This window comes from Canis lupus, chromosome 5 (assembly GCF_003254725.2).
Source record: "Canis lupus dingo isolate Sandy chromosome 5, ASM325472v2, whole genome shotgun sequence".
Lineage (NCBI taxonomy): Eukaryota > Metazoa > Chordata > Mammalia > Carnivora > Canidae > Canis > Canis lupus.
Window position 1 is genome coordinate 36,715,828 of NC_064247.1, and position 60,948 is coordinate 36,776,775.

General features: G+C 41.9%; 2 long non-coding RNA genes across 5 annotated transcripts; one reads left to right on the top strand and one right to left on the bottom strand.

Annotated features, from left to right (window-relative positions):
• Positions 1–23,080: 23,080 nt before the first annotated feature.
• On the bottom strand, positions 23,081–28,230 carry LOC112647343 (uncharacterized). Its single transcript, XR_003128276.2, has 3 exons — positions 28,144–28,230; positions 26,232–26,343; positions 23,081–24,046 (listed from the first exon to the last, which is right to left on the bottom strand). It is a non-coding gene; the product is annotated as an uncharacterized LOC112647343 (long non-coding RNA).
• Positions 28,231–28,255: 25 nt separating this feature from the next.
• LOC112647344 (uncharacterized) lies at positions 28,256–59,811 on the top strand. Of its 4 annotated transcripts, none has more exons than XR_003128280.3 (6): positions 28,256–28,475; positions 40,175–40,305; positions 45,089–45,248; positions 46,185–46,382; positions 47,644–47,765; positions 59,618–59,811. It is a non-coding gene; the product is annotated as an uncharacterized LOC112647344 (long non-coding RNA). The 4 variants fall into 4 exon arrangements; XR_003128279.3 differs by lacking the exon at positions 59,618–59,811 and adding an exon at positions 48,802–50,006; XR_003128281.1 differs by lacking the exon at positions 59,618–59,811 and adding an exon at positions 48,541–48,795.
• Positions 59,812–60,948: the final 1,137 nt, after the last annotated feature.

Sequence of the window (60,948 nt, forward strand, 5' to 3'; positions counted from 1 at the left end):
ACTTCTTTATCTCATCTCACCTGTCAATTCAAGATGCCCTATATGTATGACTCTTTAATTTTTTTTTTACGCTAGGAGTTCCCCAAGATGCAGAGAGGTACTGCAAAATATAGTACTTATCCATGTACCTAATACCTAATTTTATTAAATGTTAACATTTTTGCAAATCTACCTTGAAACTCTTTTTTTTTAAATTTTTTAAAAGATTATATTTTGAGAGAGACAGAGAACAGGAGCAGGAGGAGAGGCAGAGGAAGAAACAGACTCCCCGCTGAGTAGGGAGCCTGACATGGGGCTCGATCCTAGGACCCCTGAGATCATGACCTGAGCTGAAGGCAGACACTTAACTGACTGAGCCCCCCAGACGCCCCTACCTTAAAGAACTCTTTAATTAAGGGGTAAAATTTTAAAGATCCAGTTGAAGCCACCTGTGTCCCCCTATTGATCCCATTTCCCTTTCCTCTGAGCTCAGAACCATCAACTGAAGCTAATGTGGTCTTTGCCATCAACATTCCTATATATTTCCTGAATCATACACCTGATTTTTTTTCCTAAAACTTTTCCCCGAAGCCTCCTACTTGCTCACAACTCTTCAGCAGCTCCCCAGCGGGAACCCCAATGTTCCAATGGCTTCTCAAATCACATTAGTCTTCTGGAATCCCCTTGAGAATTTCCAAATTATATAAAAAGATTCCAGGCTTGTCCTTGGGGACTTTACAATGTTCCAAGGATTCTCGACCTTGGCTCTGTTGTCGCTTGGGGCAGCACAGTTCCTTGCTGTGGGGCTGTCCTGTGTGTTGTAGAACATTTAGTGGCATCCCTGGCCTCTCCCCACTAGATGCCAATGGCACCCACCCCCGCCTCAGCGGTAACAGTCAAAGATGTCTCTGGGTATTGCCATAGTAACCCTGTCTTTTATTTTCTGTAGTTCTGATGCTCTGACATCTGGGGCCTTACTGCCCCTGGAGGGACTGGTCCTCCCAAGGGTTGACCATTCCCTAGAGATAATAAACAACTTGCCCACAAGTGTGCTTTTCAAGTACGAACCAACCAAACCAGAGCCTGCACCCCAACCACCTCCTCTGTGGAGCTCCCACACTCCAGGCTAGCTCCCAACTGCTCTAATCTCTCCAGGGCCAGGTGCCAGACAACTAGGGACAGCCCTGTGCCCCAGAGCCCACTGAAATCATTCAACTAGCCAATCCTAAATTGCTGGCTGGTTTTACCCCATGAAAACCACAACAGAAGCTCAGGTCTCGGGTTCCCTCTATCTAGTAATTCCCCATGTGGCCCTCCGGGTGTGACATGCCCCCTTCCCTTGGGACCTGAGAGTAATAAACTGTCTTTTCTACGGCAGTTGTTGCCTGACCTGTTGGCCTTACCATACCGCATATTTTCTATTAATGCACTTTATTTTCAAGCCATTTGCCAAGTGACTCCTGCTGCAAAACTGTCCCAGATGGAGAATGACTGGGTTAACCTAAAATCCAGATGTCTGTATATATTTTTTAAATTATCTGGGTGAATTGAGATCATCAAGATTGGGGAACCCTAACCTTTAGACTTCATGTACAAAGATTTGAGCCTGGCATTCAAGGCCTCATGCAGTCCGACACCCTCTGGCTCAAATTCCTTCCTCTCTCCTGCCTAACACTTCTCCTGCTCTGGTCCTCTGGTCCTGCAGCCTGACCCTTGGCTACATGCTGATCCCTCTCACTTCCCAACTTTTGTTCCAAATGCAGACTCGAGCTTTTCTGAGGACCTCTCAGACTTCTAATCTCATATGTATTTTTTAAAATAATAAATGTTTATTTCTTGAAGGAATTAACTCACCACTTGTTAGACACATCGGAAACTGCTGAAACACTGCCCTGGTGCCAAACGCTTGACAACCCCTCATGCAAATATGAGGCAGTGATTGCAAATTGACTCTTGGTAACAAACGTCAAAGGACTTCTCATTGTTTAATTTTCTATGTTTCGGTCGGTGTTTGATTCCTGTCTCTCTGTCTTGAATTAGACTGAAGGCTTACAAGGTCAAAGACAAAGTCTATTTTTGCTTATCCTACTGTCCTCATTACTTCACAAAGTATCTGACAGTAAACATTTGGTGAATAAATGAATAATTGATTACTTAATTAACCAATTAATTACTGTGTTATCTTGTCTTTTCAACTTGATATCAGGCTCCTGCAGATTATTTGTTTCCATGTTTCCTTCCAGCCTCATGAATATAGTTATGTTTAAACAGCACATATTGAAACAATAAATGATAAGTATTATCTGAACTACATTAGCGTTATCAGTTGTGCAGTACAGAGACTGGGCGACAGATGCCAAGTACTCATTTGTTTTATTTTTAAAAATGGGCAGACTCTTTTTGAACAAGAAAAAAAAAACAAACACCAACCAACCAATTGCATTTGAAAAGAAATATGATGTTATTTGTGGCAATTATGTCATTGCTTACCCAGGAAGGACAGATTTCATTAAAACTGAGCACTGGTTCCTAAAACCAAAACCACCTCTGCAACTGATAAATGTCATCGTTCTCAGGAGGCTTCCAGAAATTGGAAAGAATTAGCAGAGAGTGCTTGCTGCCATTTTTATTTCTGTCCCTTATACCCAGATGCCCTGCAGCCTGGAAAGAAACAAATCATGTTTTCCAATGTCAATGTTTTCCCACTTTGGCATCCTAATTTCTCACAGACGAAAAAAAAAATCCTTCCTAATGCTAGGTTTTTGTGGGGTTTGTTTTTGTTTTTGTTTTTGTTTTTTATTTCTGAGTGATAATTCGGTGCATGCTCATGGAATGCTAGCTTGACAGTTCACTGTGAAAATGACCAACCCCAGCCAGACTCCTTGCAGACCTTGTACCACCCAGAGGGGGCCTCTGAGGGTCAAGAGCAGGAGTAGTCAACAGGTTTGTGCCCCAAAACCTTCTCACCGTGCTTTCCACCACCACCGTACTCATGCAATTAAGATCTAATTGGTTCTCCAATTTGGGATTTAGTCTGTATCTAAAGGGCCTGAATACCCAAAATAAAATGCTGAATTATGAAGGTAGCCTACTGATGTGATGGAATGAGTCAGACCTCCTCTCTCAAAGAATAAATAGAAGACACCCTGACGGCTCTTGAGTGTCAAGGGGATTTTTTGACCATAGTTTGTATAATAACTGCCAGCGCCGAGATCCCGAGAAAACTCTCTGTTCTTTCTGTAATGTACAAACCTTCGAACTTCCTTGAGAAAATAAATCTGTACCTCAAAATTTATATTCCAAGGTTGGAAAACAAAAGCACAGTCGCCGTTGCTCAAAGCAGGATGGGCATGTTTGAAATGGGCCGAGGTAATGGCTGTCCTAAGAACCAGGAGCAAAACCGACTTTGCTGCCTCACCGTCTATGCAGGAGAGCTGCTTACTCCAGAGAGCAAGATTCACCTCAGGGCCACGCAGGGTTCCTGGCCCTGTCCTCTCCTGCTTCTTCCTCTATGGCCCCTCCATCCTCACCTCTGCCCCAAATGGCTCTTCCCCTTCTTGCCTGTGATGCCACCTATCTCCTTACCTTGTGTCCCTGGCTCTCTCCCTTTCTCCCCTTTTATTTTTTTAAGATTTTATTTATTTATTCATGAGAAAGAGGCAGAGACACAGGCAGAGGGAGAAGCAGGCTCCCTGCGGGGAGCCCAACGTGGGACTCGATCCCGGGTCTCCAGGATCACACCCTGGGCTGAAGGCAGTGCTAAACCACTGAGCCACCTGGGCTGCCCTCCCTTCCCCCCCTTTGCCCCGCCCCCTCTTCTCTGAGCCCTGCAGTGAATCCTTTTCTGGCCTTTCCTCCTTCCTTAGAACTCTCTGCACCCCTTTTTATGATGTGAATCTGCCATAGATCCCTATAAATTAGATGCGCTAAGAACAGATGCATAGAGGCACCTCCAAGCCAAAGTCAGAGGAACCCAAGAACCTTGTCTCTGTCACGATACTCAAGCCTTCTTCAATGTTAACAATGGCTGCTTACACACCTAGGAATGGATGTACCATAGTTGGAGAACCGTTCTGATAATGGGACTTCTCAGGCTCTAGGAATCCAAGATGCAACCACCCCGTCCACCCTCTGGTCTCTGATGAATTCATATCCATGCTACGATGGGAACTGGTCTCTCCAGAGAATACGGGAGGCAAGCAAGCTGCATCCCTGCAAAGAGATTCTCTAGTAGGGGCACCTGGGTGGCTCCATCAGTTAAGAGTCTGCCTTTGGCTCAGATCATGATCCCAGGGTCCTGGAATCAAGCCTCACGTTGGGCTCCCGGCTCAGCGGGGAGTCTGCTTCCTCTCCCTCTGCCCTTCTCTCCTGCTCATGTTCTCTCTCTCTCTGTCTCAAATAAATAAAATCTTTTTTCAAAAGACAGAGAGAGAAATTTTCTAGTAGTGGAGCAGAAATGGCTGCCCAAGCACCTGGTTTGGTTTAAAAAGCAATGCGTTAACTGGAGAAAGAGTGAGCAGAAAGAGCCAGAAGTAGGGTTTCAAGCTCAGGCTTTCAGCCAAGAAGAAGTGAGCCATATCACCCAGTTGTTCCACCAATGAATGGAAGCCCTGTTTTCCCAAGGCTCTCCAGTCCCCAGGGCCCTGTCTGCCTGGCCCCTCAGGACCCTATATCCAGGACCCAGTTTGGTCTTCTCTGCTGCATGACTGCTGGCTAGACAGGCTCGTGGCTGTAGTCCTTTCTCCTGTCCTCGTCTCTTTAGAACTCAAGTCCCAGGAGCGCATAGACGTTTTGAAAAGGACAACACCTTCACTAGCCTTTATCAGTCCTTCGGTGCTGACCAGCCACCAGCTGGAGAGGCAGGGCTTCTGTGTCTAGTTAAGGCAACTGATGCCTAACAGAGAGACAAGTGGGAATTAACTAATCCTGTAAATTAAAAAAAAAAAAAATCATAGCTCTAAGTCATACCAGACTCTATAAAGGATCATTTCACTTTCTCTTGGCTTACTCCTGTTTTCTTTTGTGTGTTTCTATACCAAAATTTATGGGTCAGAGGCATTCCTCTGTTTTTCCTGGTGGAAAAATGCTACTGAAACCAGAGACCCTTCAACAGAATCTGATAATTATTTTATTATGGAAGAAGGAAAAAAAAAAAAAAAGAATGCACAGAGATTCTGGTTTACATATAATTCACAATCGTTAAGGTCCCAGAATGTGGTGCTAGGTAAGATACATATGCCTGTTGTTAGGGATGCATTTTGTGGTATTTCCAAGATAGCTGACATCCAACGATCTGTTTATGAAAATCTCATAAATGAACACATGTATACATGTGTTGTGATGACAGATCACTTAATAAAACAGCTTTGAGGTATAATTGAAATATAATAAACTGTCAATATTTCAAGTGTCCAATTGAGTAAGTTTTGACATGTGTATACAATGTAAAACAACATCATAATGAGGATAATGAACATATCAGCCATCAAGTTTTTACTTGTCTTTTTTTTTTAAGAGATTTTATTTTTGAGAGCAAGAAAAATGGAGAAGATACAGAGCTTTCTCATACACCATCTATCCCCACATAGGCACAGCCTCCCCCGTGATCAATATTCCCCCAGAGTAGTACATTTGTTACAACGATTGATCTACATTGACACATCATTATCTTCCAAAGATCATGGTTTACCTTAGAGTTTGCTCTTGGTGGTATAGAATTAATGGATTTGGACACATGTCTGATGACATGTATCCATGGTTATAGTATCATACGGAGTAGTTTCACTAAGCTAAAAATCCTCTCTGTGGACGAATAGATGAAGCACAGATCACTTTTAAAAAATTGTTTTATTCTGATTTGGCAAAGTGAGCACCAATATCGTTGGGTAGAATGTAAAAATCGAAAAGAGAAGACCTGGCTCCAAATCTCTTTCCTTCTGAAGTTAATGGTGATTCGTGAGCTCCTCCCATTCTCTCTTGCTCTCTTAATAAAGTTTTTGCTTTCTACTGTGCAGTTAGAACATACAGGTTTTGTTTTGTTTTCGTTTTGCTAGCAGTGCACTGCATAATGCGGGAGAAATACCGTTATTTTCAAAGTCATCTATTTTACATCTGTAGACTATCATCAACAGAATATTTTTTGGCAGTATGAATTCAACGCATTTTCTTCTTTCAAGGCCTATACAATTCTTTTCCCCTCGGTTTTAGGTTCTTTTATTCCCCACTCTTTGCCTGGATATGTTTTTCTTATCTTCTAGATCTTAAGAAAATATAATGCCTGTCTTGCAACCATCCTGACTTGTGTTTTTCCCTCTAGATTTGTGCTGTCCAATAAGCAGCCACTAGCTGCAAGTGGGTATTTACATTTAAATGAATTAGATTTAAATAAAATGTAAAATTCAGCCCATCAGCACATTACCCACCTTTAAAGTATTCAGAGACCACATATAGCCAGGGGTGACTATTATATAAACAGTTCAGGTAGAGCATACGTCCATCATCACAGATGTTTCCAATGAGGGTACTTAATCTAGATCACCTCTAATTTCTAATTTTATGTTAATCTGCAAAGAATTTTTTAATCAGTCATTTGATGTTTGTCTCCTCTGGGCTGTATGCGTTATGTGTACAAGAATTGCAAAATATTGGCCAGCGCTCTGGCCCCAAGTAGGAACTCAATATTTTTTGAATGAAAGAAGGCAGGAGTCAAAAATATGGTGCTGGAGCATGTGAGTGCAGGGCATTTTTTGGGCACTGGGAACAGCCTGAAGTCTCATTCCATGCTAGACTATGGCAGGGGAGCTGGGACTGAGACATATATTGCACAGACCCATTAGTTTGGAGGAAAGCCAGTGGCCTGGATGGCCAGATGAGAGAGCTAGCAATCACCATTAAGTGAAATGAAATGCACTTTAAATCTCTTCCCAAATTTATCACACACACAACAGGTGAAATATGAGGTCATTCTTGGTGGGAAGGGGGGAAAATGATTTTGAAACAGAGACCCACTCTAGAGCTTGGGGAAAAGCACTCATGCCCCCTGTATCATGTCCTGTATTCCTCATCCAATTCTTTAGCAAATGCTTGGCCCAGAAAAAAACTGCCCCCATTTAGAGACACATAATAATCAGAAATAAACATAGAAGGATAAAACCTACCAAACCCAAACAACAGAGAATATACATCAGAAGAATTACTTTGCAAAGCTGAACAACAGTAAAAATAAACATCTATCCACAGAGGCAAAGAACTTTTTAATGGTGTCGGTGCAACACAGAGCTCAAAGAAGAAATACAGGGATGGAACAAGACATGGTAAGACAATAGGAAGAAATGATAGAAGCTGAAAGAGCTCCAGGGAAAAAACAGAAGAGAGGGAAAAATCATTTAAAAACCTCAACCACACTGGAATGAACAAAAATTAAAATAAATATTGTTGAGAGAGAGAGACATGGAGGACAGACCCAGGGGAAAAAATGAGCAAAATATGGGAAAAGGAGCAAAAGCTACAGAGAAAATGAGACAGTGGATAAACATGCATGTCATTGGTGAATCCTCAAGAGGAGACTAAGCAAATGAAGTAGATAAAAAGTATTCAAATATACAAGAGGAGAAACATTTTATAAAACAAGGGTGGGGGTATGTCTTTCGAAAGAGCCCACTGTGTCCCACAAAAAATTGGCATAGAATAATCAACCATAATATACACATTAAATTTGCTGGTCTTTAACAACTACAGATTATACTCCTGCAACACCTAGCTCTTGGTATCTCCCTGTCACCCTCCCTCATAAAAAACTAAATAATAAAACACAAATTTTAAGAATTTTGAAAAAATTCAAACTGAGTTCAAAATTGTCTTAAGCAACATATGTCTGCATCCCCTCAGATAAGAAATGAGACCAAATGTTTTTTATACCTCGACAGACATGTTCAAATATGCAAAACTAAAATAAACATAGGCTCCGTAAACCCTTCTGGAAAAAAACAAGTATTTGATAAAACCGAGATGAGATTTGCAAGAGATGAATGGGAGAAATGTGATAAAAACACGAGAAAGTGTTCATTAAATCAACCTAAACAAAAACTTGGCAAATTACCCCCGGGGTGGGGGAGCAAAATTTTCAGTAATGTTGAAAAAGTAGAAAGCCTAATAAAATGTTCTACTTGGAGGGTACTCTTTTGTAAGGTGAATTAGCAAAATAAAAACAAAGGTCTAGTTGCAATAGATGCCAGTGGGCACTCCATTCAGTAACAAGTAAAATGTATCTGCTTAACGCTGGAGTAACTGAGTCTTTATTTTTTAAAATTATTTTTTGAGTCTTTAATTTACAAAAGAAGAAATGATAAAGAAAACCAATGAAAGCAATGCAAATAATGCAGGGATTATCACTACTGTGAACCAGCAGATTGTGGATGTAGGAAGAGGAGGATTTATTATATAGCCTGTGTCAATTGGAGAGGTTGTCTGCAGGGTGGCCCTCAGTGAAGCTGTGGACGCGAGAAGATACCTCACGGCAGGATGTCTTGTGTATCAGCCTTCCTGTAAGCCACGTGGAAACATCTTGTGGCAAAACTCTGTAAATGACAAAATCAGCTAGAGGTGAGCAGGAGAGAAGCTTAGGAGCCGTCTCTTTGATTTTCTCACCTTTCATGGAATTGATAGCTCCAGCCTGCAGGTGATAAAGAAACAGACTTATGTATGTAGTTAAGTGACCGTATAAACATTCCTCGCTGTCAAATGGGAAATGTACACAACAAAATAAACAGATATTGCAAAGTAAGGGGGAGGAAGGAAGTATTTATAAGGTGACATCTTTTATATATATAAATATATTTATATATATATTTTATTGAAGTTCGATTTGCCAACATATATTATAACACCCAGTGCTCATCCCATCAAGTGCCCTCCTCTCAGTGCCCGTCACCCAGACAGTGACCTCTTCTCACCAAGATTTCCCTGCTATCCCCAGAATAAATAGCACCGCTTCTACCCATTACCGGGCTCCTGACTCCCTGTTACTCTGTTGTTTGCCCGACACTTATCACGACCAATTACATGTGCACCTGCTGTTGTTACTGTTACCCTGGTTATTATCTGCTGCTCCTAAGTAGAAATTAGTTCCGTGAGGGCAGGAATCCCATCTTGTTCACTGCTCTAATTTCAGCATCTAAAATTGTACTTGGAATATAGTAAATGCTCAATAAATATTTTTAATGTACAAATTAAAATAGAAAATGTAATTAAAAATAGAATAAAAAAATAGAATCACAGAAATAAACCAAGCATGACAATACACGTGAATGAAATTAAATCATTTATTAGAAGGGGGAAAAAAATCCCAGATTGAGTCAAAAACATAAACCCAATAAAACATAGTAGTTGAAATATACAGACTCTGGGGTGCCTGGGTGGGTCAGTGGTTGATGCCTTTGGCTCAGGGCATAATCCCGGGGTCCTGGGATCGAGTCCTGTATTGGACTCCCCGCAGGGAGCCTGCTTCTCCCTCTGCCTTTCTTTCTGTGTCTCTCATGAGTAAATAAGTAAAATCTTAAAAAAAAAAAAAAATACAGGCTCTGAAGTAAAAATGCACATGTGATTTCCAAATCAAGAATCCATCAATTGCCTAGCTTAGGTAAATTAATCCATTCCCTTTTAAAGCCACATTTCCCCCTCAGAGGATTATTTTGAGGCTGTAAGCAGATAATCCATGTAAACTATGACTTTGAAAAGTGCCTGGTACATGGTGCACAGACCAGCCGTCAGCAGGGAACAGTACAAGTGGAGGTGACCTTGGTTTTAACAGAGTGACCACCCAAAACCAAGTGACTCAGAAGGGTAGCCACGGAATGGATTGATGTCCTGAGAGTCTAAAAGCCGGGGCTCATGTGGACTGCAGAGTGAGAGCAGTATTCTCCAAGAACTGATATGTAAGCTGAGACCCAAAGGATACATAGGAACTAACCAAGTAAAGAGCCAGGCAGTGAGCGGCAGATAGAAACCGGGTTGTGCAAGGGGGTGAGGGAACACGAATAGTGTTCTAGGTGGCGGGGCAGCAGCAGGTGTGAGCAGATCATAAAATAGAGAAACACCAAGTAACACAACCTCGGAGAAAGCTATTATGCATCGCTATTGCAGACACTTGAGTCAACAAACACTGTAAAAGGGACTTTTTATTATTCGTTCATTCGGTTCACTTAACAGATACTTAATCTAAACTTTTATGTGCCAAGTACTATGTCAGGTGCAAGGGACAGGATCTCATTGGGCAGAGCCCTTCACCTCGTGGAGCTTAAGGCAGAGGGGGAGGTTTTGAAAAACTAATCATAAATACTGGTTTTGCTATAAAAAATGTCAGTCTGCTACAGAGCATATGATTCCTAATTTAATTTGGGGTCAAAAAAAAAAAAAAACCTTCCTAGAGAAAGTATATTTTGGGAGATAACTTGAAAGAAAATTAATGGCTCTTTAGGTGTGTGAGGGGGAATGGTCAAGGCATCTGTGAAGGTACTGAAGGAACAAACATGTTGCATTTGAGCATCCAAAAGAAATGGAGTGTGTCTGAAACAGAGAAAACCAGAGAGAGAGAGAGAGAGAGAGAGAGAGAGAGAGGGAGAGAAGCTGGAGAAGTAGACAGGGAACAGTGACCCATGGTAAGGATTTTGTGATTTCCTCAAGTCCATAGGGAATCATCAAAAGGCGATTGACTAATGCATTTTATGTGTTTTAAAAGATTGTTCTGGTTATTGTGTGGAAAATTGTTTGAAGCAGCCAAAAATGAAAGTTGAGGACACCAAGTGTGTTTGTCAGTACAGGCTAAGTTGTCTTATAGTAACAAACAACCCCACATCTCAGTGGCTTAAAAAATAAATATGCTGCGGCCTGCACATCTTTTATGGACTGCCCCAGCATTCTGCTCAACATCGCCCTCACTCAAGAATGCAGACTGACAAAATTTCCACCATGGAGCTTTATTTGCCATGGTAGGGAGAAGGAAACAGGGCAAATCACTCTCCGGCTCTTCCCACAACAGAACACACCATATGATTTCTGCTGACATTTAATTGGCCAGAGCGCATACATACTTCATGCCAAGGGGCCGAGAGGTCCAATCCTACCATTCGCCTAGAGGAAGTAGAATAAGATCGTTGCAAACATCTTACAGACTATCACACCAATGAGAAAGATGCAACAGTATTCTAGGTAGCAAGTGACACATGAACAGTTAAGAGGAGATTTTAAAATTAGAATTACTGGGGCACCTGGATGGCTAGGTTGTTAAGCATAACCACTCTTGATTTTGGCTCAGGTCATGATCTCAGGGTCCTGGGATCAAGCCCCATGTCGGGATCCCTGCTCATCTAAGAGTATGCTTGTCCCTCTCTCTCCCCCACTTTTGTTTTCTCTCTCTCTCTCTCTCTCTTAAATAAATAAATAAAATCGTAAAATAAAATAAAATTAGAATTACTAAAATTTATCAATCAGTTGGTGTGGGGGTTTGAGGGAGAGGGCTCATTTCCCTGTGAGAGATAGGGCAGCTGGATAGATGTTGGTGAGGTATTCCAAGTTAGTGACCACAGAAGCATATGTTGAGTGAGAGGAAACATCCAGAAACGCATTTAACATCTAGCTAACACTTGAAGCCAATGGAACAAAAAGATTTTCAGAGTAGGGTAAGTAACTTATCCTACTTTGGGATTTTCTCAATTTTAGCACTGTTCTGTGTGATAGGAATGTCTTGTGGCCTGGACAGACTAACAGCTGGTTGCCCTAAGAGAAGGTGTAAATATGAGAGACACTTAAGATAGATTCTTGGGGAAGACAACATGTACTGGGTGGCAAGAAGAGAGCTGTCAGATGATAACTAAGAAAAGGAGCCATGAAGATAAAAGGCAAGTCACAGGAGTGTGAGTTCAGAAACAAGGGAAGGAGGTGTTTCAAGGAGAGAATGAGTGGTCAGCAGAGGCAAATAGTGCCACAAAGTCAGGTAGGACACAGGTGGAAAGTGCCCATCACTGTGAGATTGGAAAAGAGCTGAAATCGGAGTCCATGGTGTTGGGACACCTGGTCACTCAGTGGTTGAGCATCTGCCTTTGGCTCAGGTCCTGATCCCAGGGTCCTGGGATCGAATCTTGCAACAGGCTCCTTTCTCCCTCTGCCCATGTCTCTGCCTCTCTGTGTGTGTGTCTCATGAATAAATAAATAAAATCTTAAAAAAAAAAAAGTCAATGGTGTTTATGCCTCCAAGCCAAAACCAACAAGGAGTAGAGAGCTCATCCAGACACAGGCGTCTGGACTTGTCCCTGTGTAGTGACCAGATGGAGGAGATAACATGTCAATTTCTCACACAGCACAGAGAGTTGAAATGAGTTTCTTTTACACACCAGAGTTGGGCCTTTTGTAGTTCTTTTTGTTGTTTTGCTTGTTTATTCTTGTTTTCATCTTCACTGTCTTTAATTGTGTGCTTAGATCATTTACATTTAACATAATTTTAGCTATTGATATGCTAAGGCTTAAGTCTGCTGTCTCATTTTTATGTTTTCTGTTTATCCATATTTCTTCATTTTTCTGTTTTCTTTTCTCTGCCTCCCTATGAAGTACTTGAACATTTTTTTAGAATTCCATTTAGAATTACCTATGATATTTTTAAATGTATATTTTTATACAGCTTTTATCATGATTTCTTTAGGTGTTACATTAGTTATGCACAACTTACACAGCTTAATGCATCATCCTTTACCAATTCTAGCAAAGTGTAGAAACTTGACCTCTCTTTACATTTCTTTACTCTCCCTTATTTATAATATAATTGTTTTTTGAATATCCCCTGTACACACAAGGAAACCCACACAAGACAATGTTATAGCTTTTGGCTTCAACTATCAAATATAATTTAGAAAACTTATGAGAAGAAGGAAAATGTATTGTATTTACTTATACTTTTTTCTCCTGTAGTCTTTCTCTCTTTCTGATGTGCTCAGCATCCTTTTATTTTCTGTTTAGAGGACTTCCTTGAGCCATTAATTTAGGGTAAATCTGCTGGTGACAAATTCTCTTAGTTCTTCTTTATCTATAATGTCTCAGTTTTCTCTTTATTCCTGAAGAATAGTTTCTCTGGATACAGACAGGTTTTTTCCTTTTTTTTTTTTTTTCCAATACTTGAGAAATATTGTGCCATGTCTTTTTAACCTCTCTGGCTCCTGATATGAAATCAACTGTCATCCAAATTACTTTTCCCCTATAGCTAATATGTCATTTTCTCTGTCTGCATTTAAGAATTTTTTGTCTTTAGTTTTTATAAGTTTTTTTTTTTTTAATTTTTTTTTTTTTATTTATTTATGATAGTTACACACACAGAGAGAGAGAGAGAGGCACAGAGACACAGGCAGAAGGAGAAGCAGGCTCCATGCACCGGGAGCCTGACGTGGGATTCGATCCCGGGTCTCCAGGATCGCGCCCTGGGCCAAAGGCAGGCGCTAAACCGCTGCGCCACCCAGGGATCCCAGTTTTTATAAGTTTGATGATATGTCTTGCAGTGGATTTCTTGCATCTACACATTTATTCTTTTTTTTTTTTTTTTTTACCAATTTGGATATTTTTCAGCCATTATTATTTCAAATCCTTTTTCAGCCCGCCTCCTTTCTCCGTTTCTTCTGAGGTTTACTTACATCTTTTGTTCTAGAACCACATGTCTCTGAGGCTGTATTCTTTTGATATTTGTAAGTTTGTTTTCTCTCTGGTCATTCAGTCAGGATAATTTCTCTCGTTCTGTCTTCAAGTTCTCTGACTCCTTCTTCTCTCTTTCCAGTTTTGCCATTGAGCCCATCTGTTCATTGTTCCTTTTGGGTTATTGTTTATTTTAGTTGAAATTTCCATTTGGTTCTTTCTTATATCTTATATTTATTTTCTGTAGTGTTCTGTCATTTTGATGAAATTTTCTATGTTCTTGATATGATGAGTAAGTCTTTATTGAAACCAGACATTTGGCATATCATGCTATACAATTAAATCCTTCTCTGATACTACTCTGGTGAATGAAGGGGGGGTACCACCTCATTTCTGCCAGACAAGTAAGCTTGGAAGGCCTAGATTCTCTACTAGGCTTCTACTGACATGTGGGGGTTGGAGGGAAAATTTCCTTGTCATCGCTGGGTTGAGGTTGGGGTTGAGGTTCCCATTAAGTGTTCTTTTTCTAAATTGAGGGTGATAAACAAATCACAATAAATGCCACATTTTGTTTTGTTTTGTTTTGTTTTTAAGAGAGGAAGACAGCACACATGCATGAAGAGGGTAGGGGGAGCAGAAGGAGAAGGCAAGAGAATCTTAAGCAGGCTTCCTGCCCAGCATGGAGCCCAATGCAGAGTTTAATCTCATGACCCTGAGATTATGACTTGAGTCAAAATCAAGAGTTGGTGGCTTAACTAACTGAACTACCCAGGTGCTCCCATTACATTTTCTTTATCTCAGCAAAAAGGGGGTAGAATGCCATTACTGCTTCCCATGTGGTCTCTACCGACATCATAGTGGGGAGAGTGATGTCTTGTTACTACTGAGTGAGTATAAGCATTCGGACTCTCCACTAGGCCTCTTCTGACACCATCTGGCAGGGTTATTAGGACATCTCATTATAGACTGGCAATTATAGTCTGGCCTCCCCACTTGGTCTTTGCTGGAGGGTGGCAGGAATACTTTGTCTGTGGTGTTTGGGCTGGAGTAAGCCATTATGGTCTGAAAGTTTCCTATCTTGCAGGATTGTACCTTTCCTGATCCTTGGTTGGAAAGAACAGGCTTTTGTTAGGGTCTTTTCTTGTCTGTGCCTATTGGTGTTTATGGGTACAGGTCTTTTCAGTTCCTAGTCTGAAGTATATGAGGAAAAAAGAGAACCCAGAGGACTCAGCACCACGTTGTTCCTTGGATCAAGGAACCTAGCCAATTCATCTGCTCACCACCTTTGAGAGTCTTCTTATGCTTCTTTTGTATAGAATAGCCAAAATTTTTAGTTGTACTTAGAAGGAAGAATAGAAAAATGTATGTCTACTCGATCTTCCTGGAAGTGGATGTCCACGCTTTAATAATTTAAAAGTGTAAAATATGAAAGTGTTCAATTTTGTAAAAGGAATGGACAGAAGAGTGAAATAGAAAAAAAAAAAAAAACTTTAAAAAATCAGTAAGAATCCTCAACAAATGTTGAGGAATTCCTGGCTAACCTCCGAGAAGGCAGAATTAGATCTCCATATATATAATACTCCAAAATAAATTCTAGATAGATTAATTATATAGTTAGTTTTAAAAATAAAAATATAGAGCAGAATATACATAAGTGCATTGTGTAATCAGGATAGGAATAAATTTGAGACATTCTCTCCACAAATGATAGCTGTCTTTAAAATATGAATAATTCCTATAAATTAAGAGAAATCCAAGTACTATAAGTAAATAGAGAAAGGCCCAAAGAGATAATTTGCATAAAATACAAGTAATGCTAAAAAGTGCTAAATAACTAAGGATCCTAACAATGAAGAATTGGTTCAATAAATATTGGCCTATCCAGAGAATAGAATACCACGGGGCTCTGATAAACCGTGTCATGCAGGGATATTTAATTCCATGGGGAAAAGCTCGTAATTCGTCCTTAAGTACAAAACAAAAGGCAAATTACAAAGCAGTTTAGACACCAATGCTATTTTAATAGGTTAAAATGGTCAGAGAAATAGCGTATTAGAAAAAATAGTATCAGTACTGAAAATTAGATATTGGAATTATGATTACTTTGTATTTTTACCGTTGTATTTTCCTATTTTCAAAATACATTTTTAAAAAGCACACTTTGATATTTAAGATCAAACACTAATTGTATATTAGGGGATTTCTGGGTCTTGGGGATGACTTTGACTGCTTGATGTTGTCATCTGAGACAGGCCATTTGTGGGTTTTCATTCTGCCCCTTAGCTTGTTGATTTTCATTTTCATGCTTGTTGCTTCATTGTTACAAGAAGGCTGGTGTGCCTTCAGGCATCACATCAACACTCCACGTGGGTAGAGGGAGGAAGAGAACCCACTTCCTGCATCATCACCTCCATCTCATCAGTACTATTTTCCAGAAAACCCCTTCAACAGACTTGCTTACATCTCACCCGGCCGACCAACGGGAAGCTGAGGAATAAGTAGGCAATTTTCCAGACATCACAGATGATGCATGAAAGAAGGGGCTATGAATAGATGCCAAGTGAGCCCACTGTGATTCTTGCATAGTATTTTTATATAGAAAATTAAAAGCATATTTCGTAGAGTGTAATCAATCGAATGTAGTGACATCCAAAATATGCAAGAAGTATGTTTTGCAAGGCCTTGTAAAAAGCGTTTGTGACATCTGACCATTAAAAGGAGTTAGGGGATGTACTTACAAACTATTCGGGCTCCGATCCCTGCATTACAGGGGTGAGACATTATAAATTACATGTCTCTACACTGAGAAAAGATGAGAAGGTTGATGTTGGGTGCATGTATCTCTACCATAAACTCTTTTACAGGCACTTCGTTATATGCGGCAGGCAAGAGTGCTTTCAAGCTGTGTTTGCTTACATGAAATCTGAGTCTGAGTCAGCCATCCAGCAACTGCAAAAAAATCATCAAAAAGGAGGATTGGTCATACAACTGAAGGCAGCAAGCTGTCGAACAGAGAGCAAAGGCTGGGCGGGTGTGGGGGTGGTCAGAAGATCTGAAGGTTCCATCACACTCTTCTGCTAAGCAGCTGTGTGCCCTTGGACACATCATTAACATTGACCAACTTGAGTTTCCTAATCTATAAGATCAGGGGTGTGCAGATGAGACCGCTTAAGCACTTGGAGCATGAGATGACTGTATCCTATTATAATTGATATCTTCTGAAAATTAATAACCACAAAGGTAATGAATCACACTGACCCTCTCACTGTGAGCCGACAGGAAGGAACACAGAGAGAACGGGAGGAACAGAGATGTGGGGAGGCTTTGGCTCTGTGTCAACTGCCATCATTCATGATAGATGGTACAATCCACAGGGGAAATGCAGCAGCCATAAACCCTGAGAACCCAAAGATACTCTAGCGACATTATTTTTGTACAATTTTTGTACAATCGGAGAAATGGCCTAGCAACAAGGCTGAGCCCGCACTCCAGCTCATGCCTTGGAGTCCTTGTTGATCTCATTTCACAAACTAGAAAGAATAATACACCTCGAGGGTGAAATGAATCACAATGCTCAGGAAGTGGTCACTGGTAGTTACTGGAAATCTTTCAGCCCAGAGATCAGAGGCTACACAAGGGACCCTATATGGGTACCATCAGATTGTATCAACAACCTCCCTATGGGTTGAGATGTAAGCGATGCCTGTCAGCTCCAGCTCTGATGCACCACCCATAGCTCTGTGACATTCATCAAGCTACTTAACCTCTCTGTGCCTCCGTTTCTCATCCGTAAAATAGGAGACAGTAATTGCATCTGCTCCTTAGAATTGGGTGAAATTGAAAAAGTGTAGGCCAATGCCTGGTCTCAAGATAGTTATTATCAGAGGTAGGTTTTCATTCTTTAAGTGAGTCAGTGAATTTGCAACTAAGCTTAAAAGTTGTGATATATTAGTGCCTCGTGGTGGATTTCTTAGTTTTGGGAATAGATTCTTTATTGCAGAAAAGGCAAAAAGTAGGGAGTTTGCCATAAAACTTGGCAAAACTTTTAAATACACATTCCAAACGATGGGTGCGGCTTTGCAAACAGTTGCTGCCTAAAGTCCAGAGCTGCTCCCTAGGACATGCAGCTCAGGCACCTGTAGTCCTGGGGAGAAGGCATAGAATGAGGGAGGATAAGGTCTGGGGGTCAGACAGGAATAGAGATAGTATGTTTGAGTTTGGCATGGACTATGTCTTTCAGCAGAAACTGACGATGTAACTGGAAGTGGTCATGGAAACAGAACTGGAAGCATTTTCAGCTATCCTCTCCTCCTATTTCTCTGATTGAAAACCTCTCCTGGACTCTTAACAGGTGGTCCACTTGCAATATCTTAATATGGGCTGTTAGAAGAGGCTTTCAAATCAGTGGGGAAAAAAGCTGGGTTGTTCATTAAATGGTATTGAGACAGCTGGCTAACCATTTGGAAAAACAAAGTGAGAACCCTATCTCAAACCAAAATAAACCACAAAGGGGTTAAATATTTAAAGAAACACGGAGACGTGCAAGCCTCCGAAGAAAATACAGGTGAATAACAGCAGAACTAGATTACGGGAAAAGATTCCAATGATACCTAGAGCCGAAATTATAATAGGAAACGCAATTGGTGATTGCATAAACAATTGTAAATGTCCTTTTATATTAAAACAAATACCATAGACAAAATAAGGAGAGTAGTAACTTAAGAGAAATAGCTCATCAGGCGAAAGAAAGGGTTATTATCCTCAATACAGAGAAAGCTCTTATAAATAAATTAGGAAAAAGATGACCTGTCCCCATTTCTTTCCCCTACCATTATATGGTAATGGCCATAAACAAGACATTAAAAAAAAAGATTTTATTTATTCATGAGAGACACACAGAGAGAGGCAGAGACACAGGCAGAGGGAGAAGCAGGCTCCCTGTGGGGAGCCCGATGTGGGACTTGATCCCAGGACCCCGGGATCACACCCTGGGCCAAAGACAGATGCTCAACCACTGAGCCACTCAGGTGCCCTAAAAGGACATTTTAAAAACAAGAAAGACATATGGCAAATAGAACATAAAGCAAAGCTACTTACACAGTCTTTCGTGTAAGCAGCTACTTGTGATCCATCAAGTTGTCAAAGATGAAGAGCAGCCATACTCTGTGTCCATGTCAGAGGAAGCATTGGTCAGGCCATAGGCAGTTGCAGGTTGCAAACATACAAAAACTTCTTGGAGAGCTCATGGGCCATGTGGGTAATTTTTTTTTTTTAATGAAAAGTCTTTGACAGCCTCCAATATTTATCCTTAAAAAATGATCATCACCATGCCTGGAGACTTATACCAAGGGTGTCCATTGAGTGGATGTGGGAATCTCAATGTAGAAAATTAAGGAGACATCTGCCATCTGAGGCTGGTTAATAATTAAGATTGAGTTTCCACAGTGGGATACTGTGGAGTTGTTTCTTCAAAAAGGAATGTTCCTCAAAATTGTGGTACATTTGTCAAAACCAAGAAACCGATACTGATATGTTGTTCTTAACTAAACTCTATAGACTATTCAGGATTTTATCAGTTTCCCATTAATGTCTTGTTTCTGATCCAGGATCCAATCCAGGATAGGTTGCATTTAATGTTCACATCTCCCCAGAATTCTCCTCAGTCATTCCTAGTTTCTTATGACTGTGACACTTCCGAGGAATACTGGCCTGAGGGGCCAGTTGTTCTTCACCACTCACTAATATTTTTCCATGTATGTGTGTTCACATGCTAAACATAGTAAGGTATAGAATTTTAATATAAATATACTATACTCCCATTTTATGATTGTTTTAATGTCAATGTCATTCTGCATCATATTGTAAGGTGCAAACAATGAGGAAAGCTGGGTGAGGGGCATATGGCAAGGCCCCATATGATCTTTGCAGCTTTTATGAAATTCCAAAATTATTCCAAAATATAAAATGTATTAAAAATATCAGGACATTTTAATCATTTTTTAATAGGCTCCACGCCCAGTGTGGAGCCCAACACAGGGCTTGAACTCACGACTCTGAGGTCAAGACCTAAGCCAAGATCAAGCATCAGATTCCCAACTGACTGAGGCACCCATTGCATATGAATGCAATGAAGGATGAGCTGACTTAAAAACAGAATATTATAGGAGTATATTTGTGAACATAGAGTAATAATAGGAAAAAACAAATGAAAATATGGCATGCTTCTATTTAAAATGTTTTAAAAGTCCGTGATTTGTTTGCTTCCTATTTGAATAATAAGAACAAATACATGTTACCTATAAGAGAAAAGTAATTATGGTTTAAAAACATCCCTGAAGGTGGGCATGGGAAGCTGCAATTCTCAAATCTCCAGTCTTACAAGTTGGAATCAGAGGTTTCCCAGCTATGTGCCTGCTCCTTGATACCTTGAGGCCACAGAACCTTTGTCCCTTTCTTCTAGCAATAAATTCAAGTAAATATTTATTCCTTTACACTTATTATGATCCAGCATATCTTGTCTCTGTTCAGTTCAGACCATTCAAGACAGAAGGATAAAGATGAGGGGATCCCTAGGTGGCGCAGCGGTTTAGCGCCTGCCTTTGACCCAGGGCGCGATCCTGGAGACCCGGGATCGAATCCCATATCGGGCTCCTGGTGCATGGAGCCTGCTTCTCCCTCTGCCTATGTCTCCGCCTCTCTCTCTCTTTCTATGTGACTATCATAAATAAATAAAAATTAAAAAAAAAAAAAAGAAGGATAAAGATGAGAGTCTCCATATAGATAAAAAAGAGGGAGAGAGAGAGAACAGTTTCACGCCATGAAATACTTTCCACAGGGCTGGTTATTTAAAATACAATTTTCAGAGAAAACGACAGCCAGCTGACAAGAAAAAAAATACAAAATCGTTCAACTTCAGCGCTGCCGTTGGAAAACGGAAGACAAAATATAAACAACCATTTTGCCTATATTACGTTCATCCCATAATCACAGCACTTCCATATTTGGAATAAAGAGCTTACCATTTGAATGCACATACAACTGATACTTATTGTAATATTTTGGACATGTGCCCACATACTGCAATCTTTTCGTGGGCTTGTCTTACCCAGAAATGAATTCGCTGGATGCTTTCCAAGCTGGAATTTGGGTTTCTAAGAATGTAAATACCACATTATAATCGACTTCCCAGTAACTTTTAAATTCATGGAGATTAAACAGTAGCAGGCAAAAGTGGCTTCAGAAGCCCTGGAGACAAATCTGCCTACGTCACCTCCTCCACCACCACAACCCCACTCCCAGGGCTCCCACTCTCCTGTCATATTTCAGAATTCATTTTTGTGAGCCTGAGAGATTTGATGGTTTTCCAGAACCTTCCTCACAAACACAGTGCCTTATGCCTGCTGAGAGTTACCGACAAGTCAATTGATAATTATAAAATAGTGCAGAAAGCATTCTCACTGGGAGGAGTGAGAGCTGTGGGGAAAGAGCAGATATTCAAGGCCTTAAAATCATGAAGGGCCTTGAAAGTCATATTAAGGAGGTTGGACTTTATCTCAGTCATCTCAGTGGGTGAATTGTGGTCCTCTCCTCCCAAAATCCGTATGCTGAAGTTCCAATTGCCTGTAACTATATTTGGAGATAAGGTACTTAGAGAAGTAATTAAGTGAAAAAGACACTAGGGAGGGCCCTGATGCAACAGGACTGGTGTCCCTGTGAGAGCAGATGAGGACACACAGCCGGAAGACCACATGAAGACCCCGAGCGAAGATGGCATCTTCTAGCTGAGGAGCGAGTCCCCGAAGAAACCAACACTGCGGAACCTTGATCTCGGGGCTTCCAGCCCCCCAGAATGGTCAGAGAAAGCCACTCAGTCTGCGGTCCTTTGTTCTGTTACTCAAGCAGACTCACACTACATTGTGTTTTGAGCAGCAGGAGGAGGATGGTAAGATTTCTCTTCCTGGAGCATTGCTCTGGCTGATGGACAGAAGGGATCGGTGATGATCACAGCTGCTGGGGAGACCTGTACATGCCAAGCTCAGCACAGACATGAGGGGCATCTTCTAAATAGGTGCTCATTCAAATAATGTGCACACAGGTTGTTTCATACATGCTTTGCAAAGGCACACCCATAGGGAGCCCTGATGACAGAGCGCAGGTTAAAGGGATTGGAAAGAAGCAAATAGGTTTGAGAGAGATTTAGAAAACAGCCAGTGGTTTCTGAAGATTGGTTGGCTGCTCCTAATGAAGATGGCAAAGGCAAGGATAAGGTTGCCTGTGTTGGCTTTGAGCTTGAGGGACTGAGTGGAGGTGTCCAAGCGGAGGCTTTCCATAGGGAATCAGAGATATGAAAACACGAATTTTTAGATGCATCGCAATTTCTAGCCCACTCTTAAACTATAGGCATTGATAAGAATGAAAAGAATAACGTACAAAATAGGGAAGCAGCATAAGAGGAATAAAAATAAGTATTATGTTTGTAATTCCAACCTCTAAATTGTTACGGGAATGTAGCATCAAAATAAGAAAAATGGTGCCACCATTTTCCCTTCCCTTCTTCTGCATACCCATTAGTTCCAGGCACAACAGGCTTCCCCTGTCTAATTCCTGGAGTCCTAGGAGTGGCCTGGATATAGAGATACTGCGTGCATGGATTTCATTATTCATCCAGCAAATATTAGTACGCACGCTATGTCATATATTGTGCTAAGCTTCTGTGGGCCACTAAAAGCCATCGTGTTCCCCCCTTTTCAGAACAATCCAGGTGTTTGATCTATTGCAGGCCCCCTAGAATTGTAATTCTATGGGCAGCACGGAAGAGCAAGCCTAAGTTCTTGCCAAATGCATAGCTAAAGTTGCTTCAAGAATACGTGTAGATTTGAAAAGGATAAAAGCAAAGCCACTGCCCCTTCCCCTTTATCATCAACATAATCAAGGGTTGACCAAAGTGTAGCTGAGGGTGGTACTTTGCATTTGGCATTATGTGCATTGAAGTTCAGATAGTCTAGTTATTACACATTCCCCAGATTTTTTTTTTATTTCATGAATATGCCGGAATGCTTTTGTTTAGTTAGAAGGGAAGATGGGTTTAGGAATTAGCTTTGCAACAGGACAAGCTGAGACAGAAGAGGCTACATGGAAGCCACAGCTGGCTACCTGGTTTGTGTACACCTGGGAGGAACCCCTTTGGGACCACCTGAAAGTAACGGATGAACGGGAGAGGGGGATTTACTCTTGCTTGAGCTCAAAGTATTATCATTTGGGCACGGATATAAATGTAACCCTCTTACCGGCCCCAGGCTGGTGAGGCCCAGAAACATTTGGGCAACATGAGATAAGTAAACATATATTCAAATCCTTCTGGGAACCTGGAATAAGATTGTCTTGCTTTTTTAAAAAGAATACTTATAAAATGAAATAATCATTTATGTTGATATTTGACTTAAATGGCAGTTTATTCAGCTTAGTAACTCCATCAAGAACAAAAAATTCATATGTAGGAGATTATAGGAAAGCAGAAAGCTTTGGTCTCTTGGCAGAAAGGAAGGGAAATAAGGAGCTTTGGCCAAGAAGTCAACAATCCTTAAGCGAGTTGTAAAATCCAGTCTGGAAGCAATGCGGAAATCCATCGTCACCCAACCGTGTCCTCATGAAAGGATGATGACACCGAAAGAGGAATGGGACTCTAATGGGAGAAGACATTTGAAGTGATGTCTCCCAACTCTGGTCAAATTTGATTCTACAGCATCCCAGGGGGCCACCGCATGTCCTTTTATTGTTTCATTCTTGTTCAACACAGTTTCAGCCCAAAGGAGATATCAACTGGGGCTAGCAAAAATTTTTTCCAGTCTGTAGGGAGAAGAAATCCACAAGTAGAAATCAAAATTCCAGGAAACATACTCTACAGAGATGGACATGTCCCCATCCAGCATTCATCTGTCTTTATTTTCTTGTCATGCTCCCACAGAGCCAAGCTGCCCCAAAACAGCCAGAAGATTTGACTGAATGTACAGAGATTGCGCATCCCGTTCCTACAAACCCATTACGGGGAGGGCAAAGCTATTTGTCAAAAGCCTATTAATAGTAGACCGATTCTTCTTTGGCCGCCCTTTGAGCAGTGCTTCTCAACTACAGAGTGCACACAGATAGTCCGGAAGATATTGGTAAAAATACAGATTCTGATTCAGAAGATCTGAGATGGGGTGTGTGATTTTATACTTCCAGGTGACACTGATGCTGTTGGTTCACATCACACTTTTGCAAGTTGAGTTTTCCTATAACATCCTCCGGATGGAGAAAAATTGTGTTGCCTTTTCCACCTAGCACTGCAGGAGAAAACTGTCAGCCACAGATGCATTCGGCATGGGTTCAATTCTAGGCTGCCTGCACACGATGAGTGAGCCTTTACAGATAAGTAGCAACTTAAAAGAAAAGAAAGAGAGAAGAGAGGAGAAGAGGAGAGGAGAGGAGAGGAGAGGAGAGGAGAGGAGAGGAGAGGAGAAGAGAAGAGAAGAGAAGAGAGAGAAGAGAAGAGAAGAGAAGAGAAGAGAAGAGAAGAGAAGAGAAGAGAAGAGAAGAGGAGGAGAGGAGAGAGAGGAGAGGAGAGGAGAGGAGAGGAGAGGAGAGGAGAGGAGAAAGAAGAGAAGAGAAGAGAAGAGAAGAGAAGAGAAGAGAAGAGAAGAGAAGAGAAGAGAAGAGAAGAGAAGCAATTTATATGTCACCATTATAAAGCCACTTTGCTATGTCACCATTATAAAGCACCATATTATGCAATGCTGAATTTACTCACAACTCCCCCAGTTACTGGCAAACCGTCCATGCTAAACATCTAATTTCAAGTCTGCTTAGTTGAAAAGCATGACATTGCATTGCATTACTTCGTGGAAGAGAGAACCTGCCTGGGATTCAGAAGACTTGAAGTCCTAGCTCTATCATTCACCTGTCGCGTGACTTTGAGTAATGCCTTCCTCGCCTCTGAAGCTCAGGTGTGAAATGAATAGAATTGACTAAATGCCCACAGGGGTCCTTTCAGCTCCAGGGTTCCATCTGCTGCACATCATATTGAAACATCATTTAAGCTGTCGCCAATAATTAGGAAGGTCCCGGGTACGAGGCTCATCATTAGTATAAATGCTCTTGGTCTCATACTCATGACAACAGGACCGAGAGTGTGGTGATTGGGGCACTGGCTTTGAGGTCACACAGAGATGGACTCCAATCTTTCCTGCTCATGTCACCAGACTTGTGGTATTGCAGAAATGACTGAATTTCTCTGAGCTTCAGTTAGGTCATCTGTAAAACGCCCAATGAGACAGCTTCATTGGAATATTCTAACTAGAGTGAAAATTCTAGTTCTGGTTTGCCCAAGATTGAGGAGTTTTCCAGAAGTGGAACTTTTACTACTAAAACCAGAAGAGTTCCAGGCAATAGGGTCATTGGCCATTCTCAACTCCCAAGGGCCAACCATGAGAAGCCTGTAAAGCACATAGAGAAGAGTCAATGAATATTAGATATTAGCCTCCATTACCAATATTATAAAAATCTACAGAATTCAGGGTGAATTTGTGTTCGATAAGAACCATAATCCCGAATTGTCTTTCTGGGTCCTGACATCAGCTACTTGGAGGTTATATGGAGGTTATATCACTAAAAAAGAGAGAGGACTTGAAATTAAGTCCAGCCAGGAATGTGAGCAGTTGTCCTTTCTAGAACTGGTGTCATATGCTGAGGCAAGACCAACATCTTTTTCTTCCATCAAACACCCCAGGGCTCATCCTTGTCAGGAAAGTACGGATATGTCCCCTAAGATTAGCATAAGGCTTGTCTCACCATTGTCCTGGGAATTTTGTGCTCATCCTGCTGGAAAGTCTGCCACGAACTAATCTGCATAGACAGTTAGAGAGAACTCAGTAACCAGATTTTCTTCTTACAGCCACTTCTGCTCTACACCCTGTGCTTTTCCCTTTCTTCTCACTCTCAGTGCCACCCTGACCTGTTCCCATGGGCTCCAGGTTCCAATCAGCCAGCCTCCAGGATCATCATTCTGGTTGCAGTTCATCAACTCCTTGTCTTTAATTAGTCCTGGTGGTCTCACTTCTCCATAAGCTTTCCTGTGGTTTCCAATGGAAATCATATTGCTCTATCCAACAGAAGCCTCTTCAGCTTCATCCCAGAGCTTGTGTACCCTGCCCACCCTGGTTTGTTCAGGGCAGTTTCAGCTTCCATTTGCTGTCCCAGGTTAGTAATTAATTAATAGGAAGTAATTGTTCCCCTTGACTCTAAAAAATGTCCTGGCTTGGAAAATAAACTATGTAAACACACGCTGTAGAGTATGATTCAGTGAATGAGTCAACCATGTCACAGGGAGCGAAACATTCATAAAACTCATCAACACTAGTTAGGGTTTGAGGAGGAAATTCACCAAAAGACATACAAGTAGAAAGCTAACATCATGCTGACGAATATGTGCTCCTGGGCCAGACTTCATTGCTTTGGGTGAAAAGATGCTGCAAAGAACAAACTTGTACCTTATGAGTGAGTTGTATTTCTTAAGAAAAGGAAAAAAATAATACAAAGAGACTTATTACCAAGCAAATAGACCATCAACATGAACATCCATGCTTCTGCCTTACTAGAAGCCACTGGAGACAAGGTTCTTATTGTGGAAGGTGGGCAGCATGCTTGGCCTCATGGGAGGATCTAGGGAAATGGGATAAATCAGACCAGAATTAGAATACTGACTTTTTTCAAAGTGTAACCTTGGGTAAATGACTTTATGTGTCTGACCCTTAGTTTCATTTGTTATGAAAGGAGAGAGTTCAATTAGCCATTGGTTTTCTAGCTAGGCTCTGCAGAGGCTAAGGATTTTAGTGGAGTTGCCTTATGGAGTCTTGGGGGAAAGGGGTAGGTCAAGATTTCCTACCACTGCTCAAATAGAGTTCCACTTTCATCATTTTTCATCAAGTAATGAGCTGTCTTAAGATTTTGATACTTTGGAAGGAAAGATTTTGGTGCTACAATAAAATGTTAGCACTTACAGACCAGACAGTCTCAAAGATCCCTTCCCAACTCTGATAGATGTGGTTCTGATGCCTCGGAAAATGTCAACAGTTAGTGAGCCTACAAATGGAAGTAGACAGGAAAGTCCTCTGATGCCCTCAAGAGAGCCACAGTTATTAAGTACAAACCAGTCAGCCTTAGGTGTGTACACTGGTTTGTTGGGGAGGCTGATGAAGACAGGTGTGACCAAGGAACGTGTGGTTATAGACAGGTGAAGGTGTGCCCAGGAGATGTCTTCAATGGAGAACTTTCTAGGCCTCTGACAAGTGTTCTGTTCCTAGCAGTGATCTTTCTCCATTACTCATAAAGACCCAGAGATTCTAAACTGGTCCTAGGCTGATTCTAGATTATTAGGGGAAAGCCGGGTGTCTGAAAAGCATTGCCAGTATGTCCAAAATTCTTGATAATAGTAATAATAACAATAATGAAGTCTGTTGTGCCCATCACTTTGGGGATTGAGCAGCACATCTAAATTTAAAGAGAAAAACATCCTTCTTCCTGCAATGAATATCAGAAATCTAAACATTTAGATATGACACCTTATTGAGAACAAAGTAGGGAGAGGTAACATGGTCTCTTTCCTACATGCTGGATGTTCCAGAAGCCAAGAGAAAAAAGTAGGCAGTGGTGAGGGGATGATGGAATCGCTTGCTTTCACTGACCCGGAAGAAAATGCAGATCTTGAACCATAAGGAAAAGATCCACACCATTGAGAGGATTTGTGATCCCACTACCTATATAGCCAGGAGGCCCCTGGGAATCAAACTAGGAATCTGGGAGACTTGTTTCCTTTTCTGTCTGAAAGCACCAGATAAGTTACACTTAAGATCAAAGTTGAATGAAAATCATTTGTGCTCTCTTTTTAATCTTGATCCAAAAAAAGAACAACAACAACAAAAAAAACCAAATGAGATTTCTTCCATTGTATGTACTGTTAGCCTCATATCTGAAACACTTTCAATTTTGGTTTCAGTTTGGAAATCATTTGAATCTCGTTTTTTCCATACTCTGTCATTCCAGAATGACTCACTTGATTGCTGTTCCTTATTTCACCAAACTCCTAATCATGCCACAATACTATTTAAGAGTATCCCTGGGGGACGCCTGGGTGGCTCAATGGTTGAGTGTCTGCCTTTAGGTCAGGGCGTGACCCTGGAGTCCTGGGATCGAGTCCCACATCGGGCTCCCTGCACGGACGCTGCTTCTCCCTCTGCCTGTGTCTCTGCTTCTCTCTGTGTCTCTTGTGAATAAATAAATAAAATCTTAAAAAAAGAATATCCCTGGAATTCCACCACATGAGGGATAAAGACCAAAGTCTTCATATGATGGATGTTCATGATGGCCACATCAGCCCTTAATTCAGGCTCATGTCTTTATGACCCAGAAGCACCAGATTGCCCAGTAGTTGCCAAGCACATCTTGTTCCTTCCATTCATTTACCTTCTTCACGAAGCTTTCCAAACAGGTAGAAAGAATCACTTTCCTCTGCTCCCAGAATCCTCTGTGCCTGGATGCTCTGTGCCCATTGTTGGCTCAGCATGGATCCCACTGTGCCTCATAAACCATCTGTGTAACTCTCCTGCTACGTAGGCAGTGAGAAGCATGAGGGCAGGCCTTTGCCTATTCACTTTTTATACTTCTGGCACCTAATAAGGAGCCCAGTAGAAAAGTCCTTGATAGATGCTCAAGGAATCTTCATAGGAAAAAAAAATTTAAATGAATGTATTCTCGGTTGCATCTCAAAATCAAGGAACTGCATAGTCCTCGAAATGGTGGGTGGTTCTTTTGTGTGTTTTAAATATATAAGCCTATTTTACCGGTTGTAAAACAAAGGGTACCAGAAATCTTTTAAAGCTAAGTCTTTTCAGTTTAGGATGACTGGTTAAGCATATGTTTTCAATCCCCTTTTCTTTCCAAATGTCCATAGAATTGTCATTCTCCCATAAAGAAAAATTAGCAAAAAGTCTGCATTGGCTCTGAGAAATTGGGAAGGGCAGGATCCACATGCAGACAATTCTGAGAAATTTCTGTTAAATGTAGTGCAGACCAGGAGACATTAGATAGAGCTTGCCCACAATTTAACAAATGCCATGCAGCCCCCACCTGAGCGGTTAATGGAAAACACCCTTGAGATGAGCCCCTGTCAAGTTCCCTGGCTCAAAGCTTCCATGGACCAATCTCTAAGGGAGTGTCTGAATGTTGCTGGAACAAATGGGAAAGTTGAGGCCAGCTGACGGCATTGACACAACCTTTTTTTTTTTTTTTAAGAGTTTATATATTTATTTGAGAGGAAGGGAGAGAGAGCAGGAGCAAGGGAGGGGCAGAGGGAGAAACAGGAGAAACAGACTCCCCACTAAGTGTGGAGCCCGACCCAGGGCGCCGTCCCAGGACTCTGAGCTCATGACCTGGGCTGAAGTCAGACATGCTTAATCGACTGAGCCACCCAGGCATTCCAGCATTGACAAAATCTTTGAAAGGAGATTCAAATAATTCTATGTGAAAAACAAATTATGTGACAGGGAAATGTGCATGCATATTGGATATTTAATGATTGCAAGTAAGGACTGTTAGTTGTTGTGTGTGTGTGTGTGGTTTTTTTTTTTTTTTTTAGATATAATAATGAGACATGGACTTTGGTGATGCTTTTTGAAAGTGTTCCTGTTTTCTATCCATTTGATCCTCATTATTCATGGATTCCAGCTTTGGGAATTTGCCTACTAGCTAAAAGCTATTGGTATCCTCCAAATCATTACTCAAGGGGCTTCCGCAGACATCTGAGGACAGGAGAGTGGTGAAGTTGGAATCACCCAAAAATGCATGGCCCACCGGGATTCAACAAGTGACACTCTGTCTTCTTGTTTCAGCTCTCATTATGTAAACCAATATCCTTTTCACTGCATAGTTCTGTGTTTTTAGCATTTTTGTGCCTTTTGCTGGTGACTTTATTGTTTAAAATGGCCCCCAAGCATGGGACTGAAGTGCTGGCCTGGTGTTCCTAAGCTATGATGTGCCTTATGGGAAAAATAAGCATTAGATCGAAGCTCCATCCAGGCATGAATTATGCTGTTATTGGCCATAAGCCCAATGTTAATGAATCGACTATTTATTAAATAAGGTGTCCTTAAACAGACACACACATTTAAAAAGGTGGGGAGGGGGTTATGTATTAATCGATTGACAAAAATCTTGTGACCAGAGGCTCACAGGAACATAACCCTGTATTTGCTCAAAAGCAACAATTCAGGATTTGTTATTTCAATGTTCACAAGACTTTAAGGAGCATAACTACCACAAATAACAAGAATCATCTGTAAACAGGGATGAACTGATATATACACATATATGAACATATGTTCATATATATGTATGTGTGTATTATGTATGTATGTATTTGCTCCAAAATAATCTAGAGGACTGGAAGTGGGAATAGAAATGAAATAAGTTGGCCATGAGTAAATTGTTGGAAATGCATGACAGGTATATGAGTATTCATCATACCATTCTCTCAACTTTTGTATATATTTGAAATTTCCCATAACCCAAAGGTTTTATTTCTTAAAGAGAGAGAGAAAATAGCATAGCAGAAACACAAGTTTGGCTTTTCTTCAGGCATTAAAAATCATGTAGTGTATTATTTAAGGGAAATATAATTATTTAGAAGTAGAATGAATTAAATTTCATGTGAAGTATAAATGATCCAGTGCCACGGAAAGTTAGTATATACAAATCGGCCAATGCAAAAGAGTGCACGAGTGTGGGCTTTATAAATTGTAAGGTAATACTGAAACTTGCATGTCGTTTTTGGAAGTAAAAAGAGAAAAGCAAGAGACATGTATAACAGACTACCTTTTGCCATTTAGGTGTAATAAGGCTCAGTTTCTAACCTGCACTCCTGTTTATCCCATTAATAAACCTGCTTCAGGCCTCCCAGGAGGCTCTGACCCCCCGTGCCCTGGCTCAGTGTCCGAGAGTTCATAACAGGTCAGGTTCAAGGGCCAATGTGCTGCTCTATCACTGCAGGTTTCCCCAATGCCTCACCTTGCACTCAGGCCCTCCGACATTAATTCAACAGTTAATTCAAGCTAAAGCCTCTGTACCCTTCTTTTTCTCCTTCATCTCCTACAACAGTGTGTTCCAAATATTTTCTGAGTGGTCTCAGAGCTCCAGGGAGATCTCCCCAGAGATCTGGGGCCAGGGTAAGCTAGGAGGCTGCCCCGGCAGCAAAGAGCAATGCCTCTTTCATCCACTCCATAGTATGGGTTTGGCAAACGATCTTGCAAGGGTAAAAAAGAAATATTCTCTTCTCAGGGAAAAAAATTGCACAAGCCACACTTCTGAGACACGTTTTACGAGGAGGGCACAGGAGGCCTATGCATGTGGCACCTGTTCCTCATGAACCTGACTGACTTCAGGTGAAAGATTCACACTTACTCAGCATGTTTGGTTGGAGAAACGAGGCTCTCTTGCCACCCAGATCAGCACAGGTTCTTCTGAAATGCTTAGCACTGGCCAGGTTTTCTGCTCAGAGCCTTGTGTCGTTTGGGTCTTCAGCTTGAGAAGGATTGGGAAAACCCCCAGATTTTTTTGAGTTCTCAGGCTCGTCTTCACTACCATTTCCTGAGAGCCTGTCGTATGCTATTTTATGCCTGTTACTTCGCATTCATTATTTTATTTAACCCTCTCAGTAAACGTACAAAACAGGTGGTAGCTTCCTCGTGTATGAAGTACACTCTTTTATGGGCAAGTGACAAACCCCCAGCTCTGAGCCTCAGAGGCTCACAGAAGCAAGTGTAGGGAAGGCTGGGTGGAGCCTGTTTCTGGAAGGAGCAGAACCCAGGGCCCCAGTGCTGAAAAGACACTTGTCACCTTCTCTCCTCTTGCCTCCTATGTTCACCTTGGCTTGTGCCCCGCAGAAGTGGTCACTTTACATGCTTTCTGCAAAAGCAGGGACCCTGCTTTTTCTCTGCAATAGTCTCAGCCGATAGAACAATGCCTTGCCCATGGAAGGCACTCAAAATTATAACTACAGAATAAATGGATGGGATGAAATCATGGTATGGAATGTTCTAAATCCCTAACTCTCAGCTCATACCAAAGACACTGTGGCATTTCCTGCTGTGCAGTGGATCATGGTGAACACTGAGCAAGTGAATCACCATACAGTAGCCTCTCTCCAGCCACTCTTCAGAATGGTCTCCATTATTTATCATATCTTCTTTTTCACTTTTAGCTGAGTTATTCCAAATATATTTTTACATGGTATGTATGACACAATAGGTAAAACAAGGCCAGAACATTCTCTTTCTATGAAATGTATGGGCAAGTGTGTACCCTTGGCTGTCCTTGACTTTGGGTTACTGTGAGCCCCTGCTATTGTTTTTTTCTTTTGTTTTGTTTTGTTTCTTTAGGAGAAACTCCTCTTAGTTAACAGTCTACCAAATAATCTCATTATGCTTCTATATTTCAGAAGGGAGCATCTTTGCATGGGTTGGGTCCTAAAAAAAGCACTCAACCTCAGATCTCCAAACATAAAATGAAAGATTTGGACAAAACATTCAAGGAATCTTCTGATTCATTCTGAACTTTCTATTGCTTATCACTCCACCCACACTTAGGCTTAGCTACCATCACTATTTGCTTACTACTTGGGTCCAAATCCAGTGTATTTTCCTCCATTGGAGATCCAAGAAGGTATAATAGGTTTTCTAGGTCAGTCCCAAGAAGGCATTCCAATATTAGTACTTAAGAAAATATAACACCCTAGTAAGCCTTCTATAAAAGGAAGCAGATAATAAACAAATGATACAAAATATTGATGTTGTCTGATACAGAATTCATTAAAATTTGTAATGTCAGGTAGTAACAAGGCAAAGGTTTAAAGCAATGCTGTCCAGTAGACGCTTTTCATTCCTAGCAGTCATGATTATAAAGTAAAAAGAGGGGTACTTGGGTGGCCCAGTGGTTGAACGTCTGCCTTCGGCTCAGGTCATGATCCTGGGGTCCCGGGACCAAGTCCTTCATAGGCCTCCCAGGGAGCCTGCTTTTCCCTCTGCCTGTCTTTCTGCCTCTCTCTCTGTGTCTCTCATGAATAAATAAAATCTTTTTTTAAAAAAGTAAAAATAAAGCAGTGAAATTAATTGTAATAATATATTTTATAAAACCAAATATATCCAAGATATGATCAACATGTAATGAATATAAACGGAGTTTGGGGGTGTTTTTTTTTTTCATTTTCTAATTATTTATTCAGGTTAGCCTGAAAATTCAAAATGGCCTTCAGAATACTTCTTAAAGTAATTGTTTCCCCATGTTTTATGTTTACTGTTTTTTTTTATTGGAACATAATTGCCATACAGTATGATATTAGTGTCAGGTATAGAATATGGTGATTGGACCTTTATATACATTATATACATTTATATATGTTATATACATTACATTACCAGAGTCTTTGTACATGGTTATTAAAATATAATTGGCCAGGGGCACCTACGTGGTTCAGTCTGTTTAGCCTCCAACTCTCGATTTTGGCTCAAGTCATATTGGAGTCATGAGATTAGCCCAGAGTCGGGCTCCATGCTCACCGGGGAGTCTTCTGGGGATTTTCTCTCTCTTCCTTTCCCTCTGCCCCTCCCCCACACCTCTCTCAAATAAATCGATAAAATCTTTAGAATTTCACCGGTTCTATTCTCAATGCTGTGCATCTCTGTAACTTACTGCTTTTCTTTTTTTTTCTTTTTTTTTTTTTATTTACTGCTTTTCTAACTGAAAATTTATACATCCTCCTCCCCATCACCTATGTCATCCGTACCCCCCCCCCCCCACCCACGGCCTCCCTTCTGGCCATCATCAGTTTGCTCTCTGTATTTATGAGTGTTTCTGTTTTGTTTTGCTTGTTAATTTGTGGGTTGTTTGTGGAGGCCAAGAAAAATCAAGGCCATTCCACCTCAAGTTTAGCATTAGCACAACTACAGCCATCTTAGGCCCCTGTGAATAAAAGCTGAACTTTATGGGGAAAACTGCAGAATGTCCTCAATGTCCTCGGCAGGTAATCCCATATCAGAAAGACAACAGAGCCCACACCCGTGGTAGAAAGTCCCGTATTAGAATGAGAACAGAGCTCAATGCCCTTGAAAGCCCCATATCAAAATGTAAACAGAACTTGAGAAATTCCTCCATCCCTTCTGAAAATCCCCTAGACCAGCCTATAAAAAAACCCAGCTGTAACCCACTTCGGGGTCCAAGTCCCTGCTCCGCTGTGTCAGGTACACTTGGACCCAAGCTCGAGCTTGCAAATAAACCCTCGTGCGCTTGAATCGGTGTCAGCTCCTTGGTGGTTTCTTGGATTCGCAATCTTGGGCACAACATTGTTGTTTTTGTTTGTTTGTTTGTTTGTTTTAGATTCCACATATTAAGTGAAATCACATGGCATTTGTCTTTATTATATATCTCAAATATGTGAGGTTTCTTACATTACTCTTTTTTTCATACTAAACCTTCAAAAGTCATTAAGGGTTGTTTGAAAGTCAAATGTATGTTACACTTAGGGTATACATCAGTTCAGATGCTAAATTTTGAACAGCTAACGTCCAATTTATAGTCCCATCGAGCAGCACAGTTAACTAACAGGAAAATCTGTTATATTCCTTCAATTTTGAAGTTATAAGCAATTAAAAATTGATTGGCACTTGTCCCCTGAGGCCGTGCTGCTACCTCGGGTAGCAAAGAACGAGGAGTTTCAGGGCAGCAGGAGGCTGTTTTAGATACAGAAATCAGGAAGATCTTGTGTGGAGTGACACTTCAGCAGAGACACGAATGGAATGAGAGAGGGAGGCTGCCAAGATGTGAGAGAACAACATTCCAGGAAAACAGAAATACAAACTGCAAGGTCCCGGAAATGGGATCGTAAATATCAAAACTCATGTATCACCTTCAAAGTCTTGACCTTGGGGAGTCTCTCTGCTTGTTCTAAGGATGCCACGTGGTGCAATATCTCTTTCGTGCTTAGAGTGCAAAGCTCCCAAAATATGCATTGCTTCCCATTTCCATTCATTCATTAGAACAAAACATGAGATTTATCTCGATTATGAGAAAGAAGTCAAAGGCGTTTAAAGCTCTGAGTCTGGTCTCAGGATGGAGCCAGTCGTCTCCCCCCTGCCTCTGTGGTGAGAAGCCACTAAAGAGAAATGACAAGAGCAAAATTTCTGGGTCAGGCCTGGCACCGAGGCACTGCTTGCCCTCACCTCACCTCTGTCCTTGAGGATTCATGGTGGCCATCTGTACGTAGCTAATCTCTGTGTTATTTTCCTCTTGGCAGTTTTCTGGACAGCTGACACCTTTGACAACGATATCAGAAGTAGGTTTCCAAACAGCCCTATCCAGAGCCCACTCAGAGAATCTGAGCAAATGGATTAAAGCCTTCCTTATCTTTGCTCTTTCTTAGGCAAGTTAGACCGAGGTGTGTCAGCAGCTGAATAATCTCCACCAGGGACAAAGAGTCTAGGGGGGAACCAAACAATGAAAAGCTGGAAGATCTCTCAAGTGAGCCCTGAACTCCCTGAGCTTAGAAGAGAAATCAAGGGATAAATTCTTCCCACACTCACACTTCCATATCCCTCAAGCAGAAAGCAAAATACTGAAATGTGTGTGCAATATTATGGAAGGGAATTAGAAAGATTGAAAGGTTAAAGATAACAAAATACGGATTTTGTTAGGGTGATTAGGTGACAGGCCTTTTCTTTCATGACAGTTGTCTTCAGTAATTAGTATCAGTTAGATGTTGTAACACAATGAAAAGATGCCCAATATCATTAATCCTCAGGAAATTGCCAATTGGAAGCACGATGACACGTCACCTCGCACTTGTTAGAATGGCTAGTACCAAGAAGACAAGAAAGAACACGTGTTGGCAAGGATGTGGAGAAAAAGTGGGAGCTGTTGATGGGAATGCACACTGGTGCAGCCACTGTGGAAGGCAGGATGGAGGGTCCTCAAAAAAATTAAAAACATCAATATCACATGATCCAGCAGTCACTGCTCTGGGCAAATATCCAAAAGGGATGAAATCATTGTCTCCAAGTGATATCTGCACTCTCGTGTTCACTGTAGCATTATTCACAGTAGCCTAGACATGGAAATATCTCACGTGTCCGCTGACAGATGAATGGAGCTTTTTTTTTAGTGCAGTATATATCTACCATGAAATATTATTCAGCCATAGAAATGAAGGAAATCCTGCCATTTGTGACAACCTGGACAGAATTTGAGGGCACTGTGCTAAGTGAAATAAGTCAGACTGAGAAAGACAAATGCTGTACCATTTTACTTACCCGTAGAATCTAAAAAAGCCAAACTCATAGAAACAGAAAGTAAAGTAGTGGATGCTAGGAGCTAGCATGGGTGGGGGAGACAAGATGCTGGACAAAAGGTACAAACTTCCAGTTAGAAGAATCAGCTCTGGAGAGCTCGCGTACAGCATGGGGATTACAGTTAACAATTCTATATTATATATTAAGCAGTTGCTAAGAGAGTAGATCTTTTTAATTTTTTAATTTTTTTTTTTGAGAGAAAAAACATGAATGGGTGGGATGGGGCAGAGGGAAAGAGAGAGAGAATCTCAAATAGGCTCCATGCTCAGCACAAAGCCCAACGCAGGACTCGATCTCATGACCCTGAGACCCTGAGATCACCACTTGAGCCAATATCAAGAGTCGGATACTTAACCAACTGAGCCCCCCAGCACCCCAAGAGAGTAAATCTTAAGTTCTCAAAAAAAAAAAAAAAAAAAGCAAAAAAAAGCAACAGTCTTTAATGTGACATCATGAAGATGTTGGCTCAGGCTACAGCAGAAATCATTTTGCAATCTATAAGTGTACCAAATCAATACATAGTACACCTTAAACTTACACATTGTTATATCTCAATAAAGTTGGGGAGGGGGAGTTGCAAAACAAAAAAAGCTTGCAGCTTTTCATTTAGAGTGAGTCCTGTCCAGGTTCTCTGGCTCTGTTGGCTTTGATGAGAATAAGTCCACAGATGGTTTGCTCAGGCTTGACTCCACTTCCTCCCCTAAAATAAAGGCTTGTGACTGTGAGTGCCCCTGTCTCATCCACTAGGTAGCCCCAAAACCTCACATAAAACCTCAGAATATTTGTTGAACACTGAAGGGACCATGTCCTGTAGGGGGTCACTGCCCAGACTCTGGAACAAAAGAAATGTAGAGAAAGAAACAGTGTGCCTCAGCGGGGGGAACATGAGATTTTAGAAAATGCGACCCTGAACATGTTTCTGGAGTCAGCTGGAGAAGGAAGTTCCAAGCAGCAGAGAAAGTTGCTTTGAAGTCCATTAGATGGTTCTCAATTTTTATATCTGGGGACACAAGAGACTGGGGGTGCAATAGCACCTGCCCTCAGAGGTTTAAGGCACTCTAATCAGCAGATATGTCCACCTGAGGTTTGGGAGGTAAGACAAATCAGGCACTGGACTCAGCCCTGTGTCCTCATTGACCATCTGGTGCTAAGGGTGAGCACGCGACTCTCATCACCCAGACAAGCACTGTGGTGCTGGAGGAAACTCATACCCTCGCCTCCTCTCTGCCCTCAGGGGAGAATCCAGAGAAAACAGGGAAGCAAATGATTTCTCCTGACTCTCCAGTCCATCCTCTCAATTCCTGTAATTACATCTCACTGTTGTCAGGAGGAGTGAGAGCAGACTTCCAGAGCCCCTCCAGGAAATGATTACAGCTGAGTCTAGAGAAGACCATCAGAACCATCAGAGCTACATATAGAATGGGCTGCCTCCCCAGGCAGGGTCCCTGAATGAGCCTGAGGGACTGCATCAGTGGCATCGTCAAGGGGAGTCTCCACTGGAGGGAGCTTGAAATTGGTGACTCCCTGCCACCCTTCCAATAACAGCACACTGTTGCCAGCATTGCCAGCACCCACGCCCAATGTCAGCTGACCTGGAGCAGGTGCACTCACACCCCATTCCAACCTCTGAGCTGAGTCAGGACCGCAAAGCCAGGTGGCTCTTCTATCCTCTGTGGTAGGGTGCTCAGAAAACTTATCACACAAACTAGGACACTCTTACAAATGAAAGGAGACGGTCATAATGTGGTGCATCAGAGCAGGGAGGGATCTATGGTATTCTAATTAGACTGTGCCATTAACAAAAATCCCAGACTTATAGTGGGGTCCATGATTCTGAAGCATAGTGTTTATTAATGGCCTAAAAGTCTGCCTGGTGCTACTAAAGACCAAGAGTCTTCAATGAATTTAACAATAAATATAGCAGTGTGTTGTCATATAAAGACTCTTGGGCTGGGAATTCCGGTGATAGAGAATACGGAGGGGAGGTGGTTATGATTCAAGGGGACTCCTCAGGTCTGAAGAGCAGAGATAAAGTACTGAGGAGACGAGAGTGGGAGGAGACATACTTCAAACTGCATTTCCCTAGATACTTTTAAACATCCTTAAAAGAAGACCACGTCTGGGTGGCTCAGCGGTTGAGCATCTGCCTTCAGCTCAAGGCATGATCCTGGGGTCCTGGGATGGAGTCCCACATTGGACTCCCTGCATGGAGCCTGCTTCTCCCTCTGCCTGTGTCTCTGCCTCTCTCTCTGCATCTCTCATGAATAAATAAATAAAATCTTAAAAAAAAAAAAAACCTACAAAAAGTCTCAACTGTCCATGTCAAATTATATGATTTTTTTCCTTTTGTTTGCAGTGGCTTGAGGGTGTCTGGAATAGAATGTGGGGGGAGCTAAATCTCCCTGCTGCACCAGGCCCCCCACAGCACCATCCCCAAGTCACACACCACACTGGCACTGCCAGGATTTACACACATCCGAACTTCAGGTCTTCACCCGAAAAGCCAGCACAGATGCCTTTGCCCGTGGGATTCCATCCAGCTCAGCCCACTGAGATTTCACTGGCCTGTTGACCTACAGCAAAACAGTGGACATCATGCCAAGCCCTGCAGACCCACCAGGGTGATTCATTAATAATATTTGTAATCTCTGAAAAATGATGTTGCACCATAGAAGTGTCAGCAAATAACCGTGGCTCAGTAACGTGTCAGCATACGTACCTAGGAGTCATTCCTGACCAAACAATTTTATAAGCATCTGCTCTCTTACTTGCTTCCACTGGCTTCCTATTTTTCTCCCCTCTTTAGAGCTCCTAAAGTCAGACTCACACTGGAATAGCTTGCAAATTCCCGTCTTTTCTGATTGGGCCCATCTGAATGGGGCCGTCACAGTGTCTTCTCAAATGGCATTTCCATTAACATTTCTATTTCTGTCCATTTGGGGCACCTAAAGATTTCCCACCAAGATCTACATTGACTATTTTAAGAAAGTGCTTTTAAAAAGCCAACGCGTTGGCTAAGTTTAAATTTGACTTTCTCAGGGGATGTTTAAAAGAAATACACTAGGTTTTGTTGGCTTTTTTTTTTTTTTTTTTTTTTTAAAGAACCTTTGTAAGTTCAAAATAACATTCCAAAAGGAGTCACTAGAAAAACATTCAGGGTAAGAGGGAAAAAAAAATTTTTTTTTTTTTTGCAGACCTCATGTTTTTTTCTACGTTTGCTTTTTGACACAGAAAAGTCAAATAGCCATAAGAGTCAGATAATAATTGAAAGAAAAATGGGTTGTACTTCTCAAGTCCAGAATCTTCACAGAAGAAGGAGGAGTCAAGCCTGTCGAGATCCATTATTCAGTAGGCCAGGTAGAAAGGGAAGATTTTGGCAAATGGTAGATCAAAGGCAGGGCTTCGGAGATTCTCTTAGATCTTGGAGGAGCAGCGTCACAGCCATACTTGAACCATGCCAACTGGAACTTTCCATCAGGCTGATGACCTGTGACCTCCTGGTGCTGTAGCCTGGTGAAATGCCCTAAATATGCTTGGACAGCTGCCAATCAGGAAGATAAACCACGGATGACTACTTCGACAAAAACGTAGAGCCAAAGTGGTGATTGTTTCCCTAGGCATGGAGACAGATCTCTGCTGGCAGAGCAACATGAATGGTGTATCAGTGAGAATTGGTTGTGTTGCTAAAACTAAAAAACAAAACAAAACAAAACAAGAACAAAAAAAAACCCTCTCATAGTGTGGCAGCACCACAGCATCATCAGGGACCCAGATCTTGACTGTTTTCCACTGCCACCTTGAGCATGTGGTTTCCATGTTCCAGATTTACCTCGTGGTCCTATAGAGCTGCCAGCCTGCCATCCATCAGAACTGCATTCCAAGGAGGAGAGAGAGAGGAAGGTGGAGGGGGAAGTGCGGTCCCTCTCTTTCAGGGGATGTCCCAGGAATCCCACACAGCATTTCCATTATACCTCATTGGCCAGAGTGTGGTCACGCGGCAATCCTTAGCCACAGTGCAGAGGCTGAGAATTGCTCTTCTAGCACAGTGCTCAGCCATCTCTTTCACATATAGAGCCTGCAGTGAGCCTTTTCTTCTCTTCCAGAAGCACCAGCTGGCCTCCACTCAGCATGTTACACCACGAAAGACTTGATGAGTGTTTGCTCATCTTTGGACACAAGAAATAATCTGGATGTCTGAAAAGAATGCCATTAATTCATGCCCTACAAAAAAATGGTAAATGTTTAGTCTTGAAAATGCGGGTAAGAGTTTCTCTTATGCTTTGAATGAGCAAAGAAAGCCCATGGTGTAGTCTCATAATCATGTGGTGTCTTAAAGTGACTTAAAAAAAAAAAAGATTTGATTTGATTTTACCTTAATAATCTCCCTACACCCAACATAAGGCTCGAACTGGACAACGTCGAGATTGAAAGTCAGATGCTCCACTGACTGAGCCAGCGGGGCATCCCAAAGTGACCTTTAAAGGAAACTGCAGGTGGCTCAGCAGTTTAGTGCCACCTTTAGCCAAGGGCCTGATCCTGGAGACCCTGGATCGAGTCCCACGGTGGGCTCCCTGCATGGGCCTGCTTCTCCCTCTGCCTGTGTCTCTGCCTCTCTTTCTCTGTATGTCTCTCAGGAATAAATAAATAAAATCTTTAAAAATAAACAAATAAAGGAACCTGTAAAAACCATTAGCTTCCAGAGAATGGCTCCCCAGTGCTTGCAGCATTCATACCCAGAGATCCCAAGATCTAACTCTATTCAGAATAGTTGCAGAGGCATCAGTCTGGTGAGAAGGGCAACATAGGAGGTAAACTCGACTCAAAAGGGTATTTCCGGAGCAAGCATGATGTCCGGGATATGCTCAAAATCTGTCAATTTCTGGCCTAATCCCATTCCTGTGATGAGGCAATTTAGCCACATGAGGCGAGGTGGTCCTGAGTTGGAAGCTTTCTCGATATTTCCACACAACCGATGTGTACAGAGCGGGTGCCAGCAACAATCGGACTGTATTCAGACATCATTCCATATGGGGCCTGCTTCCCGGGATTCCACGAGATCCCTGGTGAAAATGCTAAGTGGGGTTTTCAGCTTTCAGTTTTTCTTTATGGCCCTGGTGGTGTTTAAAAAAAAAAAAAATTCCAGCTTTCTGGAGGTATAATTGACAAATAAAACTGTAAGATGTTTAAAGTATACAAGGCGATAACGTGATATACGCATAAAGGATGTACCCTGTGGAGTTAAGAAACACGTCCCCTCATTTACTTAGGTAGGATTTATTGGGGAGAATATGTAAGTACTTCTCTCTTAGCAAATTTCAATGATGCAATATCGTGTTATCAATATAGTCACCATGGTATACATTCAGTTCTTATATCATATTCACCTTCTAACTGCAAGTCTATTTCCTTTTACCAACCTCCAGAGATTTCCCCCATCCCCAGTCCCCCTTTATTATTATTATTATTTTTTTTTTTTTTTACCATTTCTGAGTTCAACTTTTTGGAGGTTTGTTTTGAGATTCCGAGTATCCGACACCCCCTCCAGTAGGCAGATCCTGGATGGAATGAACAGGAAAGTGTGTCCATCCTGGGTTTTCTTCCTCGTCCCCCTCACCCTTATGCCCAGAGGCACAGAATCTAATGTGCATAAGTAGGTTCATGAACCTCTGGAAACCGCACGCCAGGTTATGTGTATTTGTGTATTTGCAGTGAGGGCGCTCATCAGATTCTCTACAAGATCTGTGGTCCTTAGAACTGCTGCCCTGGTATTTTATACTCCAGCAATGCAGACACCACCACCCCACCCCCCGGCCATACACACAAGGTTACCTCATGCCCCCACATCTGCCGGGGCATTCCGGGTAGAGAGAAGCACCGTGAACCTAGCATTCTCCTGCTGGGCCTCAATACTCCAGCACAAAATCTGTCTTCTCTGTAGAACCGACTCCTCCAAGCAGATAGGAGTTTTGCTGCTTGTGCCCTGGTTCATCGTATTGTGTTGTAGCTGTTTGCTTGCCTGTGATAACAAGGCAATAACGTGATAGACGTTCCGAGTATTTCTCACCTAGTATCACAACTGGCATGTTCCAGTGAGTTCCCGGAGGGTGAGTGGGTAGACGGATGGATGGATGGATGGATGGATGGATGGACCCTCTCTTCTCATTGCTGATTTTGCTTTATCCACCGATCCACCTCTGGTCCCTATCAGATTAGTCCTTTCCTCAACTGCCATGCTAATGGCAATGCCTGAAATCGCCGAATGTTTAGGCTTTGAAACAAACAATGTTGATGAACAGAATTTTGCTCCATCCATTTTGGTTTTCTCTGGACAAGTTCTAGAGCCACAGCTGTATTCTCTAAACAGGCCTCGTTCGGTTCCTAAGTAACAGGTCATGTCTTCTTATTGAGCGGGGGGTAGGGTGGGGGGCTGCCTCATGCCTCTGCCCTTTTGCAGAAGGAAAAGAACTTCTGGACTCTGTCTGACCCGAATCTAGCACCATGTCTCGCAAGTTGTTTCTGTCTTGGCAACTTTACACGGCTCTCTATCATCAGGCCCAGCTCTTGACAGTAACTGGATTTTATAACGGTCCATTGGTCGCTTCCTGGGGTTTTGACTAAGTTTTAACTTTGCAGTGCCGAGTGGCATGTCTTAGATGTGCCTAGCTCCAAGCTTATGCCCAGGAGCTGGTGGATTTTCTCTTCCATGCCCATCAGCCACAAAAGACCGAAGCACAGGGAGAGGCAAGAGTTACTGTCTCGCCAGCCCCAAGTCTGCCTGCCTGGAGCAGCGTTTTGGATGAAGCTCATTATTTGTGGAAATGGTGTGTTCCACAGGCAAAAATAACTTTTTAAAAAAAGAACCAATCTGTACCCTCCTGAAGTCATCTCAAAATGGATGCAAGATTTCTCATGAAGAGAAGAACCTGTTTTGTTATGGCTCGAAGGGTCCTCGTGTACTTGGCCACCCCACATGCAGCCTAATCTAGGAGGCTTTAGGGTCCAGAAAAAGTTAATAGAGGCTTAATGACGAGGTAATGAGAACAGAGGTCAAGGGTGGGAAGCAGGTTTTCTATTTGGAGCCACACAGCCATGGGAAAATCTCATTTGCAGACTGTAAACTACCAACAGAAACCATTGAAACAGAAAAATATAGGAGCTGTCCCTCACCTGATCTTGTATTAAGCACGAAGGACACCATGGTTTAAATAATAAATAAAAACATAGAGGGCAGCTCCAAATGAGAATCAACTAAGATAAAGACAAAGAAGGGGGGAAAATAGAGGAGAAGGGAGGGGGACCTGGGTGGCTCAGTGGTTGAGCATCTGCCTTCAGCTCAGGTTGTGATCCTGGGGTCCTGGGATCGAGTCCCACATTGGACTCCCCACAGGGAGCCTGCTTCTCCTTCTGCCTGTGTCTCTGCCTCTCTGTGTCTTTCATGAATGAATAAGCAAAATCTCAAAAAGAGAGAGAGAGAGAGAGAGAGAAGGGAGTAAATCGAGGAGAGAGAACAGCATCTGGAGAAATGACCAGCACTTACTTTGTGCCAGGCACTGTTCAAAATCTAATGTCTCGTGGTTGTTTTGATCGTTCTAACAATCCACAAGGCCTGTGTGGTTATTATGCTCTGTGAAGGAGTGAAGCACAGAGAGGTGAAGTGACGTGCCCAAAATCAACCCAGCTAGCTGGGAGAGGAGCTGGGATGTGAACCCAAGCAGGACTCAGGAGTCCACAGTGATGCAGGTGTGTGGACAGGTGTGATAGAAGGTTCGGGAAGGCTGAGTGCTCCCACCCGGAGCTGCAGACCCACTATTCAACTATTGTTATACCTTCTGGATTCACGAGTTGACACCTGACTCCAAAGGTGATGCTAATTAGGAGGCGGGGCCTTTGGGTGATGAGGTCATGAAGGTGGAGCGGGAGTGCCGCTCCACCTTCTTATAAAGTGTCTTATAAAGGCGGCCCCTTCCGCCATTTCGGGACGCACCAAGAAGACGGTTATCTGTGAACCGGAAAGCAGGCCAGCACCAGTTCCTGAATCTTCCAGCATCTTGATCTTGGGCTTCTGACCTCCGGAACTGTGAGAAATAAATCTCTGTTGTATTTAATCCCCCACCACCCTGCCTAGGTTGAGAGCCCCTGGAGCACCCATTCCAAATCCCACCAGTCCAGCTGCCCACCCTTTGCACACACCATGGACTTTTGATCCACTATTACTGAATGCCCAGTTCAGCCCATCACCTCTCATCTGGGGATGACCCCACCTTAATCTCCTGACCTATGTGACCTTGTGTCCTGCCCTCTAGGGGCCTGGTACCCATCTCCAATTGGCATGTTGGAGAGCTCTCCATTGCCTTAGCCATACCTCCTGCTGACAGCACACCTGGCCCATTGCTTGACCAATTGGTGCCTACCTTCTTGTCTTAAGCTGATGGAGTCCCTGGCAGGATAAGGTGAGACGAACATAACTCAGCACTTAGGGGTTCAACAAAAACAGATGCTGAGAGAAGCAAGAGTTGGTTCTCCATGGGGATGTGCATAGTGGGATTGGATGCTGATGCCGAATGGACTCAGATACTTCTGATCTCATCACTGTTGAAAACAAGAAGTTTCGGCAAAGCCAGTGAACTCTGCAGGGTGTACGTTCTAGCCTCAGTGGTAGGACCTCAGTAGAAGGGAACAGCACGTGATGATTTGTTGACTTGATGTAGAAAAGTTTCCAACACTGAACATCTACCTTGATAAGACCATGCTATATTGGAAAATGTTGTTTTGTAGACCATACCCTCTAAGTAACAACTTCTGTTTCCTAAAAGTTCTTGTATAATCACAAGCTTTGCCTCTAGTTCAGAAGACACAGTTGGGAAAGCCCTGAGTTTGAGTTAAGTTGTGTCGAGCTGCATAGTGAATATAGTAATGTAACTTCCTGGGAGTGTTGGGCACTGGTGGATCTCACCTGAATCTTGCTTAGGCATATGCTCTCAGCCAAACAGAATTACCCACAATTTCATCCTCTGCAGGGCACGTGTATCCACTGCCTGCTACTCAAGGATGGGGGATGAAAAAGCCTGGTCTTATCCCCTGAAGGCAGAACAACTCCAAAGGACCATCCCAGTTCCAGAGCTGGCTGGGATCCAGGACTAGACCTGCATGAGTGGAGGAGGCACTGACTCATCTCAGGTACAACGTGAGGCACCAAAGATCTCAGTGATCACGATGGGTACAATTTTAATGCACATGTTTCTTAAAGCCCCCCCCCAAAAAAATCAATGGTAAATATCAAAATTTCAAATATATACTAACCTCAACCAGGCCAGGATTAGGATAAGGAGATTGAAATAAGTCCTTACAGGTGCAGGTGAAATTTAAAATTTTGTTCATCATGGATTTTTTTTAATGTCAGCTTAAAATTATTTATTTATATTAAAAAGTTTATTTAATTTGAAGAGCACAAGCATGAGTGGGAGGATGGGTAGAAGGAGAGGGAGGAGCAGACTCCTCACCAACCAGTGAGCCCAATGTGGGACTGGATCCCAGGATCACGACCTGAGCCGAAGGCAGACACTTAACCGACTGAGCCACCCAAGTGCCCCACTTAAAATTATTTAAATGCTGCATTAAAATATTATGCATCTTAGCTGCTGAGTTTTCTGGCACCCCTTAGGTATTACCCCAAGGCAAGGCTTCATGCCCCCTGGTCCCAGCTGGGATCTGCTGGAAGCTTCCACTGCAGTCCCAGGTCACTGTAACTCCCCCTTGCATGGTCCTGCCCACTTTCTGCTCTCCTTTCAGAACTTTTCCTAAGCCATGCCCAGTAAGCCTCCTACATCCACATATAACGACATCCCCAGCAGTTTCCTAGAGAACCTTCACTGAGGACAGGGAGTCAACTTGGTAGCACAGAAAACTAGAGGGTGGGCAAAGCTGAGTTTGAAGCTCAGCCCCACGATTTACTGAAAGTGTGATCCTCAGCAAGGCGTGCAGCCTCTGCAGCTGTTTTACCCCAATGCAAAATGAGAACAATAATGCCTCTCATTCCTTTAATCCTGGAGCACTTTGAGGAGTAAATGAGCTAATCCAGGTAAAGAATCCCGTTTCATGTCTGGCAAATAACAGGTGTTTGGGGAAACAGAACTACCCCTCCCAGGAGGAAGTGACAAGCACCGTGACCTGGCACAACAAGGCTGGAAACTTTGAGTGAAGAGATGACACTGTTGCACTGGTTTTGCCAAAGCTGCCTGGGCGCATCATCCTACAGCTAAATCAACACGCTTTATCCTTCTGGCTGCTGATAATCCGACCCAGTGCTTCCTGGTGAGATCCTAACGTGTGGGGTCTTGCTTCTTAGCCATTTCTAAACATCTGTGATTAGGGACAATTAGAGACTAGGCGTGCCTGCCATCCTCCTTTCTGGCTGAGGAGGAAGTCCCCATGCGCCACTATCAGGGGCGAGACAGCATCTGTCAGCTGGTCTCAGGAATCCACGGGCTCATTCAGACCCAGCACCAGTCCTGCTGACTTTATCTCAGTTCCCCAAATGCCTCAGACTGTTTGCTTCTCACTGATAGGGGAATCTGGCGTCTCGTTTTCTCAATGACCAGAATGAGATTCCTAAATAGCAAGAAACTGAGATAGGTGTTATGGAATGTCAGGGAAATTGGAAAAACCAAACAGAGGATACAGTCCCCTCTCTCAAGGAGCTTCCAACATTCCAGTAGGGGAGAGAGAATAAACATAGACATGAGACAAGCAAAACCCATGACTACAGACTTACGATAGGATGTACCCATGTCCCTGCACGCTGCCTGTCAAAACCCTTCAGGGCACCTGTGACACCTCCACCGTTAAGTGTCCCGCTCTCCTGCACCAGCCCCTCTTCCCCTCCCAGACAAAAGCCATTTCTATTTCCACAGCCTATTGCAATCCTATTACCATAGCATATTAGCATATACAACAGCGTATGTATAAAAGCATATTGACGTGCCTTCCCATTTCTAGGAGCTTTGCTTCAAATTTGGATAACTGCACCTTCTCCCATGTATTTTTTCATTTGTCTCTTCTACAGTATTTGTGCAAAATAGGTGCTCAGTAAATGCTTGCAAAGGAATGGCACTGTTAGAAAAGTCCAGAAGCCCCCATTTCCATGGGGGGGGGGGGGGGCGGGGAATGAAATTTTTTTCTGACACAGCTTTTTTTTTTTTTTTTTTTTTTTTTTTTAAGAGAGGGAAGGGGAAAGTGCAGAGGGAGAATCCTAAGTAGGCTCCATGCTCAGTACAGAGAGGGACACAGGGCTTGATCTCATGACCCTAAGATCATGATCTGAGCTGAAATCAAGAGTCAGATGCTCAACTGACTGAGCCACCCAGCTGCTGTTCTGACATAGCTTTGGAAGGAACACAGCAACATGTTCCTCTGGCATTGGAGCTACAATCTGGAGCCCCAAGGGCCACATTCAGCCTCCCCACATGTTTACTGGGTTGGCAAGATGTTGTGAGGTTTGAACTTTAAATGCCTGTGGCCAGCATATACAGCCCCCAACGGAGCCCTATTTGCCATCGGTTCTTGTTCTCTACAGCTAGGACAGATGCCTGGCTTCCAAGGCCATCTGACTTCATCTCCTGCTCTGCAGCGGCCAGTCCATAGCTGCTTCCCTTTCTGGAGTTAGATGACTCTGGCCAAAACACCTGGAAGATTAAGGTAAATTTCCCTCAATTTCTCAGTCATGTCCCTAAATGTAAGGTAAGCACTCCTCTTTCTGAGCCAAAAACAGATCTGGGAAGTCAAAGGAGAGAGCTGTTTTTGAGTGCAGACCATAAAACAATGCTTTTTTTTCTATTAATCCTGACAACCACCTTGAAATGAGTTATTACTTATCCCCATTTTACATAAGAGCACACTGAGGCTCAGAGAGGCTAAATAACTTGCCCAAAGCTACAGAGCTGGGAGGAGGCAGAGCCAGATTGCAGACCTAGATCTGCATGGAGCCCTCACCCCTAATCATATCCCAACTTGGAGCTGCCAGGGAGGGGCAGTGGCGCCGAGCCTCCATTTCCAAGGGCAGAATTTGGGAGGAGGGCGATTCATGTTCTGAGCAGCATGGTGGTTTGCATGCAAGTAATTCTTGTTTATCTGCAGTAAAGCAGGCTGGTCATGTGCAGATAATCCAAAAATAGTTTCTAATTTTTCTTGGGATAAATATAAATTTTTTGGCAACAGACACCCCTCTCAAAGCGTGTTTTGATTAGAGTTACACGAAAAGGCGTTTTTATTCTCTGAGGAGTTGCCAACTCATGGGCAAAAGGGAACTGAGAAGTGTGCCAGCCGACCTTCCTCCTGCCCACCAGTAGGACTGTGTGGACAGTCCACACAGCTGTCAGCGAAAGGACACTGGTGGAGGAAGGACATCTGGGCTCTGGCTGAGTCCCTGCCACTCTTGAACAGGAAACTCAACTCAACCTTTCTCCTTTCACAGACAACATTGCTTAGGAAACTAAGATCTGGTTGTGAAGTGTCTTAGCCAAGGTCGCAAGGCAAGCTCGTACAGAATTGGAACTTGGAATGTGGAGCCCTTAACTTTTCAATACTAACCCGCCTCCCTGATGCTAATGTGGGACTTCCCCAGAGTCAGGAATGGCCAGGAATTGAGATAAAGAGATGCCTGCATATGATTCAAAGTATGGCCCAAAAATATGAGAAGCAGGCAATGACGGCTTTGCAATACTCTCTGTTCTAGGCTTCCTTGAATACCTTATTTCTGAAGAGTAATGAGTAACTTGGAGACAACAGTGAGGTGGTGTGAGTAGTGTGGACAGCGCTGAAACTTGGAGTTAGCCAGACCCTTGAGATTTGGGGAACATGACTTAATCTCTCCTGGCTTTCCCTCAATGGCAAATTTCAATTACCAAGAGAACTCCCAGGAGAACTTGACATATGGAAGTATTCAATTAATGAAGACAAGTGGTCTTGCTGAGGGTGAAGGAACCCTCTTCCTCTGGTCCTAATGGATGCATCTGGCTTCTGTTAAGTGATTTATTGGTTAAATTTATTGACTTACTGGTGGATCAATTTTCTTTCTTCCAAATATCTGCAACAGATGAAAGAGAATTAATAAACAGTCACACAGAAAGAAATAAGATATATCCTTCCTGCCCCTCAGACTCAAAACCCATGCTCTTCTGTTCCACAGTTAGATGCTGATGGCAGAAGTTGCAACACAGCTGGATGAGGGATGTGGGGAAAGGAGGAAGGAGGAAGTGAAGCAGCCCTAGGCCATCCTTTTGGGAGTTCACCAGCTCCAGTAGACCAAGGTTGACCAAAATCATACAGCACAAACAGGAGAACCATCCTAGCTAGAAGAGCCAAACCAATGGGCACCATATTTCTGCCTCTACGATGGGATCTAAGAGAGGCAGGAGTTTCCCATCAACATAGTCTTAACTGTCACTTACTTGATCTTAGCTGATCCTCAGGAATAACCCAGGAACAGTCAGCATGAATTCAGTAATTTCATTCTACAGATAAGCAAATTGAGACTCAAGTTAAATAATTTCTCCAAGAAAATAGGGCAAGTAATGATAGAGCGGCTATTAGAACCTGTTGTGGATTGTAAGGGACAATTCACACACCTCATTACTGCTTTAGGACAATCTGTATCTCATTTATCTTGTGACCTCAGTGCTTAGCAGACAATAGGGCTTCTTTGGTAAGCATTTGCTGAAGGAATGAATTTCCTATATATTACGCTACTATGCATGTATTTGAGAATCTACTATTACAAATCCCCATGACTTGTCATCCCAACAGCATGACTTCAGAAAATCTGTGTCCAGAAACAGCCAAGTATAAGCTAGTACAACAGATCTTTAGCCATATTAAAGAGGTTTAGTATAAACGTTGTTTTTTAAAAGATTTTATTTATTCATTCCTTAGAGACATAAGAGAGAGAAAGAGACAGAGACATAGGCAGAGGGAGAAGCAGGCTCCTTGCAGGGAGCCTGATGTGGGACTCAATCCCAGGACCCCAGAATCATGCCCTGAGCTGAAGGCAGACACTCAACAGCTGAGCCACCCAGGTGTCCCACAAATGTTAACTAATCATAGTTCATCAATCATTTAAGAAGTTATTGTTTGCCCAACTTTGAAATATAATCAAGAGGTCTGAATTATAATTTCTTATAAGAAATGGAAAGCGCATCACCCAACAACATAAATCTGATGAGCTTAGGTGGCCATAAGATGAGAAGCTGGGCATGTGTTTGTGATTAACAATGCCAACTTTGGAATTTCATCTCGGATCCACCATTTTCATAGTCCTCTACAATAGTGTATTTTGGAAAAAGGACGTTCCTTTCAACAAAAGAAAAGGAAGGAAGGAAGGAAGGAAGGAAGGAAGGAAGGAAGGAAGGAAGGAAGGAAGGAAGCCATTTGTTTCTTATTTCAAGATAACTCTGTCCATCATCTTTGAATCCATTGCCCCTTGCCTTTGGTTTGCATTCTTGCCTACATGTGATGCTTTCCACAGCTCCATTCAGTCCCTTGCCAGATAGTCCATGCAGACAAAAACTCTAAAGCCAAGTGTAGGAAGACAAGGGGAGGGGAGATGTCAGTAGTTTTGCACTATAAAAGAGCACTGACCTGACCCTTGAGCCTGAAATCTAACACCACCAATTCAGCATGTAAGCTGATAAGTAGGAAGCAGCCACATTCCATGATTCTATGCTATTCTGTTAGGATTTAGAGCTGACATTTTAGTGAGGAAAAGGGCAAGGTGGAATATGAGATGGTATAGCATTACCAGAGGGGATGTCTGAGTTTGCTTGGGCTGTCATAACCAAATACCACAGGGTACGGGACTTAAACAAGAGACATTTATTTTTCTCATAGTCTGGATACTGGAAGTCTAAGATCAAGGTGGCCACAGGATTGGTTTCATCTGAGGCCCCTCCCCTTGGTTTGCAGGTGGCCGGCTTTCCCGTGTCTTCACTTGGTTTTGTCTTGTGGCATATATGCCACGGGTATCTCTCTGCATGTCCTAATCTCCTCTTCTTATAAAGACTCCAGCCAGTTGGATTAGGGCCCACTACATCAGTCTCATTTAACTTAATCACTTCTTTAAAGGCCCTGTCTCCAAAGGCAATCACATTCTGAAGTACTGAGAGTTAAAGCTTTGACATATGAATCTTGGGAGGATAGAGTTCAGCCCATTATCCATTATCAGGTGATGTTTACATACACCACAATCAAGCTTCATCTTCATCACCAATTTTTTTAAAGATTTTTATTTATTCATGAGAGACACACACACAGAGAGGCAGAGACACAGGCAGAGAGAGAAGCAGGCTCCCTATGGGGAGCCCAATGCGGGACTCGATCCCAGGACTCTGGGATCACAACCTCAGGCTTTGCAAAAGCTCAACCACAGAGCCACCCAGGTGCCCCAATCACCAAATTTTTCCAGGCATATTTAGACATTGGACCTGGGAAAATGAAAAATGAATACATTTTCTAAGAGCATTGTATGCTAGTAAACATAACAACCATCCTTTGGGCAAAGGGGAAGCCATGATTTGTAGTGTTTGTCAATTTCTGTGGTGTAAATATTCCCAACACCAGATATTTCAAGTTAGCACTGTTATGTCACTGAACACAGGGCTGGGAAGAGATTAAAACAATCAAGATCTCACCAGCCAGTGTGAGTAGGCTCCAACACACTTGTAAAAATGGAAAGTGAAGTGATTGTGTCGTCCTGGCCCGATTCCTTCTTGCCATAGTTGTCTCTGGCTTGAAGTCCATCCCTACTCTCTATAAGCTACTGGTTTTCTAATCTGGAAATTTGAAGATCTATACATGTAAAAATTTCCTGTTTTGCTTCATCTGAACCTGAAATATTTTAGTACTGATACACAAAATCCTCACTAGAACCTATCTCAACTCTCAGTACTGGACAAACCATTTCTAAGAATGACCATGGGGGGAATGCAGTAGATGTATGAAAATGTTTTACCATCTCTGAAAAGGGAACCCATCTGATAAATCAAAGGAGATGCCCCTCCATTTCAGTAACAGTTACTGCAATAATCATAGGCAACCTAATCTCTAAGGATGTATTTTCAGTACTTTTCAGGAGGATTTTACATTTCTGAAACTGCTCCTGAAAAGAAAGCAATCTGACATTAGAAAATACTTATTAGCCATTTTAAAATGACAGAGACATTTTAAAATGCAGTATATAGCAAATGGATTCTGTATAAAAAATGAATAAATATAATTATAGTACAAGTTCAAAAGATTCCCCAATCTTGGAGGAGGAGAAATGTTCTTCAACATTCAGACTTTAAAATTGTACCAGTATAACCATCCTTGTAAAATAGACCAGAGAAGACGATTTCACAAAAACAAATAAATAAAATCAAGAGACAATGCATGATTGAAGAAGGCAAAATACAAATAAGTGGTGGTGAGTAGTAACAGTAATATATAGACTACGGTTTCATAGTTTTTGTTAGAATGATTCTGAAACTGAATGCAAATATAAGAACAATTCTTGCCAAAATAAAACAAAACAAAACTGTATAATGGAAAAATAAATTAAGCCTGATTATTCAGGATTTAATATTCTTGATTATTTTAGCAAAAACTAGAAGAGGGAGAGTAGTAGAGGTTAATGTATACTCTAATTTGAAGAATGAGTGAGGGGTTCCCAGAGGGAGCACCATTTACCCAAGTTCTTACAGAATGTCTAGGTGATAAAAAGGAGATTACTTTTAACAGAGGGAACATGTAAATGGAAGCCTAGGGTGTAAATAGGGAAATATATGTTTGACTATTTTTTAAATAGATCAGATAGTAATAAAAGGATAGGAATAAGATCTAGAATTTGAAAATCAGGGGCGCCTGGGTAAATCAGTCAATTAAGCATCTGACTTTGGCTCAGGTCATGATCTCAAGGTCCTGGGATTGAGCCCTGTGTTGGGCTCTCTGCTCAGCGGGGAGTCTGCTTCTCCCTCTGCCTCTGCCCCCTCCCCCTTGCTCATCTCTCTCAAATAAATAAATAAACAACCTTTAAAAGAAATTTTTTGAAAACTTGAAAGTCACTATAGGAAAAAATATTAAGGAGAAAATTAACTACTATGGAATCATAGAAAAGCAGAAAACATAAAACAAGGTGAAAGAAGTCATGTTTACAAACAATGTATCACAATAAATATTAATAGGTTAAACCTTCCTCATTAACAAAGACTCTGAAGTTGAATCATACTGAGAATCCAGATTGTATATTTTTATTAGATAAGTACCTAAGACAACATGCCTTGAAAAGGTTAAAATAAAAAGATGCACAAAGGGGTAACTTGCAGAAGAAAACAAAATACAGGGATAGTTATACGAACATTAAAGAATTCAAGGCAAGAAGCATTTAATGACACAAGATTGTGTACCTTTCTGTTGTTCTTTCCTTAGTATAAAATGCAGAAAATTAGAGATAGTAAGAAAGTAATGGAGAATATAATGAGTCCTATATGAATACTAAGTGAGATGTTGCTTGAAAGTACTTAGCACAATGCTGCCTGGCACGTAGAAAGAGTTAAATAAATGATGATAGAGAACATAAGAGACATCATTGACCAGTTCCTTCAAAATTTCTTTCATATCTCTCCTTTGCTCTCCAACCTCATCTCTACAACTGTACTATAGTCTCTCCTTATATTTCTACTGGATTACAGAAATAATCCCCTAACTGGTCTCCCTGTCTCCAATCCCACACATTTCAATCTGTCCTGCACAGATTAATCCTCTTAGAACACTATTTTTAGTATGTCACTCTTTGGCTCAAAAGTTATATACAAGAAGAAATCCAAACTTTCCAGCCTATTATTCAAACTCTCTACAATATTCCATGATCCTACCTTTATTTACAGGCTTATGTTATATATTTTCAATATGAACTCTCCAGGAACATCCACCTTTTCAATAGCCCCCCCAAAATATTTTAATCATTTGTCTCTGTGTCTTTTTTCCTTCAAACTTGAAAGCTCCTTCCACCCATCTCCATGTTGACCCTCTCTGCTGCCAACCCCAGTACCAGTCTTAATGAAAACAGAGTTTAGCCTATTCCACAAAGAAACTTTCCCCTTCCAATGACCAAGGAATTAGGTCCTGTATTCCAACACCTAAATAAATCCTCCCTACTACCATTCTTACCTTATTTCATCAAATTTAAGACTCGTGGTTGTAAGAGAAATCATAATTGTATGCTCAAGAAAGAAAAAAACCCTGTCAATGACAGTATGACATTCCATTAATTTTTAAGAGCCATTACTTCTTTGGTGATAGTGAAAAATGGGAAAATGTGCATCTTAGGTTCAATAAAATATGATGGTTATTTCATTCATCCATCCATCCATTCATTCAATCAGTATTTTCTTATTGCCTACCGTATGCTCAGTATTACACAGATATTATCTACAAATAATACCAACAAGATGCCTACATTCACATTTATATTCTTGCACATGCCTTTTATCACCCCTGCTCCCCAAAAAGGATGGTAACGTCCTCAAAGGTAGAGATCAATGTCTTACACTTTACTTCCCACAGTAGGTAGTACCTTTCCTATTTTGCACATAGTAGGCATTTAGTATTTAGCAAGTGAGGTAACGGCTGAAAAGAAGTTGCACTGAATGCAGTCAGCTCAGTTCTAAATTCAGACATGAGAATATGTGATCTGTTAAGAACTAGTTATAGACCTCTCAGTGTGAATGCCTTTACACTAGTTTACAAAGGAGGGGTGGGGGTACAATTTGAAAAGTGTAGGATGGACTTACTAAGGCTGTTATGTAGATGAGACTGGAGTCTGTCTCAAATACTCTCCGGGCTAAGCAAACGAACACAGAGGATTATTATGCATTATTTGCACTGCTTTATGAAACTACTGACTTGACGATTACTTTGTCTATGTAGCTTTTTTTTTTTTTTTTTAGAGAGAGAGAGAGAGAGAAATCGCGTATGTGGATGCCTGAGTTAGGGGGTGAGGGAGGCGAGGGAGGGAGAGGGAGAGAGGGAATCTTAAGCAGGATCCATGCCCAGTGCAGAGCCCATAACAGGTTGGATCTCACTACTCTGAGATCATGACCTGAGTTGAAACCAGGAGTCAGACACTTAACCAACTGAGCCAACCAGGTGCCCACCCAGTTATTTTGAATAACATATCAGTAGATCCTTGTCATTTGTTGATTCAAGATGTCTGTGTTTTACCTCATATGAGCACCCCTAGAACCCATGATGTCTATCAATTTGCATTTTTCTGGAAACTACATCACCCTGGAGATAGATCTGCAGCCAAAAGCCACCAGGCCAGGAGTGATCACTGCAGACTTCCACCCAGAATTCCAGAATTTCATTGCAGACTTGCCTTCCCCTTTTCAACATTATTCAGAAATCTGAGGATTCCAGAGATCACAGGATATGTCCCTTAAAAATACCCATTGTGGGTTTTGATCAGCTGGGGCCCCTCACTCTGGGAAGTTCCTACTTTTTAGTCACACTCCTTGGAGAACTGAGCGGGGAGAAGGCCACTGAGCTGCCAACAATGCTCATTTGATCAATCTACAAACATATAAAGAGATTTACAATGTGCTGGGCTCAGTGTTAGTGGATCACGTACAAAGAAGGGTACACTCTGAATGAATGCAGCGCTCCCCCAAATGCACACAGTCCACTAGAGGGCTTTTATACTTTTAGCTGTTCAGTCTGACTTTCCTTTTGGATCCTCATCACCACCCAGTGTATTAGCCAGGGTACCTCTTATTAGTTCCATTTTATACTGATGAAAGCACCACCCAGAGAGATTTATACAACTGCCCAAATTCAAGTGGCTAAAAAGGTTTCCTAAATTGCAATTCCCAAATTACAGCCTCTTGACTGCAATTCTAATGCTCTTTGCCAGGATTATACATGTAGAGAGTCAGGGATACCAGAGAGGTGGATGGATTTCCAGATAATTCCATGTAAATCCTGGGGCACCTGGGTGGCTCAGTGGTTGAGCTTCTGCCTTTGGCTCAGGTTGTGATCCCGGAGTCCCGGGATCGAGTTCTGCATCGAGATCCCCGCAGGGAGCCTGCTTCTCTCTCTGCCTGTGTCTCTGCCTCTCTGTGTGTGTCTCTCATGAATAAATAAGTAAAATCATTTTAAAAAAAATTCCATGTAAGTCCTGATAATATTCCAGAAACATCACCCCTCTCCCCTGCCACCAAACACAAAAATCAATGAATTGTATCAAAGAGTACCAACTGAACTGAACATCTAAAGGTTCAAATATAAATGCCACACAGAAGCTCTGTACAAACCACATTAGCAATGGAAGACAACAGAGAAATTTCAGATGCCCCCATGTTCCGTTTAACCCTCTGCTCTTGTCCATGCCTTGGTCCTAACCAAGAAGCTCCAGATGGAGCAGATAGTGCCTGGGGCCAGGCTTTGGGGTTGTGTTATGACTTCAAGTTGGTGTCTTGCCAGGTTGGGCCTTCACCACATCCTCCCCCGTGACCCTGGCCCATGTCGGCTGGCCAAATTATTTAAATATTGTACATTACTAGTTAATAGACACAACATATTGAAAGTTTTACAATCAAATATTTATGCTGCTAGAAAACATTTTACATTATCTTTAAACAGCCATGTCATCTATTTATTTTCAATCTCTGATCTTTCTGTTTTGTATCAGAATTAGAGAATTTAGCCTATTTACCCAGAAGTAAATATTATGATGAAAACATTGGGCAGCTCAAAAGTAGACTTTAGTAAAGCGTGGAAGTATTTTTTGTTAGGGTCAATTGCACAACAGCCCCTGCATGGCAATACATTGAGAAATTTCCTTGAGAAGTTTGAAGCATGGAGATTAATATTTCATGGCTAGTCGTTGCTCCTACCTTGCCTTTGGTCCCCCTTTGATGGAGCATCCTGACCCTACTTTCTGGCCATTCATCCCTTTTCTTACCTGGAAATATAAACCTTCTGGGGCACAGAATGGGCATTTGCAGGTGACTCTGATCAAGAAAATACATTTCATACTTAACCTTGGGTGTAAGCGTTGACACATGGCAGTCTAAAGTCATCTGTTGGGCAATTAAAGGCCACATAGCCTCAGCTTGGCCTATTCCCTTCATGCCAGATGCTCCCTTCAAATCTTCCAAATGTTTCTCTCTCACTCTGTCCTATGTTGCTGCTTTATTAGGCTTCCAAAACTAGTCACCGTGTCTCAGGGGCAACTTATCTCTGCCCTAGAGAGGGTCCAGCCAGTAAATGCCTCTCATCATTGACTCAGAAAGAAAGACCCTCCTTGAATATCAGGTGTTTTGGTTTTTTTAAATCCTTGTCATTTCCAAAGAATACTCTTAAAATTACAGGAAAGGTGCCTGGACATCAAGGGGCCAGAAAGCACCATCTTTCTGATGAGCTTTGCCTCCTTGTGTCTGCCTTGTGATGATTAAGATCTAATTTCTGTCTCTGAGTTTTAGATTAGCTCTTTTGAACTCTCTGTTCCTTGAGCTTCACTTCTTCACCCATCTCTGATTTCTTAAGCTCAGGCTAAACTCCCAATCAGGGTGTTAGTTGTCTCACTCCTCACTTTGGAGGCTGAGTAACCTACAGATCCCTCTCCTGACTTACCAGACTTATGTCAGAATCTATGCCACTTTCTTGAAAGCCTTCTAACCTCCTTGAATGTCAGCTTCCTCCCTAAAGAAAGAGGAAAGTGGGGGCACCTGGGTGGCTCAGTGGTTGAGCATCTGCGTTTGGCTCAGGTCATGATCCCAGGGTCCTGCAATCAAGCCTACTTCTCCCTCTGCCCGTGTCTCTGCCTCTCTCTCTGTATCTCTCATGAATAAATAAAAATAAAATCTTTTAAAAGAAAAGAAAGAAAGAAAGAAAGAAAGAAAGAAAGAAAGAAAGAAGAAAGAAAGAAAGAAAGAAAGAAAGAAAGAAAGAAAGAAAGAAAGAAAGAAAAGAAAGAAAGAAAGAAAGACGGAAGACGGGCACTGGGTGTTATTCTGTATGTTAGTAAATTGAACACCAATAAAAAAAAAATAAATAAAAAAAAAAAGAGAAAGAAAGAAAGAAAAAGAAAGAGGAAGGTATATAGGTCTTAGGATTGCTATGAGGAATAGGTAAGAATTTATGTGTACATTTATGAATTATGTGTAAAGTACCTCATACTATGTTTGGTCCAGAGCGCATACTCATCGATTAAGTAGTGATATCTGTGATTATTACTATTTGTGCACAAATGGCCCAACTTCCTCAAAGATCTCCCAGGCCAAAAAAAAAAAAAAAAAAAAAAGATCTCCCAGGTCTTGATTTCTCCAGTTGCTCTGCCACATGAATATGGTTTTCCCCACATCAGTATCTAACCATCAGCTCTCAGTGCTTCCTAGCTACAAGGATATAGGACATGTCAAAGAATATAGAGAGAGAATAAAGAAAGATTGGGGAAATGCACAGTAGAAAATCCATGCTCTACAAGAAATTACTCATTGCATTAAAAACAGATAAATCCAGCAAATTTAACGTAAAGAGGAGAGGTCCCTTTCTACAGAAAAGACAGGATACAAATAAAACAGGAATTCAAAAAACAAGAAGGACAGCCCTAGGTCACAGAAACCCTGATTCAAGGCCTCATGTTCAAGACCCAGACAAGGTCTATTTCTAGGGATCTCAGCTTCCTCATTCAACAAACACTTAGCAACCATTTACTGACCATCTACCATGTGCAAGGCACAGTTCTAGGCACTGAGGTTCCATTGGGGTGTAAGAGAGACAAGATTTCTGCTCACTTGCCTGTATCTTCCAGAGTGAAAGCTGGGATAGAGGAAGATCGTTCTGACTTCTGTGTAGAGAGTGACTTCAGAGGTGCAAGAATGGATTTTGGGGAGAGTATTTAGGAGGTCATTAACACCATCTAAGTAGGAAATGCATATTGGCGTGGTCTGGCATGGTGGCTGAAGATAAAGCAAAATAAATGGATAGACATTGGAAAAAACATTAAAAAAAAAAAACAGTTTCCACCATTGGCAAGAGCTAAAGGTGACCCTTCTACAAGTCTAATGGGAAATAAAAATGCACATATATTGTCACTGCTACAAACTCTGGAACTTCAGCACCAACACCAACAAATGTGGCTCTTAATGTGCAAAGTGCATTAAATGCATTAATACCCACTCTATGCTGTTTTTATTTATAAGAAGGAGAGAGAAAATAAGGAATATCCTAAGCCTGGCATGTAGAAAAATGATTTGTCTAGTTGACCCAATAAATAACAAATAGTAAAGTATTCCAGTTTTATTGTTGGCATGATCATAAAGAACGTGCTGTGCTTATTATCTGGTTAAAGGGGTTTCATCCTGTGTGATGTTGAAGTGAGTTATAATCTTTAATAAACAAATGTCAGAAATTTTTAATTCCGCTGTCATGAATGTTTACGGAATTGTTGTATTTTTTTTTCTCTCTCTTTGGTGACACTTTTGTTGGACATCGGAAATGCCTTTCTGTGTTCCCAGAGGTGGTATCATTTCCAACTAAAGATCTGAAGGCCAATCCTAGGAATCCATCTATGTCTCTTCAAGGATCAGGCCACACCAGTGACAAGCAGCTTAAAGGCTGGTGTCATAATACCAACCCTAAACCATTAATTCACTCCTGGAAAGCCCCATAAATAAACCTGAGGGCACTATTAAATTCATATTTTTATGTAAGGTAGAACTAGAATGGAAGGTGGTCAGAGACCAAAGAGAATTGTGGAAAGGTTGTTTGATTATTCTTCACATATTAATATTGCTGAAGGAATTGATCATTTTTGCAAAATTTACACATACAAATCACAACTCCTAGTACTTTAAAAATAAAGAATGAATATGCAAGTGCCTCTGACATGCCTAAGGTCGAATAACAGCCCTACCACTTACCCAGCTGGATGATTTTGTTCAAACTGCTTTACTTCTCTAAGCAAGGCTACCCACCCCTAGGAAGTACAGGAGCTTTGGAGAATTTTTTTTTTAGTAGGGCTCCCATCCAAATAATTCATCTGAGTCACTCAAAATCAGCATGTCAGCATGATTCCTGGCAGCCTAATAACACACAAGTCAGAGGAAGTGATCAGCTCACCAGGCTGTCCTCCTAGACTCAGGGCTGGTCAAGGGAACACAGACCTCTCATTAAGTTCCGGTGCTAGAGCTTATGTGGACATCTGGTCAACCTCACTCCATACACATGGGCTAGAGGGTTAGAGAACACCCCAGAGGGGAGAAAGAGAGAGGGAGTGGGCCCAGCTGGTCTGATTTGGGCTCACAGCTCTTAGCCAGGGTAGTACTGCTGGCCATAAGACTTAAAAGATTTCGGGCAGCCCCAGTGGCTTAGAGGTTTAGTGCCCCCTTCAGCCCAGGGCGTGATCCTGGAGTACTGGGATCGAGTTCTGCATCGGGATGGAGACTGCTTCTCCCTCTGCCGTATCTCTGCCTCTCCTTCTCTGTGTGTCTCTCATGAATAAATAAATAAAATCTTTTAAGAAAAGAAAATTTCAAGGGAGGCACTCCAAAGCAAGGGGGTTCCCTAAGATATGGCACCTGGGGTAGGACCCCTTGTCTAAAAATAACAGTCTTTCTGAATCTCAGTTTCCCTGTGTGTAAAATGGGAATAAAACTGGTACTACTTCCCAAGGCTACTGGGTGTATTAAATGAAATAACAAAACCATTCATATCCCTAGAATTTACTTGATGTTAGCTAATGCTGTTGTGTTCTTGTACATACATACATACATTAAATACATACATTTAAATAAGTATTTTGTAGCCCAGATTCAAAAAACTTTTTGATGATAGGTCATGTCTATCA